Consider the following 67472-nt stretch of genomic DNA (forward strand, 5'->3'; position numbering starts at 1 on the left):
GATCTCATCCGGGACTCCGAACAAATTTCGGTCATCAAAACACATAACTCATAATATAAATCGTTATCGAACGTTAAGCGTGCGGACTCTATGGGTTCTAGAACTATGTAGACATGACCGAGACACATCTCCGGTCAATAACCAATAGCGGAACATGCATGCTCCTATTGGCTCCTACATATTCTATGAAGATCTTTATCGGTCAAACCGCATAACAACATACGTTGTTCCCTTTGTCATCGGTATGTTACTTGCCCGAGATTCGATCGTTGGTATCATCATACCTAGTTCAATCTCATTACCGGAAAGTCTCTTTACTCGTTCCGTAATGCATCATCCCGCAACTAACTCATTAGTCACATTGCTTGCAAGGCTTATAGTGATGTGCATTACCGAGAGGGCCCAGAGATACCTCTCCGACAATCGGAGTGACAAATCCTAATCTCGATCTATGCCAACCCAACAAACACCATCGGAGACACCTGTAGAGCATCTTTATAATCACCCAGTTACATTGTGACGTTTGATAGCACACTAAGTGTTCCTCCGGTATTCGGGAGTTGCATAATCTCATAGTCATAGGAACATGTATAAGTCATGAAGAAAGCAATAGCAATAAACTAAACGATCATAGTGCTAAGATAACGGATGGGTCTTCTCCATCACATCATTCTCTAATGATGTGATCTCGTTCATCAATTGATAACACATGTCTATGGCTAGGAAACTTAACTATCTTTGATTAACAAGCTAGTCAAGTAGAGGCATACTAGGGACACTTTGTTTGTCTATGTATTCACACATGTACTAAGTTTCCGGTTAATACAATTCTAGCATGAATAATAAACATTTATCATGATATAAGGAAATACCAATAACAACTTTATTATTGCCTCTAGTGCATATTTCCTTCAGTTTGATGCACGAAGTTGGAGACGCCCTAAGAGCATCTCCAACTAGACCACAACTTTCCCCTATAAGCCTTAGCAGATAGCTCAACCACCCCGAGCAAAAAATACCATCCAATCAGACCCCTGTACCCAACCCATATGTTCGGGTTGTCCGGCACTCCTCAAAACCAACCCATATGTGGGTCGGATTTGTGTCTGTGTTGATGCGTCTGCCATGTGAGACTGAGTGGTGAGCCCATGTCAAAACCCATCTATCCACCCGGGTTGGTCACCGGTTTGATCCCGCTTCATGGCTGGCATGTCACCCAAGGGGTCGACCCCCTACTATTTAAGTTGTACAACGAGGGTAAACACTTACCGCCCCATTTCCTGTCGTCCTCACCTCCATAGATTCCCCAACCGCATCCCCTTACATTACTTTCTCGTTGTCTGCCATGGTTCGCGAGAAGGTGACCTATTACAAAATGCTCACGCTGGAGCGTCAGGTGGAGACCGCGATAGATATGTGTGCCACCCAGATTGCGCCTGACGTACCCCCAAGTGCTCCAAACCTGAGCTTGGAGGAAGAGGAGGAGAAGGAGGAGGGAAGAGGAGGCGGCAACCAGGAGGATGACCTCGCTGCCGGTGGATGCTAGTTTGTCATGGGTGGGGCGAAGGAACAATTATATCCCGTCAAAGAAACAATAAAGAGCACCTCGCAACAGAGGCACTGATGTAGTACTAGCACGCAGGCGCTGCCACCTTCGCATCTCTCATCTCGCGTCCTAGTGGACAAGAACATGTCCATCTTTGAGTTGCTCCCGTTCAAGCGGGTAGTGGTGGTGAAGCATCGCGTTATCCACATCACAAACGTTCAGTGGGAGTGGCTCTTCATGGACGAGGAAGAGGAGACATCCTTGATTCACCCACCACCAATGACCAGGTTGTTAGTGGCTCCGACAAGGAGGTCATCAACATCTCCCACAATGATGAGTAGGATTATTAGGGTAGGTTTTTCTTTAAATGCATCTCGTTTTTATCTATGTCTAATGAACTATGTATGATGAAATCAACATTCTATGGTGTTGTATAAAGTAAGGATTTGGATATGAGGAGGACAGCTAGTCGGCTGTGGACATGGACAAGTGAGAGGTGAGCCACGATGTCTGCAGAAGAACTCATATGCATACAAGGACATATAACAACACAAATTTTCTCCAACATATCTCCACAAAAACTTCCCCGATAAGTGGTTGCTACCTTAGTGGAGTGTCTCAATAAATTAGGGTAGATTTACAGGTGAGATAATTTAGCAAATCCCCATAAATCTTCCCAAATAATCTCCTTTCATTTCTCTTTGAACTCGAGAGGAAGTTTGGCCGATCGGGAGATGTCTGGTACCCTCGAGAAGCGTGGAGGTGACAATCGAGAGGCAATGGTCGGTCACTGCCCGCATGTTGAGACCCATAGCTAGGAGGCAGTGGGTTGGCGAGGAGAGGCCGGTCGTGTTGGTGCGACGGTCGTGCTGATGTGGAGAGGTGGCTGGGGCCAGCTGTTATGGTGGGGAGAGATGGTTGGGATGGCAAAGAGAAGCGACATCACTATTGTAGATCTTGCGTGCCTCCCATCCGCTACTCGCCTTCCCTCCACATGTTGAAGGTGTCACCCCCTCGCGGCAACAGTATTGCGGATCCCAAATTCAATGGTGCGCACTTGCAACCGTGGCTTTGTAGGGATATTCGGCGGCACGCACTAGATTGTAGTAGTGGAGTGGCGGGCTCATAGAATCAGGAGATGACATTTGCAGTGGTGTCTATGTAGGCGCAACACAATGACAGAAGCTTGCAACATCTGTTGTTCGGGGGTGGTCGGTGAGGAGCACTCTCGCTTGTAGCAACACGCAAAATGCTTGCAACATCCGGTAGTCGACCCACGGTGTTGTTTGGCAGCCGACATTGCACCCGGTGGCTCCTTTGCAGCATCGCCCCAGGGGGTCTTGCTAGGTGGCCTGATTGATGTAGCACACCCCCTCAAAGCTTTTTATAGCACTCCCATGACGGTATGCCTGGGGTCAGGGGTCTCAGTAAGGGATGGGCAGCTAGCATCCATGCAGGCGCGAGGCTGGAGAGATAGGAGGCATTAGTGGTTGGGTAAGAAGCAGCGCAGAAAGGAGGAGGCTTGCTCCGATGATGGAGCTAGCAAGGAGAGAGAGGGTTGATTTGTGGCCAAGCTAAGTTGGATGACGAACGTGTGGTTTGGGATGTTTTTGGATATAAGAAGGGAAGGGGTAAGGAGCCTTTACCAGAAAAAGAAATTCAACGGACTTCATGGACGAGGAGGTGGAGGATGAATGGTATGGCTTGCTCACTTGCTTAAAACTTATTTTCCAAAATAAGGAGAAAGAATATAAATCTCCAAATGTATGGCGGGGGCACATGGTAGACGGACTAGACGACCAACGAAGCAGCCTGATTGATAGGTCGATGTACATCATTTCCTTGCGCCAAAAAATGTAGGACTCTTTCCTTATGTCAATCCCACATGCCAAATAAACATGAAAATTATGACTGTGGAGTAAACTAGTCAGCAATGATGTAGTTACAAATCAATAGCATGCATCCATTTTTGTTACACAAAAGAAACTTGCATCACTACGTGACAAGATAACCCCATTTTTCTTGAAACAGAGGCGGAAGCTTTGCCTCACTGCATTAATTAAGCATTAATTAAGAAGGGTTTAGACTTTAGAGATACAACAAATACGGATAAAAGAGGTCCGGGAGCAGAGTCTACTCTTGTGGCATTAAAGAACTTGGCAACCTCCAACCCCAAAGCGCGGCCTTGGCCTTTATCTTGCTCAAAATTGCATTTGGCATGGACAACACCTTCATAAAAACCCTCACATTCCTTTCATTCCAAATCCCATATTACCAACATGACGGGGGATGTGGTGCCTTTCCTAATGTTAGAGTCGATGTTCACAACGTGATGCCACCAAGCCTTGATGGAGTCGAAGTTGTTCCATGCATTGGACTCGGCCTGTATGTGACACATCCATGCCTTGATCTCCACCCAATGCACCGCATGTATATGCAGTAGAAATGATGTGTGGCGTTGTTTTCAACTCTCTTTTGCATAATTGGCGTAGCCCACAATTTGGCCATCCTCTCATTTGCAACATGTCGGTCTTCCAAACCCGGTCCTAGATGATGAGCTAAGTGAAAATATTGTGCTTCCATGGTGCTCGACTGCTCCATACGCCAGCTTCATGTGAGAGGCCACCAAATCCTCCAGTTGGACCTTGTATGTTGAGGAAGTGAGTACTCCCTGGTGGGTGTTAGCTTCCAAGAAATTTGATCATGCACCTCCTCATCAAGGTGGACCTCCTAGAGGCCGACCCAAAGCTCATAAAACTCTAAAATGTGTTGTACCATATGACTAGCTCATGTTGGTGTTTGCAATCCATATATCCTCCTCCAAGGCAAACTGGGTTGTGTTATTCTTGCCTATCGAGATGGAAAAATGGAAGAGCAGAGTGTCTTTTGGCTTACACCCTCCAAGCCATGGAGAATGCCACAAAGGTGCCAACTGCAAATTGCCAATCGTGATGATGGTGCTCTCGTAGAACATGTTCATGTCATCCCCGTTGCATGGGTGTCCCAATCCAAGCCAAGGTCTGTCACGATCCATCCAAGCTTGCCACAACTAGAGAAGCCGCAATGCCCTAGCAAAATTTTCCATGTCTAATATGCCCAAGCCAACAAACCATCATTTTACATTTTCCTCCCAACACTCTATATGTGCTACCCCATAGAAATGATCGTTGCAGCTTGGTGATCGAGGTCGTTGTTCCCAGGGGACAGTAAGTGATGTGAGGTGGTCGATGGACTGCAAGGTGATGACTAATTTGATCCAAGTTCTCCTCCCCGCCATCATGATGTATTTACCTTCTAGCAATCTGTCAAGCACGTTGGAAGTCCACGACAGACAAGTGATTCATCAAAAGTGAGAGCCCAAGGTACCTGAAAGAGAATTGGGAGTGGACCACCAAAAAAGCACCCAAGATGTCCACAAGGTTGATGTTGGAGCATATGACAAGGGCTACCAAGCTCTTATGCACACTTGTGACAAGTCAAGTGACATTCCCAAAGCCCTAGCTAGAGAATGGCGCCAAGCATTGCAACATCCTCCTTGATGGGCGCTAAGAAGATAGCCACATCATCGGCATATAAAGAGGTACGAGACATGCTCCTCTCCCTCTCAATATTTGAATGTGCCCATTAGTCGTTGCCATATCCAAAATTTGTTGCAGCGGGTCGATAGTGAAAATGAACAGCTGGGGCGACAAAGCATCTCCTTTCAAAAGGCCTTTCCATGCTGAATAGGATTGCCGGGGACCCCGTCTAGGAGAACCCAAGAAGTAGAGGTGGGTATAAGAGTAGTCAGCCACCCATGGTATCTCATGGGGAGCCTCTATTTTCCATTAATTAAGTCAAGCAAGTACTCACATCTAACAGAGTCAAAAGCTTTCTTGATGTCCAACTTAAGAAGGAGGGATGGGGTGTTTGACCTATGGAACCGATGACCGTAATTTCGAACATACAAAAAATTGTCATGGATGCTTCTGGATTTGACGAAAGAACCTAGGGTGTCCGAGATTAGGGTGTTCATGAAGGGGGCGAGTCTCATTGCCATGATCTAGGCCAAAATCTTAGCACCCTCTTTTTTCATGAATTAGACTGATGGACCAGAAATTTGTGATGGACACAGCACCCTCTTTTTTCGGCAATAGGGCCACATTTGTTGAGTCCAGCCAATGAATTTTTTTTGGATGCATGCTTGAGAAAACAGATACAACTACCATAAGTTCCCCTTTGACTATAGGCCAACAACTCTTAAAAACGCCCCTATAAATCCGTTCAGACCCGGTGCCTTGTCACTTTGCATGGCTTCATGGTGGCAAGAACATCCTCCGAAATATTCCACTTGGTTCTGAAGATGGACCTCTCGGAGCTCACAACCATGCATGTAGATTTGCACGAAACCGACTAATGCACACATGGTTCACATTTCACTTATTTTTATCTCTTGGATGGTAAATTTGGCTAAAATCTCCTTTGACAAGACACATGACCCATTGGGCCGGTTTATGATCAAGAAGCTCTGGAAAAAAATACCTTTTCTATTGCTCGACGTTGGGCCATACACAGAAGTAATACGTAATGAAACTTAATCTCTAGTCATGGTGATGGTGACAGAAAGGCACTAAGGCAGTAAGTGCCCATGGTGGTGTCCATGGCCTAGAAGAGATCATCATTCCACAAGATTGCAATCCCCCCTCCAATGTCGTTGGTCGGCATTTGCGTGAAACCTTTCATCCTGAAACATCAAAGCTAAGTAGCGGTTGCGGCGTCAATGTCATGAAGCTTACAACGTGTTTGGTTGATGTCCACAGCATTGTAAGCCTGTGCTGGACCATGCCTGAGATATGCCTGGCAGTTGTTCGGTTCTTATCCCGAGAGAGAACATGCTTTGCTTGGCTTAGGTGTTCCTAGCAAGGCAGTTAGCATGAGCTCTTTATAAGAAAATAGAAGAAATGGAATGCCTAGTCCAGGCACTAGTCTTTACCCTGGCCCAGGCGTCCTATTTTTTGTGCCTGGCGTGCTGCAACATCAGTCTTGGTAGCCATCGGTACTATTTAAAACAGTAAACAATTCACTAATGACACTACTAGGCCAGAGAAGGAACCAAACACAAGTACACCAGGCTAAAAAATTCTAGGGTCGCGCTAACTGTCACACGTGTGGTAGGAAGGGAGACGCACCACACGTCTCTAATGTAAACAGATTGCCACATCATCGCATGCATGCATGCAGGAATCTTTTTGGATTTTCAGTTTTTAAAATGTTTTATCTCTTAAACGAAAAATCCGATTCAAAATCCGTTTTCACCATTAAATCTCTCGCGATGAGATCTTCGAAACTAGATCCCATGTTGATATGTTTTGATGAAAAAAAAAATTGGATTAAAAGTTGTCATGTCTATTGCATATGAATTGCCATGATGTTTACACTGAAGTTGCCACGATATGTTTCAGCTATTTCTTCTACATTTAAAAGTAAATTTTGGCATTTATAAAACGGGGAATTAATGGTGTGTTTGGTTGCGTTCTCGTCTCAGCATAGTTGTTCCCTCTTCATGCATGCTTAACTCAACACCCCTCTTCATGCATGCTTCTAGTGTATTTGTGCTAAGCTAGTGTAGACTCACGCACCCTCCATACACTCTATCAAACACCCAAAAGTGGGTCGAGAAGGGAACTCTTGGGCTCATGCACCCTTCATACACCCTACCGAACACCCCCTAAGAAACTAGACTTGCCATGAACCATAAACTAAAATTGCCATGATACATGCACGTAAAATTGCCATGGTTCATACAAAAAATAATTTTCATGGTCAAAGTACTGGAGTTGCCATCATCAAAATACTAAAATTGCCATGATCTACAAACTAAAATTGCCACATGGCAACTTTAGTTTAAGCCATATGGCAACTGCAGTGTAAACATCGTGGCAACTTCTGGCAAAAAAAAAATCGTCGAAACATATCAACATGGGGTCTAGTTTTGAAGATCTCGTCGAGACGGATTTAATGGTGAAAATGGATTTTTAGTTCGCTTTTTTATTTAGGAGATACTACATTTTTAAGCCAAAAACCAAAAAAAATCTGCTGATGTCATCTATTCATACGTGGCAAAATGAGTGATGATGGAGGCGTGTGGGCGATGTGCAAACGCCCACACGTGTGGGCGTTAACATTTCCGAAATTCTATCGTCTCAGGCATGCCTCCTTCCCAGGCATAGTGTCTAGAGTCCAAATCAAACAGCTCCGGAAAGTATGCAATGTTGGAAGCCGATGCCACAATGGACTCATGTGCACCGTGGTTCTCCTATATCTGGGCAGTTGCCCTCGCACATTTCAGTTCACAATGCAAGCCGTACACCATGTATTTGTGATACTGGAGGTAATCACACCTTAGTATTATGACTTCACATTGAGCTACATCAGCTTTAGAGCTATCATCCGGATTGTGGACATGCTCCTGAAGTCCTGATAGATGTTCTACAGTAGAACATATCTTAGACCTCCAAGAAAATTTAGATTTGACATTAACTTACAAAAAGTCAACACAGACTAATAATAAGAGATACTACTATTGTCAACAGCTGCACAGGAACAAATCTTGATCTATAATTTTGCACACACACAGCCACATTGGTCTATTTGTCAGATATCCTGCCTGCAACTGCAATTTTCAAAACGTTAAACGAAGGACCCGATTATGAATCTACTGCCATCTTTTTCCCAAGATGCAATTTTAGAACAGTTAAACGAACGATAAGCAGATTTAGTTACAACTTCTGCCGAACAATGCCCTGCTTAGTTCGTTGCCAATGGTATTTACAATTTCAGCCAACCAGCCCTGCGCCCCCAACTGCGATCCCCCAATTGAAGAGACGAAACAGAGACATACAATAACATGAGTGGCACACAAATAGCAGTAGGAGAATACTAGTAGTTCTGATCGATACAACGTCATCACTTGCGGACGTAAACTTAAGACCCAATAGTTGATAAAAAAACTTAAGACACAATTGATCGATCGCCAGGAGGAATCCTACTCTAATCCATGGCACACATTAGACAGACAGATAGATGCTGCTCAGTAGATCAAGCTTCTTCGTCGCTGTCGTGGGGGATGACCTCGTACTGGTCGGCGGGGAGGTTGGCCCTTGGGTCGTCGTCGTTGAAGACGTCGACCTGGACGTAGGCGTAGCCGTCGCGCTTGAAGTCGGCGAGCACCCTCTCGTTCTCGTCGCGCTCGGCCTTGATGGCGTCCATGGCCTCGCGGAGCTCCTCCGGGAAGTTGGGCAGGGGATCGCGAGGCTTCTTGTCCCACTCGAGCAGCCACTTGATGTAGCTGTTCCGATGGTCTATCTTCACCATCACCTGCTTCTTGATCCCATACCCCTCGTCAAGGTACAACCTCAACCACTCGGGGGATGTAGGCGCCGCCATCGAGATCGATTCCGTCGGAACCTCCCCTTCTCGATCTGGTTGGGTGGGTTGCTGTGTGGATACTATGTTGGCCAGGTGCTCCGGGGTGCCGTACATATAGTTGTCCCAAGCGGACAAGCGGTCATGCCCTATCTCTGTCGGAAACGGGTTCCTTAGCAGGCGGTTAAAGGAAGACGTCCCATGGGCTTGCATAAAATTTGGGGAACGCTTTAGCATCAAGCGCCGGCTTGTTCTAAATAAAAACAGAAAAAGAAAAAACCGTGGCCGAATCCAGTTCTCGTGCTCCCCATGTAGGGCAATAAGCCGCGGCGGGCTCGGACGCGGTGCGCGTGTGTGCGTGCGGTGGACGCGTCGGGTCCGGCCCGTGGTGGGCACGGGTGCGTGTGTGCATGTCCGTGGATGTGTGCATGTGTGCGTGATTTAGTTGATGCAACGCGCGGGTGTGGAGACCACGTCCGGCGTCGGGTGCGCCCGCGGCGATCACGTAGGGGCGCGAGGGGCGTGCGCGAGTCGGAGCGCGCGGGACGTGGGGAGTGGGTGAGTGGGTGCGTATGGGCACGGGCTGGGCACGTGGGTATAAAGCGCTCACCCCACCGGTGTATTGTGTTGTGTGTTCGAGTTTGACCTCAAGGATAAAGCAGAAAAACGTTGTTCGTGCGGCAGGGTGTTTGAGCGCCCGAAAATCCTCTGTGTCCTTCTTCTTCCTCTCGGACCTTATCTCCAGTGATTGCCGTCGTCTGCTAGGGCTAGTTGCGCCAATATTTGGTATCAGAGCGAGGAGCGAGGGGCTCGTCGACGGCGATGGCGATCGTGCCGCACGGCGCAGGCGGGAGCTCGGTGTCGATGGCGATGCCGGCGCTCACACCGGACAACTACACAGTGTGGGCGATCAAGGCACATGCCATCCTCCACACCCACACTCTCTGGGAGGCGGTGGCGCCGACGGGAGATGTGGTGATCGATGGGAAGAAGTGCAAGACGGCGCGTGCCATGCTCCTCGGCACGCTGGCGGAGGATCTTCTGTTGCAGGCGTCGGCGAAGCTCATGGCCAGGGAGGTATGGGACTCCCTGAAGGTGCGTTTCGTCGGCGCTGATCGGGTGTGGGAGGCCCGGCTCGCGACGCTGCGCGGGGACTTCGATCGGCTACGAATGGCGGATGGCGAGGCTTTGGACGTCTACGCCGGTAGGCTGGCCGCGATGACTGGACGCTACGCGAGCTTGGGGGCGACGCTCGGAGACGCGGCGCTCGTGAAGAAACTCCTGTACACCGTCCCCGAGCGCTTGTACCCCGCCGTCGCCGGGATCGAGCAATTCTGCAACATCGACAAGATGGTGTTCGATGAGGCGCTTGGGCGACTGCGTGCGTTCGACAAGCGGACGCGGCATCGCGGACAAGACAGCGGCGAGCACGGGGGCGATCAGCTGCTCCTGACGGCGGCGCAGTGGGCGGCGCGGGAACGGCAGCAGGGCAGCGCTCGGGACGACGATGGCAGCAGGACCGTGGTGTCAGGCAACAGCGGGAACCGGCGCAGCCGCTGCTACAACTGCGGGCAGCGCGGCCATTTCCGGCGCAACTGCACTCATCAAAGGAAGGCGGCGGTGGTGGAGGAGCGGGCGTTGTTGGCGGACGTCGGCGTTGAGGACGCCGGCCTCCTCTAGGCCGTGGCTTAGGTGGGTGAATGTAGGGCAATAAGCCACGGCGGGCTCGGTCACGGTGCCCGTGTCTGCATGCGGTGGACGCTTCGGGTCCGGCCTGTGGCGGGCACGGGTGCGTGCGTGTGTCCATGGATGTGTGCGTGTGTGCGTGCGTGCGTGAGTTAGTTGGCGCAATGCACGGGTGTGGAGACCGCGTCGGACGTCGGGTGCGACCGCGGCGATCGCGTAGGCCTGCGAGGGGCGTGCGCGAGCCGGAGCGCGCGGGACGTGGGGAGTGGGTGAGTGGGTGCGTATGGGCGCGGGCTGGCGTGTGTGGGCACGCGGGTATAAAGCCCTCACCTCACCGGTGTATTGTGCTGTGTGTTCTGAGTTCGAACTCGAGGAGAAAACAGAAAAAACTTCGTTCGTGCGGCAAGGTGTTTGAGCGCCCAAAAATCCTATGTGTCCTTCTTCTCCTCTCTGACTTTGTCTCCGGTAATCGCCGTCGTGTGCTAGGGCTAGCTGCGCCAACACCCCAGGCTGCAGTGTTTCTGCCCCCAGCCATCTCTCTCCGACGCCCCACGCTCAGTCCCCCCATGGAAAGCCCTCATCTCCGCAGCCCTCGTGCTTCCCAAACACACCTTCTCACTGCCTCCCAGTGACCTACGCATGGCTCTCCTTCGAGCTGCCGCAAGGCCGACTGGCCACACGCGACGCGGGTAGGGGCACAGTGTTGCAAGGGCCGCACGGCAGCGCCGAGCTGCGTCCGACGGGACTGGCTATTGGTCAACCGACTGATTTTTTTGAAGGTCAGTCAATTGACCTCAAACTGTTTCAGTCGAGCCTCATTAATTAGGTCCAGTTACGGTAGTTGCAGCAGCAGAAGCCCAACACACAAGTGCAAGCTGCAGTCCAGTACTGCCAAGCAAGTATTTTTTTTCTGTACAATGATTATGGCTGCTCTAGTATATTGTTGGACAAGCGTTTGTAGATGATCGATGAATAGCACTCTCACACATATTGACTTTGCTAAAAAAAAAAAAATCTCACATGTTGGCAAACAATATGTATATTTATTTCATGCATGCATACAATACAAATAAAAACATATACATACATACATACATATATATGCACTGAAATTATTGGACTGCAGAAATGAGCATATAATAGCGATATAATATACATGTATATTCATACATACAATTTACACGTATTATTATACATACATATACATGTATTATTACTGTGCAAAAATGGGCATATAACGGCGATATCTCCAAAAAAAGTGTTTCCTAAAAACTTGCACAAATTTGCACTGAAATTGCACTTTTTTGAAATATGCAAAGAAAAAGCATATTATAGTGCATTTTTTGCATTCTACTATAATTTACACGTAGTGTAACAGAAATAATGCATTTCCTTTAAGAGGAAAGAAAATTAAAAAGAACTTGCGCACAACTTTGCACTGAAATTGCACTTTATTGTAATATGCAAAAATAATCATATAATCATGAAATTTTGGCACATATTTTATAGTATTTGTCTGCATATAATTACAATGAGCCAAAAACCCACAAAAAAACCAATAAAGGAAAGAAAACAGGTAAAATAAAAACACATAGAAATAGAAAACAGAAATAAAAAATAAAGTAAAAGTGAGCATATTATAGTGAGATTTCCACAAAAAAAGTGTTTTCTCAAAAGTAATGGATTAGTGACATCGGTATTACCCTTACAAAAGAAAAAAAACTAAATAATAAAAATGTTTCAAAAACTGAAACAAAATTAAAAAAAGATGTTTTTACGACTAATGAATTCGTGGCATTGGTATTGCCCATCCATAAAAGAAAAGTCAAAACAATGAAGTTTTCTAAGAAAGAATGGAACAGTTTATGAAGAAAGAAAATGAAAATGAAAAATCTTTCAAAACATGCACACAATTTGCACTGAAATTGCACTTTTTTGAATATGCAAAGAATAAGCGTATAACATTGGATTTTTTGCATTATACTATAATTTACATATATTTTAACTGAAATAATCTATTTTTCTTGAAGAAGAAAGAAAATTTAAAAAAAATTGCGCACAACTTTACACCAAAATTGCACTATCGTAATATGATAAAATGATCATTTAATCATGAAATTTTGGTAAATATTATATTGTATTTGTTTGTATATAATTACACACAGCCAAAACCCCACAAAAACCAAAAAAATAATCAATAAAGGAAAGACAGAAAGAAAGGAAGAAAAAGAAAAAGAAAAACGCATAGAAACGGAAAACAAAAATAAAAAAGCAAAAGTACCCACAAAAGAAAGAATTGAATTTCCTAGGGAAGAATGATTTAGTGGCATTGGTATTGCCATTCAAGAACAAAGAAAATAGAAATTAAAAAATACAAGAATATGCATATAAAAGTGGAACTTTTGCAAAAACAAAATCTGAGAAAAATGAATAGTGGAATTGGTATTAACCTCAAAGTAGAATGAAAATAAGCAAAGACTAAAACATTATCCAAACAATGATTTTTTCCGAAAAGAATGAATTTGTGGTGTTGGTATTTCTTTAGGAAGAAGAGAGAATTAAAAAAATTGCACACAACTTTGCACCAAAGTTGCATTTATCATAATATGCAAAAATAATCACAAAATCATGAATTTTTGGCACATATGTATAGTATTATTTGTTTGTATATAATTACGCTCAGCCAAAAACCCACAAAAAAATAACCAAGAAAGGAAAAGAAAGAAAAAGAAAAAGAAAAATGGATCTCAGAAAAGCAAAAACAAGCCCATGAAGCAATTCGACTGACCCAAAATAGGGACCAATCGATTCCAGCCCAACTCAGCACCAAAATGACACAGAAAGAAAAAAAACAGAAAACTGCACACATCTTAAAGCAAAATCGAAGGGCCACAAAATCGACTGACCCAAAAAAGAATTTTCGGCTGACTGACATATAGCTAAATTGGCATCCGACATGGCTACAAGATGCGACATCTCGCATGGCGGCAAGCTGCGACAATCATTGCGCGACGAGCTGGAACCATAGTTGTGGAGGTTGCTAAAACCGTGAAATCGGCTTGCTGGAACTGTGACCGGGGCGAGCTGGAACCATGGTCGTGGGTTGCTGCAATCATTGACATGAAAAGCTTCCACCGTATATGAGAAAAGTTTCAGTCAGCAATAGAAAATTCTTCAACCATGGCACTGCGCAAGAGAAAATATTACGACCATTGACGTGAAAGCTTCCCCATAAATGAAAAACAGAAAAAGGTACAATCGCTGATAGAGAAAGCTTCGACCATAGTTGGAAAAAGCTTCAACCTGCGACGGAACAAGCTGCTGGGCGAGCCGATGACCCACACGGCGATTTTGCACCCACGTGTTGTGACAGTAGCGTTGCGGCGAGCCGACGAGCTCAGGCGACAGGCGAGATAGGAGGGTGCTGTTGTGGGGCTGAAACCGTCCAATGGCAGATCCGCTGTTCTGGATGCGGAATCCATGGCAACATGAGAACGAGGCGTGCTCGTAGACAAATGGGAGAACGAAGACGACGAGCGGCGATGTGAGTTGCTTCTTTGCAAGAGGACGGCTGTAGCCCTCGCCGGAGCGCATGCATGCGATTGCTGAGGGCGGAGACACCTGTGGCGGGGCGAGGGCTAGCAGGCAGAAAGAGAATCGTGTTTCCTTTTTGCGTTGACCATGAGGAAGGAGACGATTCAGAAAGAGGCATCGTACGATGCGGATGGCTCAATCTAGTGGCTGCGCAGCGGCCAGCCGGGTGCTTGCGCCGGTCTACCGACGCCTAGCGCCTGCCAAAAAATCAAGCGCCGTTTTTTTTTTGACAATGTAAGACTTTATTTCTCAGATAAGGTGAGAAATAAAGTCCGGGATAGCATCTTCCCAAACCTCAGAGGATCTAATAGACAAGGATGATTTAGCTACACAATCAAGCCCCGGTTGATTACGTGTTGTGTCAGATTGACTAAGTGTTGTCAATGATATTGAGACAGAAGAGGAGGAATACATGAAGCTATTATCAGAAATATCAATTCCCAGAGATCATATGAGACCCTCTATAAAAAAACATGAATTTAGAGTTTGAACTATGAAGCTCGCAACTTTTTTTGAGACAATGAGACTCGCAACTCAGCTTTTTTTAAGACAGACTCGCTACCCTTATTATGTCATCACCACATTTACAGGGATGAAAATAAGGTTTCCGGGTTGGCCTAACCATGCACGGCGGCAAACCCCTAAAGTCAGACGACCATGTTTAGCAAGATTGTGAGCCTCAACATTTGAGGTTCAAAACTCATGACCAATGATACAATAATTAAAACTAGAAATATGCTCTCTAATCTCATTAATCACCGCATCATAAGGGGGTGCGCTACCACTACTAATAGCATCAACCACTACCTTGCAATCTGGACCATGAAGATCCTTTGAGAGTAGGTGTCCTCCGCAAGAGCCATTGTCTCACTTATTGCTAACGCCTCGAGAGTGGGGGGTCTATTATGCGAGGGGAAAACATAGTTGAAGCTCCAATGAACATCCTGTCTTGGTCTCGACAGATCACCACTAAAGCCCCAAACTCCCCATTCCTCGAGATGGCAGCATCAACATTCATCTTTACATAGCTCATCGGCGGTGAAATCTAGTGGTTCGGTTTGGCGACCGCAGAAGCTTGCCTTGTCTTGTTATTCTTCTGCATGAGCCTATTTATCGAACGTTTATCGACCGTTTACCAACCGTTTACTGACCAAGGACTCTGGAAAATGTCCTCATGAATAGCTTTTCTTTGTGAACTCCAAATTGCCCATAGAAAAGTTTACGAACCAGAATTACCGTTCCCTCATGGTTCCCAATTCCGGCGGGAGGGGGTACCTTCCGGGTGAGCGACTCGACCTTGCCTCTGACAAGGTCGAGCCCGTCCTTCATCTCCTTGAGGGCGGCGAGCAGCTTGGGCGCGTCATCGCTGCAAATCGAACAACAACCAAAGCCTAAGCCGCGTTACTTTTCCATTCTTTCCAGGCGAGAGATCCTGTAGCTCCCACCGGGAAGTTACGGGCGGAGCTTACCGCACGAGGGGCTGAGTTTTCCTCTCATCGTCTGCTCCGGTGACGGCGGCCATCGTCGTCGTTCGCTGCCTGCCCGAGACGGGGAAAGGCCAGGGGGTCACCAATTAGGTGCGGCCAAGCGAGCAAACGAGCCGCCAGGTGCCGTTGCTGTGGAAGAGGGCGCTGCCGTGATTTGGTTGGAAGAAACCCCTAGCCAGCTCACCGCTCGCAGCAAGCTGGTTTCTATGGGGTCCGCCGCGCGGTGGGGGATGACCCCAGGGCTCCTCATCACTCACCAATTATGGGCCCATCTCAGCTGCAATTCCATGTCGAGGCCCATGCCATTAATGGCTTTGGAGGCGTGGGTGGGAAAACCGGAAAAGAGGGAGCGATGCGGCCCTAGCCGCCTTCCTTAACAAGCCCTCGAGCCTCCTTTGCGCAACCTGATTCTGAGCGGATGGATTCAGCGGGAGGTGGTGGGTGGGAAGCCGAAAATTTTGAACCCAAGAAGAAGGGGCGACGGGCGCGCGTGCACAATTTCCCGCTTGCCGACGGGGGCTCGCTCTGACGCAGCCGACGCCGCGCACTGCCACCTCAACTGATTGTCCAGGGTCCCGCGTCAGGGCATTTAGGGGCTGTTTGGTTGTTGCCCAGGAGTGCCATGCCAAATCATGGGCGTCGCGGGCGCACCACCCAGTTTCGCCAATGAATTGGTGCAGAAGTACAGAGGAAAAGGCAGAGTGAGTTGCCGAGCCAAAACTTTGGATCCCATCCAAACAAGCTGCAGTGCTCCGATCAACGATAAAATATTGGCTGGGCGTGCGTGGGATTGAATCCAAACAGCCCCTTGCCCTTCTGCCCCAAAAGGTTTTCTGGATAATCTTTTTCGTTCAACTGCCTAAACGCAACATATTTTGTGTTTATCTAAAAAAAATTGGCGTCGTCTCTCATTAAAATGTATGTATGGTGCGGTTTTTTAAAAAAATAACTAATAATTTGCAACCTACAAGCCACAAAAAATATACCATGGAAAATCTCTTTCAAATACAAATCCATACATATACTTTCCATATCATACAATTTATATTTTGTTAGTTTTACACATGATCATGTTCGGCAAGTCTGAACTTTGTTGGCTCCGCGATACCCGCGCATGCAGTTAGGCGATCTGGAGGCGATCGCCTCGCCGCCGCCACCGCCGGCCGCCGTGCCCTCTGTGTGTGGCCTCTCTTCCGCGTCCAAGCCCAGGCTGGCCGTCGGAACAGCAGCGGCCATGTCCGCAGACCGATCGCTTGGCCCCCAGGTGCCCAGCGTCCCAGCCGCCTCCGAGTCAAGATCGGGTTGCCCTAACCCCCGTCGCAAGGAAACTCACGTAAACGACTCCATAAAATCGTCTAGGGCTTCGGCGGGTCTACCAAAACGACAACGCAAGCCGCCAGATCGGAGTCTTGAGATCTCCATTTCGCCGCCGCCCGCTAATATGTCGCTGCCGTCGCACGAGTCAGGAAAGAAGCCGCTGGCGGCCATGGCGAACTCGGAGGAAGGTGGGGGCGCATACGGGGCTCCCTCTGTGGATGCTGCTCGCCCGAAGCCTACCTCCGAGAGGTCCGAGGCTGCTGCGCGGATCAGCCCACGGCTGCAGACGCTGACAATATGGAACCAGTTGAAGACGGCGGGATCGGCGGGAACGGCGAAGCCGGCGGGCACGGCAAGGTCGGCGCCGGTGGCTCGCGAGCGCAACATCCGGTATGAGGAAGGCCCGGAGGCTTTCAGAGAAGGAGAGGATTCCGAGGACGATGCCGAGCTCGTGGAGGTCGACTTGGAGGAAGATGGTGTGCTACAGGCACAGGAGCACCCATGGACTGTGATAATGCTTGTGTACTCCTTGGATCGGCCATCCCCTAGTACTCTGTTTGAAAATATTGCAGATGGTTGGAGGTTGAAGGAGAACTTTGATTATGCTTACCAAGGTGATAACAAATATCTCGTGCACTTTGGTTGCGAGGCCGACATGTCTCGTGTCCTACGGGGAGGGCCATGGCAGTATGAGCACGATCCGCTGCTGATTGAGGCGTATGATGGTATGAGGCAAGTGTCAGACTACAAGTTGGACAAGATGAGGATCTGGGTGCGCATCCTGGATGTGCCCATGAACTGGAGGACGGAGACTGTGGTAAAAGCACTCTGCGCCAACTTAGGAACAATTTTGCAAATGGAGCTCGGTGAGAAGACGGGCAACTATGTGCGTGTCTGGGTGGCCGTTCCGGTGTACCGGGCGCTTGAGACATCTGTGGCCATGACTGCCAAGCTGCAGGAGAAGAAAACAAGGGTTGAGTTCCAAATTCAGTATGAAAAACTGCCAGACTTCTGCTACACATGCGGCTACCTCGGACATAAGGAGAAATCGTGTGGCCGGAAGGTGAGAGGAGGACCTCCATCTGGCAAGTATAGCGGCAAACTCAAATGTTCTCCACCACGCCGCTTTGGGAGACAGTCCGGAACAGTGAAAGCGAAGGTCAACCCGATGGCGTACCGCGGCCTTGATTTCTCTTCAGAGAGCACAGGGTCGTCAGCCCGAGGCGGACGAGGCGCGCGGCGCCCGGAAGGCAGTGCGGCGAGGCGTCAGCAGCATGCAGCAGATCACAGCTCTGGAAACCCTGCCGTTGATGCAATGCTAGCCGAAAAGATGCAAGCCATGTCAGGAGGCAGCAAGGGTGCAATGGAAGATTGCCATGCACATGCAGATGCCCACGTGCATGTTCAGGTACAGGAGCACACCTCCAAAGGCACACAACACTCGGACTACTCCCAGCCGAGGAGCTCGGATATGATCCCGGCGCTGCGTAATCTTTCTCAGGAAGTGAATATGGACGACGTAGACCTCTCTGATGGCGTCTCCGCTTTGGGCAAGCGTGCCGCTGCTGGTGATCAAGTCGCTGCTGCTGGCGGGGAGGAGGCTAGCAAGGCTTTGGTGATTTATGCTAATACGTCCAGTACGGACGAGCTTGTGGTTTCAGGTACGCCAAAAAAGCGCAGGACACTGGAGTCTCTGGACGGGCAGCAGACTCCGCGTGGCGATGGGATGATGGAACATGACATGGTGGACGGAACTAGTACCATGGAGGCCGTCGGCCCAGGGGCCGCCGACGAACTGACGGGGCCGGCGGAGCCCCGTCAGGAGGAATGAATATCCTAAGCTGGAACTGCCGAGGGGGTGGGAACTCTCGGACAGTTCGTGATCTTGTGAGTCTGGTGCAGGCTCAGTCCCCTAGTATTGTTTTTCTTTGTGAGACTAGGCAGTCTAAGAATAAAATGAAGAGGTACCGTGCTCGGTTAGGTTTAAGAGGTTTTGATGCTTTCGATTGTGTGGGTCGTAATGGAGGTCTTGCTTTGTATTGGCATGAGTCTGTGAGTCTTGATGTAAAAGAAATAAATGAACGATATATTGACGCGTATGTAACTGGTGCGGAGGGTGAGCCTCCCTGGCGGCTCACCTGTGTTTATGGCGAGCCTCGAACGGAGGACCGTCATCGCATGTGGTCCCTCCTCCGTAATCTCCATCAGCAGGCCAGCATGCCTTGGGTCGTGGTGGGTGATTTCAACGAGGCGATGTGGAGTTTTGAGCACTTCTCCGACACACCGCACTCGGCAGGTCAGATGCTTGATTTCCGTGATGTTCTTGAGGTTTGTGGTCTGGGCGACCTCGGTTTTGCAGGTCTCCCATACACCTTTGATAACCGGCGAGGTGGACGGGCAAACGTCAAGGTTCGCCTTGACCGTGCTGTGGCTAACAATGCTTGGAGGGATGTTTTCACCCATGCAAGGGTGGAGCATTTCGTGGCGCCAAGCTCCGATCATTTGGCCATCCTCCTCAAGTGCGCGCTAGAGGAGCCGCACCAACAAGAGGGCAGAAGGTGCAGACAGTACGAGGTTATGTGGGAACGTGACCCCTCCCTCCCTGAGGTAATTATGAACACTTGGACTGAGTTGGGCTCTATGTTAAATCTTGGTGATGTTGCTTCTGGACTAGGGAATATGATGAAAAAACTGCAAGAGTGGAGTCGAAAAAAGTTTGGAAATGTCATTCGTGAAATTAACAAATCCCACTCTCGCCTCGAGGAGCTTATGTCTATGAATGCAGATAGAAAGGACATACAGGAGGCGATGGACAGGATGAACGAACTGCTCTATAGGGAGGAGATGTTGTGGATGCAGAGATCCCGCATTGCATGGCTACGGGAAGGGGACCGCAACACCCAGTTCTTTCATCGAAAAGCAGTTTGGCGCGCACGCAAAAACCGTATTAAAACTCTCATTGATGATGATGGAGTCACACATCAGGACCATGCGTCTATGGCGGCCATGGCCACTTCTTATTTTGCCAAACTATTTGCTGCTGACCCCTCTCTTTGTGCGGATCCAGTAATTGATCTAATTAAACCCCGTGTGTCTGACCGCATGAATGATGGACTGTGTGCAGAGTTTTCAGACAAGGAAATTGCCAATGCTCTGTTTCAGATTGGACCGCTAAAGGCGCCGGGTCCGGATGGCTTCCCCGCGCGCTTCTTCCAGCGTAATTGGGACGTGATGAGAGAACAAGTAATTGCAGGGGTCAAGGAATTCTTCCGGACAGGTATTAGGCCTGAGGGGGTGAACAACACGTCCATTGTTCTCATCCCGAAGGTGGATAACCCAGAGAGGCTCACGAAGTTCCGCCCAATCAGCTTATGTAACGTCATCTACAAGGTGGTGGCAAAATGTCTGGTAAACCGGTTGAGGCCTATACTGGATGATATTATCTCCCCTGAGCAGAGCGCCTTTGTCCCTGGACGTATGATCACTGATAATGCTTTGATTGCGTTTGAGTGCTTTCATTTTATTCAGCAGGAGAAAGACCCAAATAAAAGTTTCTGCGCGTATAAACTGGACCTCTCCAAAGCATACGATAGAGTGGACTGGATCTTCTTGGAGCGAATGATGAAAAAGATGGGTTTCGCTCGCCGGTGGGTGGACTGGATTATGGCTTGCGTCACCTCGGTGAGATATACAGTTAAATTCAATGGAACCCTTCTGGAATCGTTCGCACCGTCGCGTGGGCTACGGCAAGGTGATCCTTTGTCCCCGTTTTTATTCCTGTTTGTGGCTGGCGGTCTATCTGCTCTCTTGAAAGAAGGAGAAGAAAAAGGCGACTTTACCCCACTAAAAGTGTGCGGCGGAGCTCCAGGGGTGTCTCATCTTCTATTTGCAGATGATACATTACTGTTTTTTAAAGCAGAGGAGGAAGAAGCCCAAAAGGTCCAGGAAGTGCTAAACACATATGCTAATGCCACCGGACAATTTATTAATCCGGCCAAATGTAGTGCTCTCTTTGGTTCAGCTTGTGCTATGGACAAACAGGAGGCGGTAAGAACTACATTAAACATAGGTACTGTCACTTTTGAGGAGAAATATCTAGGGCTCCCAACGCCCGAAGGACGCATGTCACGAGGTAAATTTTAGAATCTGCAATCTCGGTTATTGAAGAGGATTATTGCTTGGGGTGACACCCTCTCTCTCGCCGGTAAGGAAACCATGATAAAGGCAGTTGCCCAAGCTATTCCCACTTATATTATGGGTATTTTTAAGCTTCCTATGTCAGTCTGTGATGACCTGAATAGAATGGTTCGCAACTTCTGGTGGGGCGCCTCTGAGGGCAAGAGGAAGACGCACTGGCTTGCTTGGCCAAAGATCCAGGCGCAGAAAAGCAAGGGTGGTCTGGGGTTCAGAGATTTCCGCCTTTTTAACCAGGCTCTCCTAGCGAGGCAGGCCTGGCGTTTGCTTACTAAACCCACCAGTTTGTGTGCACAGGTGTTAAAGGCCCGATACTATCATGATGGACGCCTTGAGGACACGGTGTTCTCGGGGAACTCCTCCCCGACCTGGCAGGCTATCCAACATGGCCTCGAGCTCCTGAAAAAGGGCATCATATGGCGTGTTGGGAACGGTCAGGACATTCGCATATGGCGGGACCGATGGTTGCCACGGGAGCCTTCGCGTCAGCCCATCACTCAGCAGGGCACTTGCCGCCTGCGGAGGGTGGCCGAGCTCCTCGACGACGAGGGCTCTTGGCGCACCGGTCTACTACAGCGCTACTTCCTTCCGGCGGATGTCGCCGTCATCACTAGCATCCGGACCTCGCCACGCGTCACCGACGATATCATCGCCTGGGCGCCGGAGAAGAACGACACTTCACCGTCCGCTCCGCGTACCGCCTGGCAATGGACGAGCGTGAGCGTCCATTGGCCACCGCCATGAGCAGGGCACCGGATGGTCGTCGCGCCATCTGGAAGATCATATGGGGGTGCCCTGCTCCTCCTAAGGTACGCGTGTTTTCATGGAGGGTTGTCACAAATTCACTTGCTACTTGGGCCAACAAGGCTTCACGGCACCTCGAGGATACTGACGTATGCCCCCTATGTGGTGTTGAACGCGAGGACGAATTCCACGCGCTTTGCAGGTGCCCACTGGTGAAGGAGCTATGGAGGGTCATGGCGATGGACTGGAACATACCCAAGGTGGAGACCATCCGGGACACGGGGCCAGAGTGGCTATTCGCCCTGTTGGAACCCCTGGATGAGACGGCAAGGCTGGTGGTCCTCATGATCATGTGGAGAGTATGGCATGTTCGCAATGAGATTACCCATGACAAACCGCCACCTACTGCCGAGGCCTCTCGTAGATTCTTACATGGCTACATTACTTCACTATTATGCATCCAACAACATCCACATGCCAATATGGAGAAGGGGAAGATGGTGGTTTGCGATGGCCCGCCGCGCGTGCAACTCTGCAGGATAGCGATGGCGCGGCCGAGCTGGGCCCCCCCTAGTGCGGGCTGGGCCAAACTTAACACAGACGGCAGCTTTTTGCAGCCACAGGAGCAGCGGGAGGAGGCATGATCCTTCGAGATGATAGAGGGGATATCAGATATAGCGCATGCAGAGAAATCCGCACATGTGAGAGTGCGCTGGAGGCGGAGCTCTCCGCATGTAGAGAAGGCCTAGGCCTTGCCTTACACAGGACGACGATGCCTATCATTGTTGAGATGGATAGTGCGGAGGCTGTGGCAATGCTCAAGGCACCCACGACAGATAGATCACAGCACCGGTCTCTCGTTGAAGAGATTAGCAGTCTAGCAGCCCTTGAAGCTAGAGAGGTTGTATTTGCGCAATGTAGCCGTTGACAGAACAACGCTAGTCATGTGTTGGCTGCGTATGGCCGTAGTACCCCCGTACTGCAGTCTGGTTCGCAGGAGGGCCAGACTTTCTTGTAAACTTGGTTATGGCTGAGATGCCTCCTTGAGTAATGGAATTTTTTTCCCCCGCAAAAAAAAGTTTTACAAATGATCAAAGTTTGACCTAAAATACGAAGGGGGCCAATAAACCCGGACGGAGTGATAGAACATATCTTAGACCTACAAGAAGATTCAGATTTGACATTAACTTACAAAAAGTCAACACAGACTAATAATAATAGATACTACTATTGTCAACAGCTGCACAGGAACAAATCTTTGATCCATAATTTTGCATACACTGAGCCACACTGGTCTATTTGTCAGATATCCTGCCTGCAACTGCAATTTGCAAAACGACGTTAAACGAAGGACCCGATTATGAATCTGCTGTCATCTTTTTCCCAAGATGCAATTTTATAACAGTTAAACGAACGATAAGCAGATTTAGTTACACTTCTGCCATACTATGCCCTGCTTAGTTCATTGCCTATGGTATTTACTATTTCAGCCAACCAGCCCTGCCAAGATCTGTGACAGCTGCGATCCCCGAACTGATGAGACGTAACAGAGAGATTCAATAACATAAGTGGCACACAAATAGCACTAGGAGAACACTAGTAGTTCCGATCCATACAATATCATCACTTGCGGACATAAACTTAGAGCAACTCCAACGGGCCGACCTAAACGGACGGCGCATTTGTTCGCTTTTTGTGCGTTTGGGTCGGGCCCAAACGGACGGCGCATTTGTCCGCTTTTTGTCCGTTTGGGTCGGCCGCCCGTCCGGCGTCCGCCCAGTTTTGCATTTGGGCCGGCAATGCGCCCAACGCGTCGACCCATTTCATGCCGGCCTCGAAGATGAGGTTTTGCATGAAGTCCTCATCGACGGCGGACGGCATTCCCTCGAACAGGTTACGGGCGTTTGGGAGCCCGTCGGCCGGCGACTGCCGCGCGCGTTTCCTCGTGTCGCCGGACGACGAGCCACCAACCACCGGGGTGGCGTTCGGGTCGATGGACGCTGGCGCAGGCGTGGAAGGCGCGACCACGCTCACGTCGGCTGAGCACTCCCTGAAGAGGCGGGAGGCCTGTGGGTAGACGTGGAAGCCGGGGACCGGGTTGCAAGCCGACGCGCGGGGTGACTCGGGCAGCACCATCCGAGGAAACGCCGACGAGCCGGTGCTGGCCGCGGCGACGGCGGCTTGGACGAGGCTGTGCTGGCTAGGGTTTACCCCTAGCATGTAGAGCGCCTCCCTCGTTGCCGCCGCGACGCGGGCATTGGTGAACTCCTACTACGCGGCGGCCGCGGCGGCGGCCTCATCCTCGCGTCCGCGGCGTGCCTCCGGCCCTTCCTCTTGGCCGACTCGCTTGCCCGCTGTACGGGTGTCAGCACCTTCTTCGGCTTGGTCGCGGTGGCGGTCTTGCGTGGGGCACGAGGCTTGCCTTTTCCGGAGGGGGCGACGGCGCCGGATGAGGCGAGGGAGGCGAGGCCGGCGGCGGCGTCGAGGTCGAGGTCGAGGTCGAGATCGATGGCGTCGTCCATGGTTGGGGCGGGAGCGAGCGCGCGCGGACGGGAGCGTTTTTGGGGAAAAATGATGGTGGCTGCCACTGACCGGCGGGCCCGGGGAGAAGAGTAGGCGTGCGCGCGTCCGTCTTGTGTCCGCGCCGACGCAAATTAGGCTCAAAATTGGACCGGAAATGGGTTGTCCGCGGACGAAAAATGGACGCGCGTCCGTTTGGGTTGGCGCGTTGGGCCGCCACTTTTGTTCGCGTCGACCCAAACGGCCGCGGGCGGACGAAATGGGTCGCCCCGTCATTGAAGTTGCTCTTAAGATCCAATAGTTGATCGCAAAATAAGACACAATGGATCGATCGCCAGGAGAAATCCGACTCTAATCCTTGGAACACATTAGATAGATATTTTGCTGTGTTGATCAAGCTTCTTCGTCGCTGTCGTCGTCGATGACCTCGTACTGGTCGTCGGGGAGGTTGGCCCTTGGGTTGTCATCGTTGAAGATGTCAACCTGGACGTAGGTGTGGCCGTCACGCTTGAAGTCGGCGAGGACCCTCTCGTTGTCGTCGCGCTCGGCCTTGATGGCGTCCAGGGCCTCGCGGCACTCCTCGGGGAGGTTGGGCAGGGGAGGGCGAGGCTTCTTGTCCCACTCGAGCAGCCACTTGATGTAGTCGTGCCGCTGGTGCATCTTCACCATCCTCTGCTCCCTATCCCGTACCCCTCGTACGGGTCGAACTTGTACCTGTCGGCCCCAGCAGCAGCCGCCACCGCCTTCTTCTCCGTCGAGATCGAAGCCTGCTTTTCCATCGAGTTCGATTCCGGGCTGTGGATAATGTTGGCCTGGTGAACAGATTCCGGGCCATGTATATATAGTCACGTATCGACCCCGTTGGAAACGTACTCCTTAGCGAACGGCCCATGGGCTATTATCGCAACCCGAATTTTCATATATAGTATTGTTATAATGAACCCGTCTTTTAGAGCATCTTCAACAGCCGCGCTAAACTAGAGCCGCGTCGCAAAATAGGTTGTTTTAGCGCGCGCGCAACGCGTCGGGTCGCTCCAGCGGGCGCGCAAAAACGGCGCGCGCTTAAAACGGGTTGGGCGCGCGGTCGAAAACACTAACCCGCGCGGCGTATTTCGGGCGCCAGCTACAGCGCGCGGCACACTCGAGCGCTCGTGCCGCATTCTCTCCTCTCCTCCTACTACGCCCCGCGCGCGCCGGCGCCGGCGCCCTGCCACCCACCCATGGACGCACACACCGGCGCCCCGCTCACCCCATTGTACAGCCCCCCCCCCCCGGCTGCCGCCGCCGAAAACCCTAGTGCGGGAAGCGCTGGCGTCGCCACCGCCGGAGCTCCGCCGAGCGTCGGCCTCGCGCGCAGCCTCTTCTTGCCGCCGCGGATGACCACGGCGTCGGGTGGCATCGCGCCGGCGCCGTCCCGTGCCGCCGCCGCACCGTCGAAGAAGGTCCCCAATGCGGCGCGGACGAAGAAGGGCAAAACATCCGCAAAGAAAAACAAGGCGGCAGACGGCTCCGGCACCACGAAGGCGAGGGGAAAGAAGCTTGCAGGGCGTTCGACGGTCGCGGCGGCTACCGAAGCGCCGGCGAGCTCACTCGTTGAGCCGGCCGCCGACGCGCACCACGTGTTCGACGAAATGCCCCCAAGGTGAAAAAAATTCCAACTTTTCTTTTCTTCTTATTTTTTCAATGATGATGCATATAGATAGCTTATTTGCATTGTTCAAAAAACTTTGTAGTCTCAATGATGATGCATACATGTCCACTATGGGTGTTGGGTCCAACAATTCGCATTGGTCTCAAACCAATGACATCCATTTCGAAGACCATGAGTTTGAGGTGGACGAGGAGGGTGAGGGCATTGTCGACGCGCCGAAAGGAAGAGCAGGCAATTACAGCACCAACGATGACAAGTTACTATGCTATACTTATTTGCAAGTGTCGAGGGATCCATCCATTGGAGGTGATCAAAGTAGAGACGCGTATTGGGGGCGAATGAAAGAACACTTTGATGCTCACAACAAGAGTGGAATTGACCGCTCCGAGAGATCACTTCGGTCCCGATGGTCGACAATCAACTCAGATTGTCATAAGTGGGCGGCCGTACAAAAGGCCGTTGACAAGATTAACCCAAGTGGCACAAATGAGGATGATCGAGTAAGTGGCATCTCATATATGTTCATCATACTTGTTTTTGGTGACCGAAGTGCTAACTTGTTTTGTTTTTCTTGTAGTACAACATTGCACAAAACTTGTTCAAAGAAGAGACAAGGACAACCAAGAAGGAGAAGATCAAGAAAGCCAGGATCTTTACCTTGCCTCATTGCTATGAAGTGTTAAAGGATGATGAGAAATGGAAGAAGCGTGATGGTTTGGAGGATTTGCATTTGAGCAACAAACAGAAGCGAGCAATTGAGATGAATCATGATGAGGAGGAGGATGATGCATCAAGTGATGACGGCAAGAGAAGCCCCAAATCCAACTTGGTTTCATACTCGAAGCCAAAACGACCGGATGGGTGCAAGAAAGACAAAACCGAAAAGAAGAAGAGGAAAGGAGATGATGAGCTCAAAAATGCTATGGAAGCTATTGTGAAGGCAAGGGTCGAAGCCAATGAGGTGAGGAAAATGGCAAGGAACCAAGATGACGTAGCCGAGAAGAGGAGGTTGGCGGCCGAGGAGAGAAGGGTGGCGGCCGAGGAGAGAAATGTGTCTTTGGAGGAGAGGAAAGTGAGCAACGAGGAGCGAGCTAAGTTGTTGGAATGGGAGAAGCACTTGTTCTTCTTGGACACATCTAACCTCAATGCGGCGCAAAAAGAGTATGTCAACCTTGCCCAACAAGAAGTCTTGATCCAAAAAAGAGCCTTGGTCCGTGCAATGGGTGGCGGTGGCTTCGGCGCCATGGGTGGCGGTGGCCTCGGCGCCATGGGAGGCATGGGTGGCTTCGGAGCCATGGGAGGCATGGGTGCACATCCGGCCGCCATAGGAGGCATGGGTGCACCTCCGGCCGCCATGGAAGGCATGGGTGCACCTTCGGCCGCCATGGGAGGCATGGGTGGCTTTGGAGCACCCTCCGACTCTATGGCCGCCATGGGAGGCATGAGTTTTGCTTCTCTCATGGGAGGCATGGGTGCACCTTCGGCCGCCATGGGTGGAATGTCTTTCGATGTGCCTTCTCACACACATTCCCATGAAGATGCCGTTGAAGAACTTGCCAACACCGTCGGAGCTTCATATGATGCGGTGTGTGATGCGGTGCGTGATGAGGAGAGGGAGGAAGATTCATCTTCGGAGGCGGAAGAGTCGTCTTCGGAAGATGAGGACGAAGACGAGGAAGATGAAGATTGATGTGTCTTTCATGTCTTGAACTTTAGTTTGCATTTGAACTTGGTTGGATAAACTTGTGGGCATGATTTTGAACTTGTGGGCATGAACTTTTAATTCATCAACTTGTTTGTGTCAAATTTCACATGTTCATTGCATTTTTGTCCAAAATATCTCATATATGCAAAATGCCCGCCGAGTCGTGCGCGCTGTATTTTGGCGCTCTGCTGGAGCAGTGCATGCGCGTTGTATTATAGCGCGGCTGCTGGAGCCAGCGCAGGCGGGCGCGCAAAACCAGCCGCAGCGCGCGCGGCAAATAGGTTTTTTGCGCGCGGCGCTTAGCGCGGCTGTTGAAGATGCTCTTAATGAATTCGGGCTGTGGGGGGCTCATATATATATATATATATATATATATATATATATATATATATATATATATATATATATATATATATACGGCACCGCGGAGCACCGCCAACACAATCCAGCCCTCGGAATCGATCGGTCTCGACGGAGGAGGCTTCGATCCCGATGGAGAACGAGGCGGCATCCCACCCGTGGTTGAGGTTCGACCTGTACGTGGGCCGGGGTATCCGATCAAGAAGCAGAAGATGGTGAAGCTGGACCATCGGAACAGCTACATCAAGTGGCTGCTCGAGTGGGACAAGAAGCCTCGTCGTCCCCTGCCCAACTTCCCGGAGAGTTTCCGCAAGGTCACGGACGCCATCAAGGCCGACCGCGACGAGAACGAGAGGGTCCTCGCCGACTTCAAGCGCGACGGCTACGCCTACGTCCAGGTCGATGTCTTCAACGACGACGACCCGAGGGCCAACCTCCCCGACCACCACTACGACATCATCCACCACGACAGCGCAGGGCCGAGCCGGCAAAATTCGGGGCCTGTGCCAAACACTAAACTAAGGCCTACTTTCCTATAAAAATAAAACTATTGTATATTCAAGTTATCGATAAGTCCTTTATGATGTTGAATTAAATCCTGTAAATTTTTCTAAAAAATCTTATATTTCTTGTAACCAGATTCATATATTTCAGATAGATTTTTAGAGGACTTAACTTGGATCTTGAAACACATGACTTCTACACCAATTAATATAAAAGAGTATAAATTATGGGAAAACAAGACTAAAGAGAAATACATCCAACAATTACCAGCAAACTATTTGTAAAAAAACTGGGACCGATGAACTCACGGACGTTAAACTTACCTGGTCAAACTGTCCCTCCTCTCTCCTTCAGTCCATCTCGCTTCATCCAGCAGAAGAGGGAAAGTAACAACAAGCGACTATGATGTGCTGCTAATTTGGGGGCCCCTGCCACCTGGAGGCCCTGTGCGGCCGCACCGGCCGCACACCCCTGGGCTCGGGCCTGCGACAGCGACGAGGAGCAAGGGGAAGAAGCGGAACGCATCTGAGGCCGTCTCTGATCTTATTAGAAATTCTGAAATCACGACGTTACACGTACTTTTAGCTGCTTGATTAAGTCGTGCTTAGAGATACTTAGTTGTGCTTAGGGTTATTTAGTCGAGTCGTTCTATTAAATTATCTGGACTAGCTGTTGTTACATGATCTCTGGAGTAATTACTCGTCGTGTAGAATCGGAAACTTATGGTGGTAAGTGTGTCACACCCCCTTCCAGGACGTACAATTTTCTTAGTCTGTCCTCCGTTGCGTTTCTTTTCTGTTTCCCGACCACTGTACAGTTTCTCCCTCTGCTAACATATTGAGAGTTGATGGAGTAGAAGCCAGCGTCCCTGGATCTTTCGGGAAAAAACCTACACTCTACGGAAGAGAGTTGATGGAGTACAAGTAAAGGAGGGAAGCAGACCTAGCTAGCACCCATAGGACCACGACAATGATGAGGAGGGTGTAGGGGATGCGTCATCTTCAGCGGCAGATGACATGGCCTAATTAAAGACACCCAAAGGCATCTTAGATCGGATAAGTATCAATGAAAACAATAGTCAATACAATGGAAAGACAATGGTCGACTCTATGCGTCGGTCGGCTAAAGCGAGGAAAAGATCCATCAACTTCTGAACCTTCGGACTAGCCGTCCAGCGCGACTGGTCGGTTATAACATAGACCATGTTGTGCTCGCCATTTGCAACATAGATCATGTTCCGCCCGCCGATTTTTGTCGAGTCAGCTTGTCCAGACGGTGGACGTTTGCAACATGACCATCTTGCGGTCACCTCAAACTTGCATAACATTGCAAACACGTGGCCCTTTGATCACTCATTACAACATGGACAATGTTGTGGTCGCCTCCCGCAAACAACAATGACAACACTGAGCAGGAAGCTTGCGCAGCTCCACAACACCAGCAATGTTGCAACCCCGATGAGCACAACACCATCAACATTGCAGTCATCACGAGGCTCCTAGTTGCAGCAACGCTAGTAATGGGAGAGTTCACATAGGTAGGAACTCCTTTGAAAGCAATGTGTCGCCGGCCCAGCAGCGTACAGCACGGGCAATGAGCGGGGTGGCCATTCTTCAATGGGGCCTGGCTTTGCAGCAGCGGGACGGAGTCATCGGCGGTGGCGAGGAGCACTAACCAGGGGTCATGTCTCGGGTTCGCAGCAGCAGGGCGCAACACGGGTATTTTAGAGGAGAGCTTGCAGTAGGGTGAGGCAATAACGGTGCCGGTCCATGATTTGTGCCAGATTGCAGTAGCGAGAGTTGGCATGTGCTAGTTGTGCAGTTTGTGGTGCGTTGGATGCATTGAAGGGAGGAAGAAGAAAGATGAATAAAATGAGCAACTCGCAATGTTGCGTAGGAAAAAAGGGAGAGGAAGGGAAGCGATGTGTGGGTCCGACATGGACGCGTGGCGCGCGTTCGATGTTGTCGACACGCGAGATGAAAATCAGCCTTTTGAACGGAATTTCTCAAAACACAATTGGATGCAGAATTACTAGTAAAAAATTACAATGAAAATCATACTAGACTTCTTCATGCAAAGCCTGCCACTGTATGCAACCTTATTTTGGTATGCATGAGAACTTTCTCGTCTATGCAAAATAGATTCATGAGAAAGATGACCATGACTGTGCAATAATATTATATCAACATAGCAACAAGAACAATGAATTACACATACACACCAGACAACAAATAACATAAACGCTGCAACAAAACACCACTGTTTTGTTCAATAAAATGCAACAAAATGTACTACTAAGGCAACCCATATGTTAAATATACTGCAACAAATAACCGAGTTGTGTGTAACATATATTCCCAATGCATGCAACAAGAAGGTATCATAATTGCAAAAAATCTCTAATATCGTTTTGACAAATGTCAAGCACGGCAAAACATGCCTCTGATGGAGGAAGCATTAAAGGGTTTCGTCGGCTGACACTTCCGCACTATCCAGTCCGAGTCAAGTGATGTATTATGTTCGTAGAAAAAGCATGTAAAACTTTGTTGCAACATTTACCTCCATTATCCTATAAAAGCCCCATGGAAAAACTTTGCAACATGCAAACAGATGCATGCAACAAGTTTTTTATGCATAAAAACGTCAATACTTGCAATAAATCAATAAAAATGAGAGGCGTCATGAGAAACCAAAATACACACACACACACACACACACACACACACACACACACACACACACACACACACACACACACACACACACACACACACACACACACACACACATGCACACACAATAACTATATTACATTTCACAAAATGTTTCTAAATTGCATAAAAATCATGCGACATAACGCATACTCATTTGCAACATGTCGAAACAACCTATCAACATCATAAAAGAATCAACCAACATTAACATAGAAAGCACAAACCTTGACAACGACAAATCTGACTCGTTGGAACCTCACCATCATTGGCTATGCCGAGCCCACGCCCCCATACCCCCTGGCTTAGTATCTTCTCCAAGCTCAGCCGTAGGGGTAATTATTTCTTTTGAGCTAGCTCAAACCCAATCTCGAAGGCTCGAACACCCACCCTCATAAAAAAAACTCAATCTCCAATGCGAGGTCATGACATCTACCTCCTTCCTTTGGGACGGCGGAGGAAGGACATGGGAAAGAATTGAACGACGGAGAAGGAAAGAACAAAAAATCATAATGCAACACAACAATAGGAGGACAAGGAGAAAATAGGATCCAGGGCTGCAGAATAAACGCCGGAGGCTGTCCAACGCCGGAGTTGTCAGAGAGAGGGAAGTGACGAAGACGGTGCCAAAGGTCAACATATTGCACCATGGCCGCAGGTCCGAGCGTGCCCTAGATGTCCTGAATCCATGAGCGGAGGTGGAGACCATCTCGAACCGAATGGGACTTCCGTTGTCGACATGGAAATAGGGCGGATAGGAGTGGTGCGAGCTTGGAGACGGACTTTTCATCAAAAATTTGTCCAGAAGCGACATATGTTGCCATCTCGCAGAGACCAATAGATAGAGGCGTGGAAGATACCCTCAACCTTAGGGTCGCAAGGGAGAAGAAGTAGACGCCATGGTCCTAGAGGAGTTGGTATGCTGCAACCATAGCCATTGCACATGTCCGCAGACATCTGGGAAAGCTGATTTGGTGAATACCGTTGAAGATGCCCTTAGGCTCCTATCTTCAGTTGAGGCATTGAGGACGGGGTATGATGCGAACCACGTCCATTCGGTGGAGAAAAACGAAAAAGCTAGAGGTAGAGAGCAATTCATTATAATGGAAATGGTGGGTATTTTTTCTTAAATCTAATTTCATGGCTATAAATTTTCAATCTACTAAATAAACGGTCACATGTTTGTGATTTGTGTGGTATTTTCTAAGCTATTTCTCTTTTTGCTTGGCATGTATATAATGGATCTCTAGAGTTGTCTAAAAAAATGTGAACATATGAAGATTTTATCTTTTTTTTTCTTGGTAATGTTAGAAATTGACATCAGTTTTTTTTTCTTTTCAGGACAATTGATACCAGATTTTTAACCATGGCTAAATTGCAACAATTAAATTTGCCAAAAAAGTGTTTGATTTACTATGGCTAAAAATCTGACGTTTGATTTGTAGCGAAATCTTGTTTTTTTTCTTTTTGCTGATCCGAACCTCCGACCTCCTCTAAACCATATGCAGGCCACGTAAGGCACTATGAGCATCTCCAGCCGCGCCCCCAACAGGCCCTTCCCAGGCGTTTTTCAGCGCCGGCGCCAAAAATCGGCCCAATCGCGCTCCCAGGAGCCCGTTTTTCGCCGGTTTGGGCCGAAACTGGCGCCGACGGACCCAGGCCGAACCCGGCGCGCTGGGGGACGCCCGGAGGCGCCGGGGCGAGCCGTTTTGACGCGAAAGCGGATGGACCTGCCGAGTAAACGACACGCCGCTTCGTCGCCCTCATCGCCTCGGTTCCCGCGGGAATCAATGCGAAGGCTGCCGCGCCGGTCAGCCTCCATTGATGCCTCACGGGCAGCGCAGTGAACGCGCCACGACGCGCGTCCAGCTACGCGTCGCCCGGCATGCAGCCCGTCGCCGCCCAGCTACGTCTATAAAAGGAGACCTCCCCGCCGGTGGACGCCACAACTCTCATTTTCCCCCCTCTCTGGCGCAGAAAGCAGCGCTCTCCCTTCTTCCCGCCGACGAGAAAGATGGCCGAGAGGTACCCAGGCGACGGCGCGGTGGCGAACGGCTTCGGCCGCCGCCACCTCCAAGAGCCGGAGGCGCTGCTGCTGTACGAGGCGGAGTACCCGACGCCCCGGACATGCGGGTGCCGGGGACGTGGAGGCTGAGCGCCGGCGGCGTCCCGGTGCCACCGGTGCCCGAAGGGGCGGCGCGGCGGGCCAAGATCGCCCGCATCCGCTCGTCCCTGACTGAGGAACAGCGGAACGAGCCGTGCTACGCCGCCGACAACCACAGCCTCTGGACCATGTACTTCCAGTGCCGCTGCGAGGAGCAGATCGCCTCCACCAACGGCGTCATCCCGCGGGGCCACCTCAACGCCGACGGGCGGCGCGAGTGGTGGGGCGTGCCAGGCCGCACCCTCGAGGCCGTCCTCGACCACGTCGAGACCGGCAACGTGCCGCGCCTCAAGTACCCGCCGCGGCCGTCCTTCTCTCGCCGCCATGGTAGCTCCTAGACGCCGCGGCGGATGGAGCCAGGGTCGTCCTCGTCGTTGGGCTCCAGCTCGCCCGCCACACTCCGCCCCGTCAAACCCGAGTCGGAGGAGACGCCGCTCGGGCGCCGCACCCGCAGCGGCGCCCTCGTCATCAACGAGGGTGCCCCCGCCCTCCCCGCGCGGTTCTTTCCGCCTGGTCCGGCCGAAGCCGGAGCCGGGGGCTCCCGGTGAAGCCGGAGCACGTCGAGATGGCGGCCCCCGACGACGAGTCCGCCCTCAAGTGGGCGAAGGAGGACTACGTCTGGGAGCAGGTACGCCGCCAGCGTCGGGCGTATGCGGAGCTCCAGGCCCGGCGTCGCGGTCGCGAGGAGGGCGGCGTCGTCGTCCTCGACAGCGACGAGGAGGACGAGGCCGGGCCGTCCAGCGCGCCACCGCGCCTCGGCGACCCGGGCCAGGGCTGCAGCAGGGACGGCGCTGGCCCAAGCCAGCCGCGCGACGATGACGACGACGACGATGATGGCGACGGCGACAACTACACCCGCTTCTACAGGCTTCTCGGCATGTAGACGATGGCGACGGCGGTGGCGGCTAGGCGTAGTTTGGCGTAGTTCAGGCGTGGTTTGCATGTGTTCATATTTTTTGTACAAATTTTAATGAAGTTTCGCCGAGTTCGTGCAAAAAATCGCTGAGTTTGCATATATTTATGGAATGTTGCCAAACCCAGGGCGACTTGTGAGCAGACGACTGGGAGCTAAGTCGCCCCACGCATCAATCTAGCGCCGCTCGCTCCCAGGCTCTTTTTTGACGCTCTGGGAGGGCGAACGGCTGAAGATGCTTTAAGACTACCCATAATGGGAGTAACATAGGTAGTAACATCACATATATCTAGATAAAATAAATGATGTGACAAGCAATAAATGAAGAAAGAGAGGTATATGATAACATAACTAGTTACTACTAGTATGAGTAACATCACACATATCAAGGCAAGATGAGTCTATAGCCTAATAAATGAAGTGTTGCATGTTACTACACATATGTTACTCCCCATTGTAGAGGTAGTAACATAGAGTCATGTTACTACTCTATGTTACTACCCATTGTGGCTAGTCTAAGGCCGGACTGCTTACGGCTTGCATTGAAGCCACTTAAACTGGTGACGGACTGGCTTGAGCAGCAGTTTTTTTTTTATCTCTTGGCTAGTCTGAGTCTTCCGACCTCGTCACACGACGACAAGGTAAGCAGGCCACGTAAGGCCCTACTGCTTACGGCTTGCATTGGAGCCACTTAAACCGATGACGGACTAACGTTTGACATGGACTAGCTTGACTTCTTAAGTATGCAGGTCTCATTTGTCCTTTTTGGGGGCTATTCCGAGCTACCAGACTGCTTACGGCTTGCATCGTAGCCAATCAAACCGGTGACGGACTAACGTTTTACATGGGCTAGCTTGACTCCTTGAGTAGCCAAAAAAATCTAGATTTGTACTTCCTCCGTAAACTAATATAAGAGTGTTTAGATAACTACTTTAGTGATCTAAACGCTCTTATATTAGTTTACAGAGAGAGTACATACCAGTGGTATTGCTGTCTCAGTTGTCGTGACTTTACCAAGCACGCCTGCCGCCCGTATCGTTTCTTTCTTCGAGGGAAAGAAAGAAAGCGATCTCGCTTGCCGCCGCGAGGAGGGCCGACGATCTCAGTCGCTAGTGCTAAGGGGGGTGGGGGGGGGGTCGTCGGATCCACACGAGGTAGATCGTTTTAGGCTTTAGTAGTTAAGGTTTTGGGTTGTTCATCGTCTTGGATTCGCCGGTGGCGATGGTGGTGCTAAATAAAGATTCTTCAGATCCTATCTCGACGAGGCGATTGGTCCTATGGTTGGGGATGGATTTGAAAACTAGTCTGTTCAAATAAGAATGATGTGGCGGCGGCATCCTCGTGGTGGACGTGTGTCCTCGGGCTCGGCCGTTGCGAGGGCGTTTGCTCCAGCGCTGGCGCGGAGCTTGAGAGGTAGTCCAGGAGCGGGTGCAAATTGTCTGCATCGGCGGCATCTGAAAGATGGTGGGTCGTCTGATAGGTTCTTGGTTCGTGGATGACAGGTATGGTTTCCTTCTTTGGCGTTTTAGTCGTGTGAGGGTGCCATATCTAGAGTTCGATAGCATGTCCAGGGTATTGCCCTGATTCGTTCAACGAGAATGATTTCGCCTTCCGTGAGCCATCTTAAAAGTCCATTAAAATATATATCAACGATGGAGTCGCATCGAGATCGGATGAGGTGATGATCCGTCATTGTTAGTTTAGTAATAGATGTGGTGGTACAAGAGAAATGTGACGGATGTTGGTGTCAAGCTTATGGCTTGCATCGAAGCCACTCAAACCGGTGACGGACTAACATTTTACATGGGCTAGCTTTGTAAGAGGAATTGGTTTGCGGTAAGCGTATGCATCGTTGCAGGGACGCGTGCGTGTTTATATAGAACAAGGAGTACATGCGCGGCAGGTTGTTGGAGTCTTGACCCATCCTCCAAGCTATACAAGAGATAGGATCAGATCTACCAACAACCTGCCTTGGTTTACAAGATTACAAGATACACACGCACACATTACACGCACATAACATCGTGACATATGTGTCACGTCTAACTAGCAAGCCTATCATTTAACAAGCTTGACTCCCTGGGTAGCTAAAAAATTCTAGCTTTGTACGTACTAGTAATATTGCTCTCAGTTGTCCTGACCTTTTTTTTTGCGTGGTAGCCGTTGTCTTCACTAAAATTGTTTAGTTAAAAAGAACTGCCATTTTTGTAGTATAAATTATATACCAGGCGCACGGTGAGCACACCACCGGAGCAACCGTGAGTCCGTGACCCAAACCGTATACACACCATGTGTCCCACAGCCAGAACCAAGCTCTTGCTCCTCCTTGCAGTAGCAGCCTCCACCATTCCCTTCACCTCCAATGGCTTGGTGCATGTGCCACGCCAGCCAGCCAGCCATGCCAACGGCACCGGCACCGGCACGATGTGTCTGCCACATGAAAGGGAGGCCTTGCTAGCGTTCAAGCGAGGCATCACCAAAGACCCGTTGGGCCAACTCGCCTCGTGGCAGCGACATGGGCTGAAGGACTGCTGCCGCTGGAGGGGAGTCCAGTGCGATGACCGCACCGGGCATGTCCTCGAGCTTCATCTTCGCAACTTGCACGAAAATAACACGCTTCTCATCGATGATCAACTAACAGCTTTGGTCGGTGAGATAAGTCCTTCTTTGCTCGCCTTGCAGCATTTGGAACACCTTGATCTCAGCGTGCAAGCACTCCAGGGGCCCACTGGTTGTGTCCCGGAGTTCTTGGGCTCTTTCAAGAACCTAAGATATCTTAACCTCTCTTGCGTACCATTTTTCAGTGATTTGCCGCCTCATCTTGGTAACCTCTCAAAGTTGCAATTCCTTGACCTCTCCCAAGCTAACATGGTTTATGTCTCATCGGGTGGACCACCAATGCACTCCAAAGATATCTCATGGTTAACCCGCATGCCTTTGTTAAGGTACCTCAACATGCAAATGGTAAACCTTAGCATGGTGGCCGATTGGCCTCGTGTTGCCAACATGATTCCTTCTTTGAGAGTCCTTTGTCTATCCCAATGCTCACTTGAAAGCGCAAAACACTCGCTCTTGCACTCCAACCTCACCAATCTTGTAGAGCTTGATCTCTCTGGCAACGACTTTGACCAACCACTTGCATCTTGCTGGTTTTGGAATATAACAAGCATTAGATACCTCAACCTTCGGTCTACCAATATGTATGGCCAGTTTCCAAATTCTCTAGGAGATTTGAAATCCCTTCAAGCCCTTGCCTTTTCAACTGATAGGTTGGGCTCCATGACAGCAAGCATGAGAAATTTGTGCAATCTTGAAGTCCTAGATCTCAGCAATAGCCTGTTGGATGAAAACATTAGAGACACATTCCAAAGGTTACCTCAGTGTTCGCCTAACAAGTTGAAAGAATTACATCTGGAGAACAATAATATCACTGGAGTCCTACCAAACTTCATAGAGGAATTCATCAACATTGTCATCCTCGACCTCTCCAACAACCATATAACTGGGCATGTGCCTCCTGAGATTGGAAGGTTCAGAAATTTAACTAGCTTGGACCTAAGCAGTAACAGACTGGGAGGTGTGATTACACAAGAACACTTTGCAAATCTGAGCAGTTTAGAACACATAGACTTATCCTATAATTCCTTGAAGATTGTGGCGGAGCCCGAATGGCGGGCACCATTTAGTCTCGTTACAGCTGGTTTTGCATATTGTCAAATGAATTTGTTTCCTGCTTGGCTAGAAGGGCAGGTGGGTCTCTCTTTTTTGGATCTTACGAGTGCAAGTATAAAGGACAAACTTCCAAAATGGTTTTCTACTACATTTGCAAATGTTATCAAATTGTACCTTTCGGCCAATGAAATCTATGGTAGATTGCCAACAAACATGGATGTTATGACATCATTGAGCTACCTATATTTGGATTCAAACCAGCTAAGTGGTGGAATACCCCAATTGCCAATGTCGCTGAGCATATTGGACATCTCCATGAACTCTTTATCGGGACCTTTCCCGGAAAATTTTGCAGCTTTAGATATATGGTTTCTAAGACTATCTTCCAATAGTCTCACCGGTCAAATTCCAGAGTCTTTGTGCCAAATGCATTACCTGCAGATCTTAGTGCTAAGCAACAACCTTTTTGAAGGGGAATTTCCTCGATGTTTCGAGACAAGCAGCCTGATGATGTTACTTTTAAGTAACAATAGGCTATCTGGAATGTTCCCAGCATTTTTGCGGAAAAACACAAATCTCGAAGTCCTTGACTTGTCACAAAATGAGTTCTCTGGAAGAGTGCCTATGTGGATTGGAGAATTAGTGAGCCTAGAGATACTACAACTGAGCTATAACACGTTCTCTCATAGTATTCCTTCAACCATTACAAATCTTAGTAGCCTTATTCAACTGAATCTAGCAGGCAACAGCATATCAGGTGTCATACCGTGGAACTTATCAAGTTTAACTGGTATGCCAAGTGAGGGTAGTCCGAGTTCTTTAACCGACCCTAGATATGATATTTATATGCATGTGTTCACAAAGAGTCAAGAACTTAATTATCAAGATGATGCAATACTTAGAGTGGTGATCATGGACTTGTCATCAAATTTTTTAACTGGTGGGATTCCAGAAGATATATCATCTCTTGATGCAATTGTAGGTTTGAATTTGTCACAGAATCACCTGATTGGGAAAATTTCAAACAAGATTGGGGTCATGAAGTCGTTACAATCACTGGACCTCTCAAGGAACAAGCTTTCTGGAGAAATACCACCAAGCTTGTTAAATCTGACATATTTAAGCAGCTTGGACTTGTCTTACAACAATCTTGCGGGGCAAATACCATCAGGAGGCCAACTTGACACCCTCTATCTACAACATCCATCTATGTACGATGGCAACAATGGTCTTTGCGGACCTCCACTCCCTAAGAATTGCTCAGGAAACAATGCAGCAAGGCATGATGTTCAAACGACACATAGTACATATTCCGATCCAATGTCCTTCTACTTTGGGCTCGGAATAGGATTTGTCATCGGTCTTTGGGTGGTGTTCTGTGCCATGTTATTCAAGAGAGCATGGAGGATTGCCTATTTCCGGCTCTTCGACAAGGTATACGATAAAGTATATGTGTTTGTCGTTGTTAATTGGAAGAGGATTTGCCCGTAAGATGGCTACACGCTAAATCAATTGGCAAGATTGGCTAGAAATACAACCGGAGATGGAGTCTTACAAATAAAGGTGCATGCCAAAATGTCCATGTGTTGTCGTAGTTAGTATATTCAATAAACAAAGCAAAGATGTATTTGACTCTGTATCGTAGTCCATGTTGCCCTTTATTTAGTCTCTTGATGTACATGCACTGATGCACTGTCAGTTTGTACTTATGATCTAATGAATAAATGCACCATGTGTGTGCTACTTGGATGAAAACAAATTAAGAGAATAGTGCAATTTGCCTATAACAGGCGCATGTAATTATCTTTAGGCGAGTAGTTTTACTTATTTTTTAAGATGTATTTCTTCATCAATATATTTTGTAAGATGTGTTTCCATCTCTTTTTTTTGAGCTTATGTGTTTCCATCTTCTTCTTTTATTGAATTTGTATGTGTTTTTATCTTCTTCTTTTTTTTTTACTTACGTGTGTTTTCATCTTCTTCTTTTTTTGACTTATGTATTTTTCATCTTGATTAGAAGTCTGGCGGGGAGAAGAATGAAGACAAAAGGAAAATCAGAATAGGCAACTGGGCCTTGTGATTCAACAGCCCAGCCACAAGGCCCATGGCGTCCGTCCATATCGCCCCACTCTCCCGTCCCCATCTCCGATCCCCATCACAACCGGAGCCGTCGAGGCCGCCGCGCTTCCTCTCCCTCCCCTCGACTCCGGCGGCCGGCCGGGGCGCGTCGCCACCTTCCTCGCCCTTCGCCCCGCTGCTCGGGTGAGTCCCTCGCACTCCCCAATCCAAGGTTCCGCGTCACATCGTTCCCCGTTCGCCCGTCAATCCGCCCTCTTTTCCCCCTCGCCAAACCCCGGTGGCAGCGGCGCAGCGGCGCTTCGCCGACCGGATTTCAGGGGCTCCATCTGATGACCACCCGTACGTGCAGGTACCCGCTCCCCAGTCCAGCACAGAGCACAGGGAGGGGGGCAATGGAAGGACCATCTGCTTCTGACGGCCAAGTGATCCCGTCCACCGCAGGAGACCCTCACCTCAGCAGCTCGGCCGCGCCCATGGACGCCGCCGGCGGCGGCTCGCAGCACGTCGCGACGCTGCGGAAGCTGCTGTTTCGGAGGATGCTGGTCGGGGTGAACGACGGCCGCTACTTCCTGGGGCTGTTCCACTGCGTCGACAAGCAGGGGAACATAATCCTGCAGGACGCGGTGGAGTACCGCAGCGCGCGCCGCTCATCCCCGTCGGCGCCCAAGGAGGAGCGGTGCCTCGGGCTCATCCTCATCCCGGCGTCCTGCCGCTCGTCCTGCCATGTCGACTGCTTCATCGAAGAGCAGATGGCACTGCTGTCCCTGTGCAAGTGAAGGATGCTTCTGAATTTTCTTTCCTCTGGTTTCTCAAGCTGTGTAACTTGGATGAATCTGTGCCTGGAGACCTTGTTGTGACTTTTCTTTGTAGTCAGTTGTGCCATATTGGAGTTTGCCCTGCATACTTATTGTTATTTCAGCTAGAATCTGGTATTCGTATTTCTGTTCCATGGGAAAATATTCTTTCATTAATCAGTGTCACTGGCTGTGAGTTCTTCAATCAACAAGATTTTGTACATAAATTTAGTAACTGATGCCATAGAAGCTCATACCATAGCTTTCATAAAGTGAGCAAGTGAAGGATGCTTCTGATTTTTTTTTCTGGTTTCTCAAGCTGTGTAAGCTTAGATGAATCTGTGCCTGGATTGTTTTGAAAGTTTATGTAAGAGTATTTTTAGTTGATTTTTTCAGTCTTTCTGCTGTGAAGGTTCGTGGTAACTGCCAAAATGCCCATGGTGGGTACGATTCTAACAGTAATCACACTGGTTAAAATTGTGTCTTGAAAAGGAACAATTGGAAAACAACAGATAAGGAATACTTGTAGTATAATTGTATTAGTCTCTCATAGCTGCTTATAACTAATAATACATGAATCAGACATTAGCAGCTAGGTAAAATAGCAGTGTACAGTGTCCAGTTTCCCCATTCTATCACAAGTTCCACTCTCCGATGAACAGCTAATGGATACATGTGCCGTTGAGCCACTTCAGAGAAGGGCTGAGGGTCGACACGACAGCTGCAAAGCTATCCTTGTCCGCGACCGCATTTCCCTTGAAGTCAAGCTGCACCAGGTCCATGGATTTGAAGAAGAGTATGGCGTCCCAGAACTCCTCCACATTGACGTTTTTCTTTCGGCACTCCTCGAAGGCTTCACACCGTTCGACTTTGTGCGAAAATGGAGATGAGCACATGTAACGTGTCGTGTCGATCAAGTGAGCTCCAATCTTGTTGAAAGACAAATCCAACGCTTTCAAAGAAACTATCTTCGTCAGGGGTTCGAGTGACGTGAAACTGCTGATCTGGTTGTTGCTGATGTTCAGGCACACAAGCTGCTGCAGAGCCTCCAAACCTGAAAAGGTGAACATTTTAGTTTCATGTAGACATTGCACCGTGAAGCTTAGCCATCATATGCCAGCTTCTAACTCAGAGCAATTTATCGTTGGCGGTAGCTATTAGTTTAATGCAACTGTAAATCGCAGTTCCTTTCCAGGTACCATACACTGTCCCATTATACTGATAAATATCAAAATAACTCTAAAGTACAGACAAGAGTTACAAGATTTGAAAATCTGACCTTCAACTGATCTGAGGCTGTTATGGCTTAGGTCCAGCATTTGAATCCACAACACGCGTTCAGTAAACCCAATGCGTGTTAGAGACAATCTACAAAGTTGCACATGGTTCAATGGAGCTGACTCTGATTTAACTTGGACTGAACAGTACTTCATGAAAGTCTCCATGTCGCATGTTAGCTGCAACAAAAGGACATGTAAGATAGCTACAAAATAAGATTTATTAAAGGATATGATAACATGAACAGACCATCTTTTACTGCAAAATGTGAACTAATCAAACTCCACCATTTCCATTGACACTATTATCTTTGTAACTTGATTGACCATAGTCCCAAAAGGTGTTGCAAATATCACACGGTTAATTCAAATTTTGATAAGCTCAAAGTATCACCAGATCAAAGTGTGAATTAGTTTACCTGGATTACTAAATGCTTTCAAGAACTATGCAGATGATAAGAATATACATTGATTAATTGGGTTTAGCACAATAAGGTTACTAAAGGTGCAATTTGCACTTATTTAACATTACAGCCTCATTATTATAAGTGCGAAAAAAGAAAGGCCTTAACTACATGTGGGATAAAAGAACTTGTAAACAACAACGAATCTAAAATTGTCAAAATGGTGAAATGAATGTTTTTGGGTACACAATTCCACAAATATTAGAAGCTTCCATTATTTTTCATAAGAACCAAGTAAGCTGAGCGATACTAAATTGTCTAGATCTTCTATTAAGCAAACTGTGTTCAAACATTTTCCATGTTACCTGATCCATTAGTACTAAGCTCCGCTCATCTTCATAATATCTTTTATGAGAAGGATCCAAATTAATCAAGTCACTAAAGAACCCTAGCGCCTCTTCGCAATATCCCTTCCTTTCAATCAAAGAACTTCCGCGGGACTTTATTGCAGCGCAAGCAAGCAATAGCCGTGCTAGTGTCAATTTGGCAAATTTACTGTGGAAGAGAGTATGATGTGAAAATGGAGGTCAAATGCATTAATCAGCCGATGAAAAAGGTAATGTAGAGCCTAACCTATTCTCATCAGGTAAATCTCTGAAAAGGTCGATTTCATCAGATAGTCTATCCAAATTCCATCTTGACTCCTCTTGAACCAAGGCACTGGTGATATTTAGCTGATCAAAAGCGACACAACTGGGTTTCCCATGAGACTGGAATGATTCTGAGCTACTCCAGGAGATTGGGTCATGAAACAAATCGATATCATGTGCTTCATCATTATTGTTTCCCAGTTCAACGGTAAATGTAAAATGTACAGGGCAATTGCAGTGAGAGCCACTTCTTGACATGATATCATCTGAGCAGGGTATGCTTACTTCAACAGAAAATTGCTGTGAAGTGCTACAATCTTTGTTTCTAATTTCAAGATATGTGGCCCAACAATTAGAATAACCGGAGTCGGTTATCACGAGGGGCCTCCACTGAAGATCCTTATCAAACACAAAATCAGAATTTAACTTCACATTTGATGGATTTAATCCTTTGACAGGATCATTGAAATAAAGCACAATGGGTATAATCCCTTCCTTCAGAGAGTAACAACAAATGGAGCTCGGGGAAGACACCATGTTCTGGTCCTCATTTTTCCTGGTAGGAAATAAACTGAGCTTTGCACCATTAGAAGGCCAAGATGAAATCAGCTGTGGGTTATCAGGGGTAGATGTCTGAGCTAAAAGCCAGAGGTGATAGAACCATCCACTTTGGTCACCAGGGTCTGTAAAAAGTGCCTGAATCACAAGTTCAAACTCCTCTGAGAAGATCTTCTGCTTTGACTCAAAACCTTCACTTCGTTGGATTAGCAGCTTGGACAGAAGTATACTGCAATACACCACGTGAGATATTATAGCACGCAATGCAACATATCATAAAAAGTAATCATCAAAACTAGTAAAGAGAGGTAATGCTACAATATGAAATAACCAACGTTGAGATAATACAATCTACACATTACTCAAAACGTGCAAAACTAGTTAAACAGAGTAAGCATCTTCAATTCAGCCTGAACCATAAGAAACTAAGTCCTCAGGTTATCCTTTGCTAGTTTACATCAAATTCACTGAAATTTCTATGGATCAATATCAGTCCAGTTGCCAATGCAGTTGTGCATATCTCACTACAGGAAAAAAATTGATATAAGGTAGCTTAACTTGATAAATTCTCATCCAGGCACCAAATGGAATTGTGGGAAGTGCATCTAGATCAGAACAATTACATACCTACGATTATGCCATGCTGAGTAATTACTGAAATTCTCACTGATCTTATCCATTGTGTACTGAAGCTCTTTCTCTTCTGGCACCCCCATAAATTTTGCAAGGAACCTGTGAAGGGCGGAAATCAGTTCAAGCAGGCAAGCGCTATCTTAGCATTAATTTGTAATAGGAATAAATTTACCTGCGGTAATTCCATCCGTGGAAATTCCTTGCATCCACCTTTAATAGTTTATCCAAGAGGCCGTATTCACGCTTGAAATCCACAGGGGCAAGCTTTTGATTCAACAACCACTTGCGATGATACCACGCTCCATAGGACTTTGGGTTCTGCCTCAGAGCAAGCTCCACCTGCAAAATTTCAAATCCCACAACTGACGATCATCGAGCAACTGACTACAACTAGAGCACAAAACAAAAAGCTCTCCACTATTTGTGACTTTAGTTCTTGCAAATGCACTACTGAAGAGCATAGAACAGTCTGATATAATGTTGAAACCGATAGATCAGCACATACCACTCTGAGCTCGGCATCGACGGAAGACTTGATGGCCTCTGGATCAGAAAGCTCCTTGAGGTTGTGCTGCAGCGCGAGCTTCCGGTAGTTCCACGCCGTGTAGGCCTCCGGGTTTATCTCGAGAAGCTTGAAGCTCAGCCCCAGCGCCTCCTCGGTGTACCTAAACACCCCAGACACCCAAAAATCTTGGCTTATCATTGTGGTACTAAGCACGACGGCTAAAATCTGGATCTTGTATCTTTCTGCCACATTCGCTCCCTCGTGCTGATGACGAGGAAACGAAGGGCGAAATCAACAGCAGCGGACAAGAGGACCTTATCCTCCCTCGCTGCGGTGGGGTAAGCGACTCGTCGGAGTTCGATCTCGCCAGAGACTGGGCAGGGCCCTAGAGCGAGGGGCGGGAGGGGGAGGGGGAAGGGGGAGGCTTACGTGCAGGTGTGGTGGTTGTGGAGGACCTGGACCTGAAGTTCCCGGAGCTTGGCGGCCTTCGCCGCCGCCGCCGCGTCGTCCTCCGGCTGCTTCGGCCGGCGAGGCTGGCCGTGCATCTCGTTGCTACTCCGGTGACGGCTGGGGTCGCGGGGAGTTGGATCTCGAGCAGGGAGGAGTTCTCCTACAGTGGGGTAAACGGGTTTTGCACATACGCCCTTCCCATCGTCCGTAATTGCAATCCGGTGATGAAAAATTTGTGTAATTGAACAAAAATACAAAATTTAAAACACTCACTCCTACGAATGCACGCACACACACTATCTTTATGAGCACATCTGAGGGACTGAGCCGGCACATCATCTTAAGATTCACGAAGTCGTCATAGACGATTTCGTACTCGACGGGAACGTCTCCTCGTACTGGACGCACATCGTAGAAAGGGCTAAAATAAATCAAAAAAATACGATCACAAATACCAAGTCTAGGACTTGAACCGTGATTGGTGTTCCACCCTAAGACCTAACCATATGAGATAAGCTTGCACAAAAATACACAATTAATAGTACAATAATACTACACTCATGGACTCTCACTAGGCTTACACGATCTTCATTGCTAAACTCTTCACCACCACCACCACCACCCCTACCCGCGCGCCTCTTAAGAAAACTCTTCACCCCACCCCACCCCCTAATTCAGGTGGTGTGGGCCTTTCACCCTAATTTCTTCCAATCAAATTACCCAGCTATTAATTTTCATTATGAAATTTTATAGGGTGTACAAAAAATGAGCAATGCTACACGCATGGGCTTATAATTACGGGTTTTACAAGGGTGCTATTTTCTACTTGGAGATCTACATTTTTGTTGTTGCAAATAAGCGAAAAATATTTATGAATGAAAATTATACATGTATCTACAACTTCAAACTATTATTATTATTATTTTCAAAAATCCGGGCTCCAAACTACCGTACTCGTGTAAATACTTCCTACTTCGAAAAATATACCAAACTTATTGTTTGATATACTGAAATGACTTGCATGCAGATAATTTACACTGAATCCAAGAGGGTGATGGAACAAAAGAGGTTCAACAAGCAAGAAAATCGTATGGGGACGCAGGGACGGCCGGCAATCACCGCCATCGGCTCACCAATGCCGAAGAGGCTACACCGACACCTCTCGGTTTTGGGAAAATATGTTGATAAAGGGTTTATTTGGTTAGTGTTCTGCGCTCCATGCCGCGAAAAGATGGTGTCTGGCTTTAGCTTAATATATTTTTATATTTTCTGTCTGACGAGGATGCCCATGAGTAGGGTTGTTTTGTTGTGGCATGTGAAAGTATTTAATAGTTTACTAGAATTATTAGATGCTCATATGGTCAACAAGGTTGGAAGACATTGATTGAGACAGCTTCACTTGGACGCTAGGCGATTCCTTCTAGTTGTGCAAAGGAAGTGTCTGGGTCACAATCTGGAGCCAGATCCTTTGACGTACTGCACCCTGACATTGGCCCACTGACGTGTGGGGCCGGGTTCATATGTTAGTGGGCTAATGGCACATCAGAGGAGCCACGTCCCACAATCTAGGCTAAGCAAATTGTCAGGGTCATCACTAGGCCAGGTGGCAACCAATCACTCACCGGGCACTTCCAGGATGCTCAAGGGACGGTGAGCCGAGAGGAAGAAGGCATTTGCGTTGCGTTGCGTTGGGGGAGGCGGTAGGTAGAAAGGCATGTAGAGCGGTTTTTAGAGCATCGATTTTTGTTAAAATTTTCCAAGATCGCCGCACGTGTCATTTCATTACATGATTTTGCACGCAATTACTCTAGAAGACATGAATATGTTTGTTGTGTAAAAATTCAGATTTTCTATCTTTACTTTCCTTTGCTATATTTTTTGGTTTTTGCAGTTCTTGCAGAGCATATGAGCTTGAGCTCCGTTTTGAATATCCGGTGGTGGAGTCCTTTCCATTGCTTTTTTGTTATTTCAAGTGGTGAGAAAATATAGGGTAAACATAATTGGTACCTAATTTGAAGGTCCACTTTATTTCAGCCTTTATTATCATGGATATGATTGATAGTGAGAAAGCTAGATGTCTCTAGTTTGCTGATGATAACCCGGAGATTGTTCTCCCTGATAGCTTAGATCTAGAGATTCTGGATGGTATTAATTCTCAGATTATTAGCAGTTGTCTTTCTACTAATGGTGCAGATGGCATTGCTGAGCCATTATTGGAAAGCCTTGTTTTGAACACTAAGAAGAAGCCTTGTGGCTTGTCTGATCCTTTTAGAGTTAAATGATAGGAGCTTTTTGGAATATTCGTGGTATGGGTCAAACTGGTAAAATTCAGTGCCTAGGAGATTTAGTTAGTAATAATCATGTAGATTTTGTTTTTTTCTTTGAAACCAAAAGAGAAAATAGACAGTCACATTCTCAAATACATTTCTGGCAAGGAGAACTTTATTTGGCACTATGAAAGGATCGAGAAAAGGTGTCTAGAGGGGGGGTGAATAGACTCTAAGTAAGAAAAGTTGCAGTTTTTAATCTCTTTAAGTTGAAGTGGAGTTTTGGCACAAGTTTTAACATCCACAATACATATCAAGCAAGCATGACAAGAGTATATGAGCAGCAGAAAGTAAAGAATGCAAATTGCAAGAATGTAAAGGGATGGGATTGGAGTGTGCAAATGCAATTTGGAGACACGGAGATTTTTTATCCGTGGTTCCGATAGGTGGTGCTATCGTACATCCACATTGATGGAGACTTCAACCCACGAGGGGTAACGGTTGCGCGAGTCCATGGAGGGCTCCACCCACGAAGGGTCCATGAAGATGCAACCTTGTCTATCCCACCATGGCCGTCGCCCACGAAGGACTTGCCTCACTCGGGTAGATCTTCACGAAGTAGGCGATCTCCTTGCCCTTACAAACTCCTTGGTTCAACTCCATAATCTTGACGGAGGCTCCCAAGTGACACCTAGCCAATCTAGGAGACACCACTCTCCAAGAGGTAACAAATGGTGTGTTGATGATGAACTCCTTGCTCTTGTGCTTCAAATGATAGTCTCCCCAACACTCAACTCTCTCTCACGGGATTTGGATTTGGTGGAAAGAAGATTTGAGTGGAAAGCAACTTGGGGAAGGCTAGAGATCAAGATTTATGTGGTTGGAATGGAATATCTTGACCTCAACACAAGTGTAGGTGGTTCTCTCTCAGAAAATGTGTGTTGGAAGTGTAGGCATGTTCTGATGGCTCTCTCCATGAATGAAGAGTGGGTGGAGGGGTATATATAGCCTCCACACAAAATCTAACTGTTACACACAATTTACCAAACTCGATGGGACCAAATCGTGAAACTCGGTCAGGCCGATTTAGTTCATAATGTGACTGTTAGGCATTTCAGTGGGACCGATATGATCAACTCGGTAGGACCGATGTGCTAGGGTTAGGGTAAAGCCTTAACTCGGTTTGACTGATTACACAAACTCGGTGGGACCGATTTGGGTAATGAGCAAAACAGAGAGTTGGCCAGGCAAACTTGGTGGGACCGAAATTATTGCAATAGGCAACAGAGAGTTTGCAAGCCCATCTCGGTGAGACCGAGATCCCATCGATGAGACCGACTTGATTAGGGTTTCTGGCAGTGGCTATGTCAAGAGAACTCGGTGGCGCCGGATAGAAAGATTCAGTGGGGCTGAGTTTGACTTTTGGTTGGGACATATGTGGATGTGAGAAAGTGGTTGAGGGCTTTGGAGCATATCAGTAAGCACTTTGAGCAAGCAAGCCATTAAGCAACACCTCATCCTCTCTTAATAGTATTGGCTTTCCTATTGGACTCAATGTGATCTTGGATCACTAAAAGTAAAATGTAGAGTCTTGTGCTTTGAGCTTGATCCAATCCTTTGTCCTTAGCATCTCGAAGGGGTTCCACATCCTCTAGTCCATGCCACTCCATTGTTGAACTTATCTCAAACATACTAGGTAAGAGTATTAGTCCAACAAGAGATATGTTGACATTAATTACCAAAATCACCCAGGGAGCACTTGTGCTTTCAATCTCCCCCTTTTTGGTAATTGATGACAACATACATCAAAGCTTTAGATAAAGATATAGAGAATAATGAGTAAAGCTTTGGAAAGACATGTAACATGCATAGGCTCCCCCTACATGTATGCAATCATGCAAATATGGAATATAGGAGCATGTGAATGCATAAGCATGACAGAGTAAGCAATGTGTTACATGTATCTTGACTATATGCATCAGAGCAAATGATGTGAATATAGGAAATGTACCTTCATGCTCATGAGTCCTTCTTGCAAATAGTATGTACATCAGCAAGAAATCCTCATACACATGACTGTGATGCATATACTTACCTTGTGGTCTTGAGTTGGCTTAGGAAGGAATGGACCTACGTAAACAAGGTTAGATAACACAGATACACCTACTAGCCAGAGCAAACAAAAGAAACCACAAGAGTACCCAGACTGGGATGACATGTAGAGAGTGAGTACTGAGTACCCCATTGGATATAGACATGTCCCCAAAGGTAAAGATGTGCAATGAATTCAAGGATTTCCTTCCCTTAGATGTCTTGCTCCCCCTGAATCTAGCATGGAATATCGGGATAAGATAGGGAACAGAAAATCAGAGCAAAGAAAAGAAACAGAGCTAATGCAAACAATCAAATATGAACATGTCTTTTCCCTCTTAAAGACATGTAACTTCTCTCCTCTTGAACACCAAGCATCTGGGGTCTTTTGAAGTGATACTTCTGTCTTCTTGTAGAAGAACTCTCTCCCCCTGAGTATTCTCTCCCCCTATAGAAACGATTAAGCTTTGATGTGATCTCTCTCTCCCCCTTTGACATCAATTTCCAACAAGGGTCCTTCTGGATTTTTGTTACAAATGGGTTTGGTCCTTGACTCACAGAACAAAGCTGCAAGTCGAATGTGATGCCGGTAGAGGACAAGAATCATTGAGTGGAGCTGGATCAAAAAGAATGCAGGAACAAGTGGTAAGTTGTCTTTCCTGTAGTGAAATCGGTGCACCGAGTTGTGTGCTTCGGTTGCACCGAAAGAATACGGTTGGACCGAAAACAGCAGACCGGTGTGACCAAGTTCATCACAGAGAAAACACTTGTCACCTCAGCTCACTAGTCAAGTAATATCTCACAAGGATTTAATTAACTGAAAGATTTGCAAAGAATTGGATGCCAGGAATGTAGAACAAAAAGAAACAGAAAAGAAATCTAGGTGATATTTTTTTTGAAAGGGGAAACAAATATGCATGAGACAAATGCAAGAGCGTAGAAAAGAACACAAGAGAATTTCATCTAGAATTGGTCGGCGACAATGTCACCTATGTTAGAGTATTGACTTAGGAGTCAAGTGAGATCCCTTGATCATAGGTCATACTCATCGTTTAAGCTCAAATGGGGTTACCATTTTTTGTTTAAGCATTTTGACGTATTCACATCTTGTTGAGTTGCTTTAACTCATGACTTGGAGTAAAGCTTCTCTAAGATGGAATAACATACCTTGGGTGGTGGTGTTGATCGTGATCATGTAGTTGAACTTGTCTGGGTTGCTCAAGGTTGATGTAGCTCATCAAGAGTTGGGAGCTCCACTTGGAATTTGAGTTCATCTACCTACATGGGTTAGTCTTGCAAGGAAGAGCACTTGTGTATCCAAAATGACAGTCATAAAACTTAATATAGAATTTGTCAAAGGATATGTTTGAAGGGTTTCGTGCTTCCTTGTCTTCAACCACCATTGTGTAGAGACTCGGTGATGTAGAAATTTGCTCAAGATGTGAGTGGGTTGCAATCTCATAGATTTAGATTCATCCAAGTACCTACAAGGGTTAGATAGCATGCAAGGGTGCAAATATATCCAAGACATTCAAATAGCAACATGAAAGAAATATCAAGGATTAGTCAAAGGCTCATGCCTTGCATGTATCCAAATGGAGTTCCTACTCCAAGTTTGAAGCATCAATGATGTTCAATTCACCTATCAAACGGCAAAAGACTTTCTCATCAAGCGGTTTGGTGAATATATCCGCTAATTGCTTATCGGTGCGAACATGCTTAAGATCAGTGTCCCCTTTGGCAACGTGATCTCGAATGAAATGATGACGAACTTCAATATGCTTAGTTCGAGAGTGTTGCACGGGATTGTGAGCAATCTTGATAGCACTTTCATTGTCACAAAGCAATGGACCATGTTTCACATATATCCCATAATCCTTGAGAGTCTGGGTCATCCAAAGTAATTGAGCACAACATGAACCAGCGGCAATGTATTCCGCTTCGGCGGTGGATAAGGGTACCGAGTTTTGTTTGTTGGAGGACCAAGACACAAGAGATCTACCAAGAAATTGACAAGTACCCGAAGTGGACTTTCTATCAACCTTGTCTCCGGCATAGTCTGAATCGGAGTAACCAACAAGATTGAAGGAAGACCTCTTAGGATACCAAATGCCAAAATTTGGTGTGTGTGTGTGTATTAAGTATCTCACTATCCTTTTCATAGCCTTAAGATGAAATTCTTTAGGGGCCGCTTGATATTGTGCACACATGCACACACTTAGCATAATATCGGGACGAGAGGCACATAGATATAACAATGAACCAATCATGGAGCGGTAAACCTTTTGATCAACTGGTTCACCATCTCTGGTCAAATCAAGATGTCCACTAGTAGGCATGGGTGTAGTCATACCTTTGCATTCTTGCATATTGAACTTCTTGAATAAGTCTTTGGTGTACTTTGTTTGAGAGACAAAGGTACCTTCCTTAGTTTGCTTGATTTGCAAACCGAGAAAGAATTTGAGTTCACTCATCATAGACATCTCAAACTTCTGCGACATTAGCTTTCCAAACTTCTCACTAAAGTGAGGGTTAGTCAAACCAAATATAATATCATCAACATAGATTTGGCACACAAATAGTTCTCCATTAACCCTTTTAGTAAAAAGAGTAGAATCAAAATTTCCAATTTCAAAGCCTTTTTCAATAAGGAACTTGGTCAAGCATTTATACCATGCTCTAGGAGCTTGTTTAAGACCATAAAGAGCTTTGTGAAGTTTGTAAACATGATTAGGTTTCTTAGGATTGACAAAGCCGGGAGGTTGCTTAACATAAAATTCCTCCTCTATTTCACCATTTAGAAAAGCACTTTTAATGTCCATTTGGTACAAGGTGATATCATGGTGATTAGCATAGGCAAGTAAGATGCGAATGGACTCAAGTCTAGCAACGGGGGCATATGTCTCACCATAGTCCATACCTTCGACTTGAGTGTAGCCTTGGGCGACGAGACGTGCTTTGTTGCGAACTACTTGTCCATCTTCATCTTGCTTGTTGCGAAACACCCATTTGGTACCCATGATGTTGTGGTTGTTGCCGGGCTTCTCGGCCAATGTCCACACTTGGTTTCTTTCAAAGTTGTGTAGTTCTTCATGCATGGCGTTTATCCAATCCGGATATTCCAAAGCTTCTTCAACCTTCATAGGTTCAATGCCAGAGATGAATGAATAATGTTCACAAAAGTTAGCCAAACAAGATTTTGAGCGAGTGATTCTCCCGGTTTGGATATCATTGTAGATTTGCTCGACGGGATGGTCTTTGGTGACTCTTGCTCGAACTCATGGAAGCTTTTGCTTGGATCTGGGTGGAACATCTTCTTCATCTTGTTCTTCTTCTTGGCCTTCTTCATTGTTGACGTTGTCGTTCTCTTATCGTGGTGGAGAAGGAGGTTGTTGATGTTCATCTTGGTGTACTTCCTCGTTTTCTTTGTCTTGGTGTGTCCCACTTGTGGATGCTTCCGTATCAACTCTTGGTTCACCTTGTCGTGAGGTGGAGGCTTCCACTTGGACGGACGAGGTACTCTCCTTCACCTTCGTTGGACAAATCTTGCCAATAGACAAGTCTTGGATTGCTTCCGAAGGGTCTTTGTCTCCTACATCAATTGGCAATTGCTCTACTTGCGAGCTGTTAGATTCATCAAACTTCACATCTACCATCTCTTCAACCTTTCGGGTGAAATTATTGTAGACACAGTAAGTGTAAGAGTTTGAGCCATAACCAAGTAGGAAACCTTCATGAGATTTAGGAGAAAATTTAGAACGACGATGCTTATCAAGAATGTAGCACTTTGAGCCGAATACTCAAAAGTATCCAACTTGGGGTTTGTTACCGGTGAGGAGCTCGTACGCCGTTTTGCCGAGTAGCTTGTGAAGATACAAGCGATTTGTTGCATGACAAGCTGTCTCTACCGCTTCCGCCAAAAAGTGTTTTGGAGTCTTGTACTCATCAAGCATCGTTCTCGCCATCTCAATAAGAGTCCGGTTCTTCCTCTCAACAACTCCATTTTGTTGAGGTGTGTACGTAGACGAGAACTCATGTGAAATCCCTTCTTCGTCAAGAAAGGTGTCCACATTTGCGTTCTTGAACTCCGTTCCGTTGTCGATGCGAACCTTCTTGATCTTCACTTCAAATTGATTTTGGGCCTTCCTAGCGAAGTTTTTGAAGATCTTTTGGACCTACGATTTATCATCGAGAAAGAACACCCACATAAATCTTGAAAAATCATCAACTATAACTAGACCAAAAGAATTTCCACCGAGACTTTTGTAAGCGTTGGGACCGAAAAGATCCATGTGAAGTAGCTCGAGCGGCCTCCTCATGGTCATGATGTTCTTCACGGGATGCCTTCCTCCAACCTGTTTACCTGCTTGACAAGCGCTGCAAAGTCTATCCTTATCAAATATGACATCGTTAATGCCAAGCATATGATTACCTTTAATAAGCTTGTCAAGGTTTCACATGCCCACATGACCTAATCGTCTATGCCACAACCAACTGTCGGTGTCAAAACCGGCGGATCTCGGGTAGGGGGTCCCGAACTGTGCGTCTAGGCGGATGGTAACAGGAGACAAGGGACACGATGTTTTACCCAGGTTCGGGCCCTCTTGATGGAGGTAAAACCCTACGTCCTGCTTGATTGATATTGATATTGTGGATGTTACAAGAGTGGATCTACCACGAGATCAAGGAGGCTAAACCCTAGAAGCTAGCCTATGGTATGATTGTAATGGTTGTTGTTGTGTCCTACGGACTAAAGCCATCCGGTTTATATAGACACCGGAGAGGGCTAGGGTTACATAGAGTCGGTTACAATGGTAGGAGATCTACATATCCGTATTGCCAAGCTTGCCTTCCACGTCAAGGAAAGTCCCCTCCAGACACGGGACGAAGTCTTCAATCTTGTATCTTCATAGTCTTGGAGTCCGGCCGATGATGATAGGCCGGCCGATGATAGTTCGGCCAATGGTGGTGATCCGGCTATCCGGACACCCCCTAGTCCAGGACTCCCTCAGTAGCCCCCGAACCAGGCTTCAATGACGATAAGTCCAGCATGTGTGTAGTCTTCGGCATTGCAAGGCGGGTTCTCCTTCAAGTTCCATGTACCTGCTGAACAGTGTCCGGCTTCCTCATCAATGTTGCGCTTCTTGGCTTCCACGCCCAGTAATGGCCTTCTTCCACGCGTCGCACGAATGCGAAAAGCCAGGGTATCTTTTACGTTTTACCCCCTAGCGGCGCAAATAACCTGCCTATAAGAGAGGCGGGAATCTAGATCCAAATCACACCATCTTCCTCCCGCGAGTACTCATCGGAGTGCTGCTTGACCAAAAATCCATTCCATCATGGACCGTCGACGTGGCTCCTCTTCTCGCGTTCCCAGTCCTTCGCCAGGAGATTGGAGGAGATGCTCTGTTCCGCACAGCGAGCTGGTGACGCTCCAAGCGGAGGGATATCTTCCTCCGGCCTTTATGGTTCCGGTTTGAGCCGGGCTGGCCACCTACAGAGGTGGGAAGCAAGCGGAGGTCATCCCTAGTCCCTCCAAAGGGGAGCGGGTATGCTTCATCCCTTATCTAATAAGGGGGCTTGGATTTCCCGTACATCCGTTCCTCCGCGGGCTCCTGGAGTTCTACGGACTCCAGCTCCATCACCTAACGCCCGCCTCCATTCTGCATATCGCGGGTTTCGTAGCCCTTTGCGAGCTATTCCTGGGCGTCGAGCCCCATTTTGCGCTGTGGAAGAGGCTATTCTGCCTCGTACCCCGCTCTTACGAGGGGTCAATATATCAAGTGGGCGGCACCGAAATATGGCGCATCGCCGGGACCGGATACCTATCCGGCACCCCTAGGACGGCGTCCGAAGACTGGCCTTCAGAATGGTTTTATATAGAAGACGCTCCATTGCTGGACCCAGTTCAGATCGGCCTCCCTGAGTTTAGCGACGCTCCTCTGAAGAAATGCCTAAGTTGGCGCCCACGGAGCCCTCAGCCGGAGGAAGACAAGAGCGTCCATTATTTGATGGGCCGGATAAGGCTGTTGGCCCATTCCGGGCTGACCATGATCGGAGTCATGGCCACGTGCATTATGCGGGGGGTGCAGCCGCTGCAATACAGGGGCCACCCAATGTGGGATTTCAACGGGGAGGACGACGCCACCCGCCACGGCCGCAAGTGGCCGGGATCGGCCGAGGATCTGGTGAAGATCCTGTCCAGCCTGTACAAGGGGGAGAAAGAAGACTTCCTCCATACGAACCCATCGAACGGGTTTTCCATGAGTAACCCTCGGAGCTGGGTAAGCGGACGTTTATTCATCCAACCCGTGCTTCTAAAGCCGAGTACCTTACTCTGTGATTTTGATGCAGGAACTGCGCCGGGATGTGGAGGACATTCACAGTCCGGCTCCACAACCCGAGGATCCGGGAAGATCCCTTGATCCGACCTCCGAAGAGGATCCGGATATAAAGGTGGAGCTAATTGACGGGGTGTTCCATCAGCTCAGCATCGATAATGCTTTAGTCGCCATTACGGCCGACTACCCCGGCTTGTCACCGGCTTCCCAGGTACTTATGATCGGATTCTTAACACCATTACTCCATCTTCGCGCGTTCCTGACCACCATATACAACGGTGTCGTGCAGGCTGCGCCTTCAAGGCGGGAAGCCAAACCCGTGACGGCTGACCAACAAGGGTCAGTTCAGCCCAGCAGGCGGAAGAGGAGTGCGGCGCGAATCGAAACGTCGCCGCAAAGGTATAGCTCATGGTTCGTTATTTAGAACAACGTCCCTAGGAAGTGTTTGAGTGCTTATGACTTTTGTAGGAGAAAAAGCGCCCGCCGGACTGCGGGCGTAGAGGTTGCCAATCCGGCCTCTACCAGCCAAGCTCCAGCGCCTGGTCCGGAGGAGGAGGCGAGCGCAAGGCGCGAGCCGGATACTCCTCCAATGGAGGATGCCGACAGACTGTCCGCCACCAAATCTGAGGTGGAGAGCGCCATGAACCATAGGCGCCGCCGGATAGTTTTTCGTGACGCGTGCTTCTCCCCTGAGGCGTTGAATGCCTTTAACGCGGGGGACGCGCACCTCCGTGCCGCTCAAGATGGTTTGACCAGAGCCACGGAGCAGTATGTAAAAGACATACGGGTAAGAGATTTTAATAGTTGTATATGCCAGTAGCCCCCGAGACTTAAAGTAGATGTATTAACTGATTTAAGGATCACGTTAACTGTAGGATCTTACAAAGAAGAATACCCAACTATCTCAGGAGCTGCAAGAGTGTAAGGCCCAACTTGAGGCCGCACTCGCTGCCGTAGGAGGAAACATAGGGACCTCTCCTGGTAACACATTATTTTAGAAAGATAAGTAGTGTTTGGCCTGTGCGCAAGTCTGAAAATGACGTTGCAGGTGCTGCCGGACAAGATCCGGACAGGCAAGAACTTCTGCGCCAGCTGAAGGCCGGCGAGAGGGTGCTGCATAAGGTGCAGCATGAAAGGAACAAGCTCCAGGATGCCCATGCCCAGCTTGGAGAAGAGCTGAAAGGCGTTCGGGCCGAGCTGTCTGGCTCCATTAAGGAGAATCAGCGGCTTCGTCGCGGCATCTATAGTAAGTGCTTAAGCGAATTCCTTTGAAAAGAAGAGTTCGGCGAGGAAGTCCATTGACAAAATATGTCTGTAGGTATACTCATAGATCGCCCTGCGGAGGAGATGCCCGTATCAACGGGTGATCAACTTCCCGAGCTGTTGTAACTGATCAAACGAGTTCGGCAGACAATGAGCGGCGTCATCCAGGCTTTATGGCCAGTCTTCTCCCTACTCGAGGGCCTTGGGGAGCTTGCGGAGAAGCTTCAGGGAGTGCGGCAGCGCTTCCATTTATGGAAGATTTCAGCCTGCCGCCAAGGTGCCAGGGAGGCCTGGGCCATGGTGAAGACGCGGTACAAGAAGGCGGATCCCAACCACATGGCCGAGGTCGGACCTGTGGGGCCCGATGGGAAGGAGATCCCTGTGAGTTTAGTATACGGCCAAGTAGAGTTGGCCACTAAATTTTCCCAACATGACTGTAAATTAGACAGCCTGTTAGACGGGATTGAGGAAGAATACAGTTAGTCGATTTGACAATGTATTATAAAATGACATGTAAAATGCCTTCTAGCCGGATTGTAGATCATTTGTCTTTGCCGACCTTTTCGCTTCAACCTCGGGACCCTAGAGTCCGGAGTGTGTCCGAATACCTTCTCGGCTATGAAACAACCGGGGCATGCATGGAGACCAGGCGTAGGGGTCATTAGTGCTTTATCAGACAAGTGCCCAACTAGTTATGTTATATTACATGGTTAGTAAGAAACATCTTCCAGGGAGAATAGTTCCGTTAAGGGTTCCTTTCCTCTGGGGGAGGCATGCCCTAAAGTGCATGTCCGGACTGCGAAAAGAGCAGGATAACATCTGGGGGCAGATAAATAAATTGGTAAAAAGTCATCTTTCAAATCACCGACCGAATATTCCCTTAAGAACGCTAGCTTTCGGCTTCACCCAGTCTGAGGTACACATCCGGCTGACCCGGCAGTAACAATCGCAGAGGTGCTCCCTTTACCTCCTAGCCGAACAATCGGGAACGTAGGGGTAAGCACAGTAGCCAGGCAACCCAGCTAGGCCAAAACTTAAGTCATATCGATGCATATAATGGTGAATAAAAGGGTACATGTGGAAGTGTGACACATGTTTTGGGCACGAAGCCCTTATAAATAAGCTTCTGTTAAAGAAGCCCCCAGGTATACTGAGTGCGGATAGCACATCAATTACGTGCGAACGATGCGCAAGTAAGCCTTTTAAGACTTTGATGAATAGGGGTGAGAGGAAAAAGATGAACAGGAGATAGCTGAAGTATATAAAAATTTGGACGGGGGAAAGGGACAAACTCTTAGTCCGGCGCTAGGCATAGAATCTTCGGAGGCGGGCTGCGTTCCATGGGTTTGGCTCGAGTCGGTTATCCGATGCATTTCATAGATGGTACGCTCCGCCGGTCAGGACTTGATCGATGATGAAGGGGCCTTCCCATTTGGGCTTGAGCTTGTCCTTTTTCTTGTCCGACAGACGTAGAACTAGTTCACCAACGTTGTAAGCCTTGGCCCGTACTTCTCTGCTTTGGTATCTTCGAGCCTGCTGCTGATAAAATGCGGAACGAGCCTTGGCGACGCCGCGTTCTTCCTCCAATGCGTCCAAGCTGTCCTGCCGATCCAACTCGGCTTCTCTTTCTTCGTACATGCGCACTCGAGGTGAGTCATGAATGATGTCGCAGGGCAAAACTGCTTCTGCGCCGTATACCATAAAAAATGGTGTGAATCCGGTAGTACGGTTAGGCGTTGTCCGCAGCCCCCAGAGTACGGAGTCGAGCTCCTCTACCCAGTGCGTGTCAGATTTTGTAAGGGACCGCACTAGTCTGGGTTTGATGCCGCTCATTATTAGACCATTTGCTCGTTCCACTTGACCGTTGGTTTGAGGATGATAGACTGAAGCGTAATCGAGCTTGATGCCCATATTTTTGCACCATGATTTAACCTCATCGGCCGTGAAGTTCGTGCCGTTATCGGTGATGATGCTGTGGGGAACACCGTAACGGTGTACTACCCCGGATATGAAGTCTATCACTGGTCCGGACTCTGCCGTTTTAACTGGCTTGGCCTCTATCCATTTGGTGAATTTATCCACCATGACCAATAGGTATCTTTGCTTGTGGGTTCCCCCTTTAAGTGGTCCAACCATGTCAAGCCCCCAGACCGCGAACGGCCAGGTAATGGGTATAGTTTTGAGGGCGGTGGGTGGCATATGGCTCTGATTAGCAAAGAGCTGACAACCGACGCATCTTTGGACTAAGTCCTGAGCATCTGCCCGGGCGGTCGGCCAATAAAATCCTGTACGGAATGCCTTTCCTACAAGGGCCCGGGCTGCGGCGTGGTGTCCGCCTAGTCCGGCGTGAATTTCAGCCAGGAGGTCTCGCCCTTCCTCTTCGGAGATACACCTTTGAAGGACTCCCGTTGTGCTTTTCTTATAAAGTTCTCCCTCATGGACCTTGTAGGCTTTAGATCGCCGAACTATGCAGCGGGCCTCATTTTGGTCTTCGGGAAGTTCCTACCTAAGCAAGTAGGCTAGGAATGGCTCTGTCCACGGGGCGATTACGGCCATTATGTCATGGGCTGAAGGTGTTATTTCATCGGTGGAATCGCCGCTTATGTCAAATTGCTCTGTGTCGGTTGGTGTGGCTGCTTCCGGTTAGTTATTTCCGGACTCCTCTTCCCATAGTACGGATGGCTTGAACAGCCGTTCCAGGAAGATGTTTGGAGGGACAGCGTCACGTTTTGCGCCGATGCGTGCCAATACGTCGGCCGCTTGGTTATTATCCCTGGCTATGTGGTGGAATTCGAGTCCGTCGAACCGAGCTGACATTTTAAGGACAGCGTTACGATAGGCTGCCATTTCTGGATCCTTGGCGTCAAAGTCTCCATTTACTTGGGATATTGCGAGGTTTGAGTCCCCGCGCGCCTCTAGGCGTTGAATGCCCATGGAGATTGCCATCCGGAGGCCATGTAAGAGGGCCTCGTATTCGGCTGCGTTGTTGGAGTCCATGTATTATCTGAAGTACGTATTGGACTGTGTCCCCAGTTGGGGACGTCAATACGACGCCAGCCCCCAATCCGGCCAACATTTTGGAGCCGTCGAAGTGCATAATCCAGTTGGAGTATGCGCCGTACTCTTTAGGGAGTTCGGCTTCAGTCCATTCAGCGACGAAGTCAGCCAAAACTTGCGACTTTATAGCTCGCCGGGGTTTGTAAGTTATATCAAATGGTAGGAGCTCGATGGCCCATTTTGCAATCCTTCCCATCGCGTCGCGGTTGTTTATAATGTCATTTAGGGGTACTTCGGAGGCCACTGTTATCGAACACTCTTGAAAGTAGTGTCGCAGCTTCCGGGATGCCATGAACACCGCATACGCTATTTTTTGATAGTGTGGGTAGCGGGACTTGCAGGGAGTTAAAACAGTGGATACATAGTACACTGGTTTTTGAAGAGGGAATTTATGCCCTTCTGTCTCTCGTTCTACGACGAGTACCGCGCTCACAACTTGATGTGTTGCCGCGATGTATAACAACATAGGTTCGCCCAGGTTGGGCGCAGCCAGGACCAGATTTGTTGCCAATACGGCCTTTATTTCTTCGAGTACGGCAGTGGCAGCATCCGTCCACTCGAAGTGTTTGGTGTGCCTGAGGAGGCGATAGAGGGGCAATGCCTTTTCTCCTAAGCGGGAGATAAAGCGGCTGAGAGCCGCCACGCATCCAGTAAATTTTTGGATCTGTTTGAGGTCTTTTGGAATATCCAGCTGTGACAGAGCTCGGATCTTGGCCGGGTTCGCTTCAATTCCCCTACCGGATACAATGAAGCCCAAGAGCTTTCTGGCTGGTACGCCGAAAACGCATTTTTCCGGATTCAGCTTAATGTCATATGCTCGGAGGTTGTCGAATGTGACCCTCAAGTCGTCTACTAGAGTTTCGACGTGTTTAGTTTTGACGACTACGTCGTCTACGTATGCCTCTACTGTTTTGCTGATCTGGGCAGCCAGACATGTCTGAATCATGCGCTGATATGTTGCGCCGGCGTTTTTAAGTCTGAAGGGCATCGTGTTGAAGCAGAATGGTCCATATGGAGTAATGAATGCCGTTGCGGCTTGATCCGCTTCTGCCATCTTGATTTGATGATAGCCGGAGTATGCGTCCAGGAAGCACAATGAATCGTGCCCTGCGGTGGCATCGATGATTTGGTCGATGCGGGGGAGGGGGAAGGGATCCTTTGGGCAGGCTTTATTTAGGTCTTTGAAATCAACACATAGGCGCCAGGATTTGTCCTTCTTTGGTACCATTACTAGGTTTGCTAGCCAATCCGGATGTTTGATGTCTCTGATGAATCCGGCTTCCAATAGTTTGGCTAGTTCTTCTCCCATTGTCTGTCTTTTGGGTTCGGAAAATCGTCGAAGAGCCTGTTTGACTGGCTTGAACCCTTTTAGGATGTTTAGGCTATGCTCTGCCAATCTGCGGGGGATTCTTGGCATATCTGAAGGATGCCAGGCGAAAAAGTCCCAATGTTCCTGAAGGAATTCTCGCAGTGCGGCGTCTACATCAGGGTTCAACTGTGCCCCGACGGAGGCCGTCTTTGTCGGGTGTCGTGGTTCTAAGCCTGACAGTAGAGTGGGGGTAGGTATGGAGAGGCAAGGTCCTAGCTATGGAGAAGTTGTAAGCACAAAGGATGTACGAGTTCAGGCCCTTCTCGGAAGAAGTAACAGCCCTACGTCTCGGAGCCCGGAGGCGGTCGAGTGGATTATGAGTGTATGAACTACAAGGTGCCCCCAACCCTTCTGCCTGTGGAGGGGGGTGGCTTATATAGAGTGCGCCAGGACCCCAGCCAGCCCACGTAGGAGAAGGTTTAAGGTGAGTTAAGTCTGGGGCGTTACTGGTAACGCCCCACATAAAGGCCTTTACTATCATAAAGTCTACTTGATTACAGGCCGTTGCAGTGCAGAGTGCCTCTTGACCTCCTGGTGGTCGAGTGAGTCTTCGTGGTCGAGTCCTTCAGGCCAGTCGAGTGAATCCTCGTTGGTCGACTGGAAGGCGACCTCTTCTAAGGATGTCCTAGGGTAAGTTACTTGGATCAGGTCCATGACCCTACCCTAGGTACATAACCCCATCATTAGCCCCCGAATGGATTGAGGCTTCAAGTGAAGAAGGAGTTGATGTCGTTTCCGATTGACCTTTGCGCTCCGGTTGTGCGCTGTTCTGGACCAAAGAATCCCGTTGTCGACAGGAAACAACTTGCCTTCAGTTGACTTGATCCATTCTGTTTTTGCGTCGAGTGATCTTTCAGGCTTCGACGATCTCCGAGCGACGGATCGCCGGAAACACCGCGCCTGACAGACTGATTTGTTGCTCGCGGATTCCGTGGGATGCGAAATTTGGGGGCGCGCGCGAAGCGGGGCGGACCGCGGCATTCGGATGGGACGGGGCATGGACGCCTCGATCTCCGCGCCGCCTTTTTCGCCACGTATCCCGTCTGCATAACTGTTCCAGATATGATTAGATCGACCGGGCCCACCTGTCATCCACTCGGAAGGGACCTTATAAATGTGCCCGGCGAGGATTTCTGTGCTGCGCCTTAGCATTCTCCCCCTCTCTCTGCTTCCTTCCTCCCTACTCAGCGTGCGCGCTCTCGCCCCCGCACCACTTCCCTTCGCGCATCTCGCCGGCGACCATGGCCAAGGAGAAGACGGCGGCGCTGGAGCGTGCAAAGAAGGCGTCGGCATCGGAGAAGGCGAAGGGGAGATCCACCAGCCGCGGAGGGTCCTCGTCCAGATCCCGCCTGCCGAAGGGCTGGGTCCAAGGAGACTGGATCCAGTCGACCATCACGGAGAATGACCTCCTCGACATGGCCAACGAGGGCTTGATCCCCCACGGAGCTGCGAGGCTTCCGGGGAAGGAGTGGCAGCCCCAGCCAGAAGAGGGTGAGTGTGTGCTTTTGGCCACCCATGTTGATCGCGGGTTTTCCTTGCCGCCGAGTGTTTTCTTTCGTGGCTTTTTGAACTTCTTCGGAGCGCAGCTCCACCACTTTACCCCAAACTCCATTGCCTATCTTGCCGCGTTCGTGTCCATGTGTGAGGGTTTCTTGGGCTGTCGACCGCACTGGGGTTTGTTCAAACATATATTCACGTGTCGATCTCAGACCGTGAAGAAGGCGAGCCCAGGTGATGAGAGAACCCGAGTCGTCCAAATGTGCGGAGGCCTGGGGATTCAGGTGAGGAATAAGAGCACCTTCCCGCCCATGACCTTTCCCGAGTCCGTCAGAGGCTGGCAGTCGACTTGGTTCTACTGCCAGGTCCAGTCGACGCCAGGGCAGTCGAGTGGACTCCTTCCATTCACCATGGACCGAGTGAGCAAGCCTTCCCCTCTGAAGCTGATTCCGGAGGAGAAAGCTGACGTGAAGATGTTGATGGAGCACGTGGTGCAATTGGTTCGGGAGGGAGTGACGGGCATGGACCTCCTGGAGGTATTCCTCAGGCGTCGCATCCAGCCTCTCCAGTTCCGGAGCCACTGCATGTGGTTGTACTGTGGGACCGAAGACGAGACTAGAGTCCATCCAGAAGCAGTCGACGACGTCACTCTGGAAAGATGGATGGTAGCCATCACCGGAAACAAGGACAATCCACGCGGAGCCAGAAGGATTCCTCCACTCGACCACAACAGTGATCCAAACAAGGTACACTTGCTCTGCTCTCCACTGCGCCCTCGTCGTATTCATTTCTGTTAACCCTGCCGACTGGTCGACTGATCCTTGTCTGGGCATCTGCTAGGCCCTCACCGAGTTGTACTCGATGCCCAATGGGGCACAAGCTTCGACTGAGGAGGGCGAGGCGAGCGGGGGCGAGAGCCAGGAAGAGGAGGAATGGGACTCAGATGTTGCAGAGGATGATGACGACGATGATGATGATGTCGGTGATGAAGACGACGTCGAGGACGAGGAAGAGGAGGAGGAGGAGGTCGTACCGCCGCGCTCAGAAAGGCGGTCGAAGCTTGTCCACGACCCTTCGACCGAACGTGGTAAGGGGGTTGTGACCGCCACTCAGTCGACCAAGCGCCCTCGGACCACCTCTCCGGTGCCGACTGAAAAGGCGCCGAAGCAGCCCGGGACGGCCTCGTCGAAGCCGATCAAACTCTTGCCGAAGATGAAGGTGTCCATCCCCACCATATCAGGGTAACTGTGCTGCTCATATTTTCTTATTCTGTGTGAACTTTATCTCTGGTCGACGCTGAAGTTAGTCGACTGATCCTTTGGAGTTGCAGTGCTGCTACTTCTGAGACCTCGGCCCGGGCTGATGACCACGAGATGGAGGATGCAGCAACTTCGAACCCAGGTACTGTATCCTTAACACCGTTCTTAGTCGACTGACTCGCGATCTCTGATCCTGATTCTTCTCCGCAGCTCCACCCAACACCGTTATCAATCTCCCTGACGACGACGAGGATGAAGAACCACTGACACGCAGGAGGAGTAGAAAAGCGTCCACCAGTAAGGTGCCTCAGGATGTGACGGCGCCTGAGATTCTGACTGTGGAGGAAGAGAACACCACTCGACACACGGTGTCCTTCGCAAATCCACTGACGAGTGCTCAACAGCCCTCCCTCTTCACGACGCACCACGTCCCCGAGGACCAAGCTGGCGCAGCGAAGGAAGCAATACGCTAGGCGGGACTCATGATGGAGCAGCTGAAGACCATCCGGGATGCGAGCCAGGCAGCTTATGACGCCAGTTCTGCCCTCCAAAGCAATGTCCAGGTCAGTCGACCACTGTTTGTTCTGTTGGATATGCTACCAAAAACTTTTCTTTTCCGGAATTTATAGTAGTCACCCAGTGGGTGTGTCGAATAAACTCCGTGTTAGCGGGGGCACGCTGAGTGCACCCGCTGGGTGTAGTCCCCAAGGCTAAGGTCGACTGTTGGCAGTCGGCCTTAGGCTTTATGACGTCGATCTTTCTGTCAGTCGACTGGTCGACTGGATTTCACAAACTGGTGGGGGCACGCTGAGTGCACCCACTGGGTGTAGTCCCCAAGGCTAAGGTCGACTGCTGGCAGTCGGCCTTAGGCTTTATGACGTCAATTTTTCTTTCAGTCGACTATGTCGACTGGATTTCACAAACCGGTGGGGGCACGCTGAGTGCACCCACTGGGTGTAGTCCCCGAGACTGTGGTCGACTGCTTGCAGTTGATCACAGTCTTAGAGAATGCATTTCTTTTTTTTTGAGGTCGACTGGTCGACTTTGTCTTCATCGGGATTAGTGGGGGCACGCTGAGTGCACCCACTGGGTGTAGTCCCCGAGACTACGGTCGAATGCTTGTATTTGGCTGTAGTCTTAGAAACGTGTGTTTTTCCCTTTTTCACTCGGAAGTGAATTATATTTGACATTTAGTCGATTGGTTCTTCGCAGAACTCCTGTGATCTTGTGGCTCGCTACTCAGAGCTGGAACAAAAACATACTCAAGTCGAGCTGAGCTTGAAGCTGGTTCAGGAGAAGCTGACAAAGGCAAAGGAGGAGACCGAAGGTATGTTTGGTGAGACCCTGACGACTGCTTTTCCCCTTGCTTGTTTCAAAATCTGATCTTGCTGTAACTTGCAGGTAAGGTAAGGGAGGCCCAGCAGAAGAAAGACCTTGAGCTAGCTGAGAAGATCAAGCTTGCTGACGAGAAGTTAGCTTCAGTCACCAAGCTCGAACAAGACAATACCAATCTGAAAGCTGCTCTTGGGATTGCCAACAAGGAGGTCAGTCGACTGAAAACTGATAAAGCTGCCCTGACCGACCAAGTCAGCAAATTGACTGAGAAGAAAACTGAACTGGAGGCCTTCCTGAGTGGCCTTGCCAAGAAGTTGTTTCTTATGCTTGAAGGTAAACCTCCATGTTTGGCAAATATTTCCAATTGTGATTTTTCCATTCGACCATCCTCTTGACTTGGTGATCACCCTTGCAGAATTTTGTCAAAACTTTGAAGAAGAAACTAACTGACTGGAGCCAAACCTCGACCCCGTCAATTCTCCGGTGAACGACGAAGTCGCCATGGATATTTTCCGACTGGAGTCTCGTGTTGCAGCTGTCGTGGACTATCTCGCAAGGCTGAAGGCCGCCACATCTCGCATCGACTCGACGCTCTGGCCTGAGGAGACACTTCAGAATGACCTTGAGTCGCTGATGGCCCGCTTGAACACAATCCCTGGTCGAGTGCAGGAGTGGAAGAAGTCCTCGGCTCGGTGTGGTGCAGATGTCGCTCTGTGTCTGGCCCGAGTCCACTGCAAAGATGCGCGAGAAGAGAAGCTGGCGGCCCTTCGGGTGGCCAATACCAAGAAGCACGACTTCAGGTCCTTTATGGAAACTTTCCTTGCAGCTGCCACTCGGATCACCGACGGAATTGACCTTGATGAATTCGTTGCACCTTCCAGCCCTCCACAGGAGGGGTAAAAAACTTCTTCTGGCTCGATACTTTTAAATTTGCCTCGGTATGCCGAGTGGAATTGTAACCGACAAACCTTAACGGGCTTGATGCCTGAGCACTTTCGGTTCCTTTAGATGCCGATTCAAACTTGAATTTGGTGCTTGAATATGATTGCCTTCGGCTCGAAATGTCTTTTGCAGGTTCAAAGCAAGGCGCCTTTATTGCAATCGACTTATCCTGCGGTCCACTTAGGCGAGCACTGGGCCGCAGCTAAACCTCCGAGTGGAAGTCAGGCTTACCACTCGGTAGGATTTTTATAACTGGCGAGCACATGGCTGCAGCTAAGCCCCCGAGTGAGAGGGTTGCTCTTCACTCGGTGGAATTTTTATAACTTAGGCGACTGCTTGGACTGCAGCTAAGCCTCCGAGTGAGAGGGTTGCTCTTCACTCGGTAGGATTTTTACAACTTAGGCGAGTGCTTGGACTGCAGCTAAGCCCCCGAATGAGAGGGTTGCTCTTCACTCGGTAGGATTTTTACAACTTAGGCGAGTGCTTGGACTGCAGCTAAGCCCCCGAGTGAGAGGGTTGCTCTTCACTC

At 48.8% G+C, this 67472-nt stretch overlaps 3 protein-coding genes across 3 annotated transcripts; 2 read left to right on the forward strand and 1 right to left on the reverse strand.

The window, feature by feature from the left end:
- Positions 1 to 34152: 34152 nt before the first annotated feature.
- Positions 34153 to 39707, forward strand: LOC123158306 (receptor-like protein EIX2). Its single transcript, XM_044576351.1, has 2 exons — positions 34153 to 34381; positions 36803 to 39707. The coding sequence occupies exons 1-2, from the start codon at positions 34153 to 34155 to the stop codon at positions 39661 to 39663; spliced, it is 3090 nt and encodes a 1029-aa protein (XP_044432286.1). The 3' UTR covers positions 39664 to 39707.
- A 563-nt stretch (positions 39708 to 40270) lies between these two features.
- On the forward strand, positions 40271 to 41222 carry LOC123156412 (uncharacterized). The gene is made up of 2 exons (XM_044574543.1): positions 40271 to 40434; positions 40601 to 41222. The coding sequence occupies exons 1-2, from the start codon at positions 40277 to 40279 to the stop codon at positions 41025 to 41027; spliced, it is 585 nt and encodes a 194-aa protein (XP_044430478.1). The 5' UTR covers positions 40271 to 40276; the 3' UTR covers positions 41028 to 41222.
- Positions 41223 to 41558: 336 nt separating this feature from the next.
- LOC123156411 (geranylgeranyl transferase type-2 subunit alpha 1) lies at positions 41559 to 45727 on the reverse strand. Its single transcript, XM_044574542.1, has 8 exons — positions 45502 to 45727; positions 45073 to 45232; positions 44740 to 44906; positions 44562 to 44666; positions 43360 to 44163; positions 43092 to 43281; positions 42325 to 42502; positions 41559 to 42099 (listed from the first exon to the last, which is right to left on the reverse strand). The coding sequence occupies exons 1-8, from the start codon at positions 45615 to 45617 to the stop codon at positions 41708 to 41710; spliced, it is 2112 nt and encodes a 703-aa protein (XP_044430477.1). The 5' UTR covers positions 45618 to 45727; the 3' UTR covers positions 41559 to 41707.
- Between the last annotated feature and the right edge of the window lie 21745 nt (positions 45728 to 67472).

The sequence above is a fragment of the Triticum aestivum genome, chromosome 7B (genome assembly GCF_018294505.1).
Source record: "Triticum aestivum cultivar Chinese Spring chromosome 7B, IWGSC CS RefSeq v2.1, whole genome shotgun sequence".
Classification (NCBI taxonomy): Eukaryota; Viridiplantae; Streptophyta; class Magnoliopsida; order Poales; family Poaceae; genus Triticum; species Triticum aestivum.

What these genes read in the sequence shown, in the direction of transcription:
- LOC123156412 (XM_044574543.1), top strand. Translation starts at nt 40,277, where the DNA reads ATGGCGTCCGTCCATATCGCCCCACTCTCCCGTCCCCATCTCCGATCC. An exon ending in CCCTTCGCCCCGCTGCTCGG is followed by an intron (nt 40,435 to 40,600) that starts GTGAGTCCCTCG and finishes CCGTACGTGCAG; the next exon opens with GTACCCGCTCCCCAGTCCAG.
- LOC123156411 (XM_044574542.1), bottom strand. Translation starts at nt 45,617, where the DNA reads ATGCACGGCCAGCCTCGCCGGCCGAAGCAGCCGGAGGACGACGCGGCG. An exon ending in TCGATGCCGAGCTCAGAGTG is followed by an intron (nt 44,907 to 45,072) that starts GTATGTGCTGAT and finishes GAAATTTTGCAG; the next exon opens with GTGGAGCTTGCTCTGAGGCA. An exon ending in TCAGCATGGCATAATCGTAG is followed by an intron (nt 44,164 to 44,561) that starts GTATGTAATTGT and finishes GGTGTATTGCAG; the next exon opens with TATACTTCTGTCCAAGCTGC.
- LOC123158306 (XM_044576351.1), top strand. Translation starts at nt 34,153, where the DNA reads ATGGCGGCCCCCGACGACGAGTCCGCCCTCAAGTGGGCGAAGGAGGAC. An exon ending in CTGCAGCAGGGACGGCGCTG is followed by an intron (nt 34,382 to 36,802) that starts GCCCAAGCCAGC and finishes TGTGTCCCACAG; the next exon opens with CCAGAACCAAGCTCTTGCTC.